The sequence below is a fragment of the Nesoenas mayeri genome (genome assembly GCF_963082525.1).
Source record: "Nesoenas mayeri genome assembly, chromosome: 4".
In the NCBI taxonomy this organism is placed as follows: domain Eukaryota; kingdom Metazoa; phylum Chordata; class Aves; order Columbiformes; family Columbidae; genus Nesoenas; species Nesoenas mayeri.
Genome location: NC_137540.1, coordinates 2,568,001 through 2,640,089, shown reverse-complemented (window position 1 = coordinate 2,640,089; position 72,089 = coordinate 2,568,001). Strand labels below are relative to the sequence as shown.

Genomic DNA, 72,089 nt, shown 5'->3' with positions numbered 1-72,089 from the left:
GCTCAGCTGCGCTCGCGGGGCGCGGCCGTGCGCGGCTTGGCTCCGCCCCTCTCGGCTCCGCCCCTCTCGGCTCCGCCCCTCTCGGCTCCGCCCCTCTCGGCTCCGCCCCTCTCGGCTCCGCCCCTCTCGGCTCCGCCCCTCTCGGCTCCGCCCCTCTCGGCTCCGCCCCTCTCGGCTCCGCCCCTCTCGGCTCCGCCCCTCTCGGCTCCGCCCCTCTCTCCCGTACAGTGGCGCCGCCTGGCGGACACAGCGCGGCACTGCGGGGCGCAGCGCCACCCGGTGGTCTTTGGGCGGCACTGCAGCTCCCCCCGGTAGCGATGACACCTTCCCGTGTCCCGTTCACCTGGCGGGGGGAGAACTCGGGTCCCCGCATCGGGGAGGCGAGGGGGGCAAGGTGTCTGGGAATAGTAGCTGGTGTGGGATGGGCTGGGGGGAGCTCAGGGCACGGCTCGGCCTGATCCCCCGGGCTGGTGACAAAAGAGACCCGTAAGGACCACGGCGACACGCGGACACTTTCCACCACCCCTTTATCGAAGCCACTGTAGTTTTTAACCCTTGCCCGTCGCTGCCTCTGTCCGGGACCTGCCCGCAGGCACCTGGAGCTCCTGCGGAGAGAGGGGACGATTGCAGCCTCAGCAGCCGCCCCCCAGCTCGGGGTGTCCCCTCCCTCTAGGCTCAGCCGCCCCGCGGCCCCACGCACCTTCACGCCCCGTCCGTGTCCAGCACGTCCTCGCTGCTGGCTCGGCTGCGCTGACCTGAAACAAACGAGGCACCAACACCAGCCAGACACACCGGGGAACGCACCGAACGAACGCGGCACCAGCACCAACCCGATGAAAACCGGTCACCGAGTCCACGTTGCGGGCTCAGCTGCGCTCGGGGCGCGGCCGAGCGGGTTGGCCACGCCCCCTCTTATCTCGGCAACGCCCCCCCTTCTCTCGGTCCCGCCCCCTCTCACTCGGCCCCGCCCCCCCGCAGCCCGGGATGGCGCCGCCTGGCGGACACAGCGCAGCACCGCAGCGCGCAGCGCCATCTCGTGTCCGTTCGGCGGCACCGCAGCCGGGGCAGGGACAGCGGGGCCGGGACTGTCACACGGGGGACTCACACGGGAACGACCCCCGGGCAGCCCCGGTTCGTGCTCCCACTTCACTCTCCCCTCGTGGGACAACTCTTGTCGTTGCTGTCCCCTCCCCAAAACGAACCTCCCAGCCCCAGCCCCAGGGCTGCACTTGGGTTTTCTGGACGCTTCTGCCGCATTTTCTGCAGCAAACACTGTGTCTCGAGTGTTAAATGAGGGTTTCCCAGAGCTGCTGAGAGCTCCCAAAGCCCTGGGGTCGCTGCTGGAGCCGCTCTGCCTTCCCCCAGAGCATAAAAACAACAGCACAACTTTTCTGAGCTTAAGGTCTTTTATTTTTTTTTTTTACAAATTCTAAAAGGTATTTTTTACCAAACCAAAGCACATGCTGCATTAAACTTCCGTCTCCTTTTGCAAATCGCTGAGGGGGACGCGGAGGCCGCAGTGGTGGCTTCTTCCCTCTGCAGCATCAGCGGCTCCATGTTGGTGCTGTTCTTGACCTGGTCGCCTTCATTGTCATAGATCAAGGGGTCGCGCAGCACCGTGTCCTGGTCAAGGCAGAGCTGGTGGCACCTTTTGTCCCCTCTACCGACTCCTACAAATACCAACAAAGCAGCTCAAGGTGGTTTTAGCAATGCCCACAATGGTATTTACCACCAAGTGAGATGTTCTGTCTTCTCAACTGAAACAGAGAAATAAATTGAACAGCAGAGTCAATTATACTGTTAAGCACCGTTCTTTACTTTATTAGTGCTGGAGAACCCTGGGGATCATCCTCCATAAGTGCTACAAAGACTGGATACTCTTGTCTTGCTTATATTCCCATAATTATTACATATGCATTATAATTTTGGGAAATTTTGACATATGTCTATACTAAGACATAATTGATGATGTTAGTTATAATTGTTTAGTTTCTTATTAACAATACATCTATTTAGTTAAATATAAACTAAGCACTCTGCTTCTAAACAATGTATTACTCAATTTTCTGTCTCCTTGTCATGCAGAAGGATCTAAAACTTGAAAAATATCCCCTTGTTTTGCAGGTGGTCAGAAAACATTTGTCATGTCAATTGGTTAATGACGGGTACGTCTTTTATAACTTAATCACAGAGCGCATGAATTTGGCAGCTTCTCTTCAGTTCCACCCTTTTCAATACATTTGCAACTTCTTTTGCAATATAGATCTACAAAATATTATCATCTGGTGTTGCAGTATGGCATCATTCTCTGTCACCTGATAGCGGTACCAAATAGAACATCACAGCATAGTGCAAGTAAAAATTATTAGCATTAAAACTAGAGTCACACAACTGTCTTTGGCAACTGCAATAATTAATTCAGGAACACTAATAAGATGTTTCTAAAGAGCTGCTTTTCTGACTGCTTTGAGAAAAAAACGAACCCAACCTTCATCACCAGAATGAATTCTGTGAAATTCCTCATCTCCCTTTTCCCTGCCGGAGTTCGTTTCTTACCTGGCTCTGCTGTTAATTTATGGTACAACCCCAGGAATGCCAAGAAGCCACTTAGGCAGACAGAGTCCACTGGGTTGCAAATACAGCCCGTCTGAGCAGGGACAAAAAAACCCCAGAAATTGTGATATAAAATTCTGCCAGACCGTCCCCAGCGTGGATTCGGTGTCTCTGGGCAGTGTCAGACCCAGCACCTGCCATTCACCGAGTGAATTCGGGATGTCCTGGGCAGAGATGGAAGTTTTGAGGTCCTGACCCCCCTGGGCATGTACCTTGTACCTTGTGGAAATACTGATCGGTCCCCTCCCAGGGATTTCTGGAGCTGAAGAGGAACTGGAACCAGAAGCAGCTGGAGCTGAAGAGGAGCTGGAACTGTCAACGAGCTGGAGCTGCAAACAAGCCTGAAGCTGCACAGACTGGAGCTGAAAGAAACCAGAGCAGAGAAACCAGAACAGAGAAGAACTGGAGCCCAAACTCAACTGGAGCCACCCACAAGCTTGATGTGAAACAAATGAGGCACCGACACAAACTGAATAAACAGGGCTACACACCAAATAAACAGGGGTACACAACAAACAAACAGGGGTACACGCCAAACGAGTGATGGCACAAGCCAAAGTTGATGCACAATGCAACAAAAGCTGTTTCTCTCTGTTAGGACACCTATAAAACAGTTTATCTGAGTCACCTCAGCCTTTATGAGGAGTTTTTCTTGTGGTATGGGAGGACACAACAAGCCTGCCTCTCCCAGACGCAGTACTAACACTAGCAGATGAACAGTAAATTCAAACAGAACCCATTCCTCCTCTCTTGGAAGGATTTGATCAAGTTTCCCAGTATTGTGTTTGCATCCATATGCACAGAATTGAACATACACCGTTTTCTTGTGCTGTTGTCTTTTCTTTAAGGAACAACCCAAAGCTGAGGAAGCACCAGAAACGGAAGCATTGTCACTGCCAATATTCAAATATTATTGCAAACTGCTTTATTAGCAACTCCTGCTGAGATTCAGAAACAGTTTGCACTTAAGGGTTACTATTTAAGTTCAGTCTCATTCTTCAGCTTCTCCTCAGCCCACAAGGTAAAATATAGTTGTACTTTGAATTTAGAAGACTGACTAACTGTGTAAGATACGTATCATTCATCCACGGAGAAGGCAACACTTAGGTACAGTTTCTCCAAGACAAGGTGCACCTTAAATGCTGCCTTAGTCTAAGTTTTCATATCTTGGCACTGAGCAAATGCGCTGAACTCCAAGGAAACTGATGACAACACAAATCTCTCTCTGGAAAAACTTGGCTTGTGTAAATATATTTCACAGGCCAGGTAGTTATCAGCCTCCAGGCTCTATGTTGCAGTCCCAAAGTACTCACTGTTAACATTCAGCCTCTACGAACAATATCAGAGCATCATAAGACAGACAAAAAAGCCCTGCTGCATCTTCACATATTTATCAGTTTTCAGGTTTAGGATCTTTTTTTCAGAAGCTTTTGTAGATAAGGACAGACAAAGTTTCAAGCAAGGAAATCATTGTCTGTGCAGCCTTTAAGAAAAGCACATCTGGAGAAGAGAGGGAGAAACAACCTGCAGGAAGGCAAACCTCTAATAGATTAGCTGTGTGTCACAGTCTGTCGGCAGTGACTCATCCAGTGCTCATTCCTACCGTAATAAATCATTGCTTTTCTAGGCTTGAATTTTCTCACTTGCTGTTTCACCACAGCACTGCCCGAAATAACCCAGTGCTGAGCACCCCCCAGGGGTGCCACATGCAGTTCATTGTTAGCAATATGATTTCAGCAAAGGATGGAGGAGGGTGGTGCGATGTATGAGCGAAGAAATATTAAACAGATAAACAACGAAGATCAGCAGGTGGATTAGAAACGAATGGCACAGCATAATTGCAGTATGCTACCCTGCACTGAGTCATCAGCTGGACTCCAGACTGATTTTGTTAATGTTATTGCCATCAAGCAGTCAGTTGTTTTTCCCTGTCTAAACATGTTAGTGATTATAGCCATTCTGAGACAGAAGGTCCAGATTTTCAAGCACACAGTATCACACAATATCACAGTATGTCTGGGATTGGAAGGGACCTCAAAAGATCATCTAATCCAATCCCCCTGCTGAAGCAGGAACGCCCAGGTGAGGTCACACAGGAACATGTCCAGGTGGGTTGGAATGTCTGCAGAGAAGGAGACTCCACAGCCCCCCTGGGCAGCCTGTTCCAGGCTCTGACACCCTCACCGAGAAGAAGTTTTTTCTCAAATTTAAGTGGAACCTCTTGTCTTCCAGCTTGATCCCATTACCCCTTGCCCTATCACTGTTTGCCACTGAGAAGAGCCTGGCTCCATCCTCGTGGCACTCACCCTTTATGTATTTATAAACATTAATAAGGTCACCTCTCAGTTTCCTCTTCTCCAAACTAAAGAGACCCAGCTCCCTCAGCCTTTCTTCATAAGGGAGGTGCTCCACTCCCTTAATCATCTTAGTTGCCCTACACTGAACTTTTTCCAGCAGTTCCCTGTCCTTCTGGAACTGAGAGGCCCAGAACTGGACACAATATTCTAGATGGGGTCTCAACAGGGCGGAGTAGAGGGGAAGGAGGACCTCTCTTGATCTACTAACCACCCTCCTTCTAATACACTCCAGGTACTATTGGCCTTCCTGGCCACACGGGCCCAGTGCTGGCTCATGGTCATCCTGTTGTCCACCAGGACCCCCAGGTCCCTTTCCCCTACACTGCTCTCTAATATGTAATTTCCCAACCTATATGTAATTTTCCAACACACACAGCATACCTACCAGCAACTAAGGACCAAAAAAGCAGCAGTTGCTTCTCTCCTTTCTTCCCAACAGATCTTCCTCTTCTGCATTTCTCTCTTTGTTCAGCATCACCTCTCTGCACATCTCTTTTGTCTCAGGGTTTGGCATCAGTGCCAGATCCAGAAGCCATTTCCTAGGAGCCACAGCTGGGTGCTGTGCAGTGTCTGTGAGTGCTGGAGTTTCTGTGAGCACCTGAGGCTGCGCTGAGCTCCAGGACAGGTAAGAACAGAAAGCCAGAGTGCATGGCTGGGGATGAAAAGAGAAAGGAGGCTTCTAGTGTGAAAAGGATGAACTGAAAGACTTCCTTTGCTGGGCATTTCTACAGCAGCTTTTTTCCAACATTGGAGGAGGAAGAAGCAGCTTTTCTTTCCCCACTTTCCTTGCAGACTTGCCAATGGGTTTTTACCTTGCTGAAATAAGAAAGTAAAAACTCAGATTCAAAATCATGCACCCCCACAACGCCACACACTGTGCCTCCTTTAAAATGAGCACTGAGGTCACGCAATGCTCGTGTAACACAGGAGATGCTTGCTTAAAGTCAAGAGCTGATGCAAGAAACATAAATTCACTAATATAAAATAAAGATGTCTGATATTCCTGGTACAGAGTTAAATAAGGTTTTCTTAGAGCTGTTTAAAACAAAACACGCTTGTTTTCTTCCTTTCTAGCAGATGTTGTTTTTCATCTGAGTTACAGACTACAAGCGACAAAAGGATTGTGACTTGTAATCAATAGTAATTTAAAAATCAGGAGCTGTCTCTGTGCTGTGACTGCCCTTAAGTACTGGGCAGGCTGCAAGGACAGTAACCTCCTCCGAAATCAAAGAAAATCTTACTAGCCATCCCCATTACATCGGCCTGTGTCCTGACATCTCTGGAGCTAGAAATTTATGTGATTAGGTTTTTAAAAGTATCCACAAAAAGATACTATTTCAATACACAGGTGAAGTGTTCGAGGTTGTAGCACAGGAACCCTGGCTTCCTGGAAACACACTTGGACCAAAGGTTGTACCTGTCTGTAACCTGTTTGAAAACAGCACATAAATAGTGACATACAACATTCTTGGTAGGGTTTTAAAAGTATATTCAGATGTGGCCCTGAAGAATTATGTTGGTTTTCAAGATTCCCCATCCCCCTCATAAGATGAGGGGCGGGGGGGGTAATTAATGTAAAAGAATAGCAATGATAAATCCACAGACTAGAATTTGCAGGGTAGGTTTAAGACATTACCATCAAGATAGTACCACGGACAATTTAAAGACAGTTGCAAGGTAGAAATACTAGAAAGGTTTTACTAGAGTAAGTGGTGCTAGAAGTAGCATGAGAAATCTTACAAATTTCCATCCAAATTTAAATCCATCACAGGACAGAGTGAATTTTGCCAAAATCTCATTTAGCAGAAAATAAAGAAGGCTGCAAAGTGGTTTAGGAAATACAAGTGTGGATTTCCTTTTTGTTTTGAAACCTTACAGCTTTATAAACTTCAACTTCTTTTAGGATTTCTGAATAGCAAAGTACTACACAAACTGCAACTCAAAGGCAACAGCAAGTGACCCTAGTCTCCTTTCTGGAGAAGGAAATCAGACTGACAAGCATGAAAATAAACTACTTGGATTACAATAAGCAGAATAATTAAATCTGGACTCTAAGGTGTGTATGACTTTTAATTGTCCTTATAGTTAAATATGGATTTTGCTTCTCCAGTGCCTGTTCACACCTGGTTCTCACCTGGGCCTCTTATTCCAAAGTTCCCTCTTGGCTCTGCAAACCCAAACTCACTTCCCTGTCACAGGTAACTAGAATTGCTGATACAGAAAGATAATTACAGAGAAGCCACTGCAATCCTGGTTTCCATTCTCTAGCTCTGTTGCTTTATTTCCCTTCGGATGGCCAAGCTACCTACTTATTATCTAGTAATGTACCCACAAAAATTAACAGATTCATAACCATTTAGTCTGAAAATAACATAAATGGAAGAGGAAAAAAAGGCAGATAATTTTTCTTTACATCAGCACATCTCCAATTGCCCTGACCCTACACTTTCTGGATGTTGTGTCTTTAAAGAGACTCCACTGGGAATTAGGGATGTGCAAGGTTACGGCCTGATAGCCGACGCATCTTTGGCTTTGTAATTGAGCACTAGAAGATCAGCAGAATGACAAGGACAAAAGGGAGAAGGGAAGAAAGAAAACTGATAATTTTTGCATTTTACATCTTTGCAAACCCATTCTTTGCTTTCAGCTTATATTGTGAAGTCGGAGGAAAAGACCTGCTGTTTATCTTTTCCACCAGTAGAACGATAAATGGGATATTGAAAAAACTAGTGGTGATTTTTTTTGTAAGTCAGCCTTCTATAAACAATATGACTTGGACGCTTCATTAGTAATACCTGCATGGCACAGCAGAGCCTGCAGTCTCCTTCTTTCACGCTTTCCAGTTCAGTTGTCTTGATCTTGTGCTGTGTTTCTTAAGGTCAAGATGGCCATTCAGCCCTGGAAAAAGACAAAAACGTATGATGGGAGAAGACAGAGGAAAAGGAATGTCAAACTGTGGCAACCAGCTACAAATTCATTTCCAGTTCTTTATCATCTTCTGACATATTATGTCCATATTAGTTGAGGGCATCAGATTAGCTTCAGAACTGGAAGCAGTAACACATCTCAGATCTGTGAGCACTTTACAAGTACATTTAGTTCTGGTTTACAGTTGGGGTCATAAGTTCAGCTGGGGTGACTTTCCTACCACAACAATTAAAGGAATTTGAATTAAAGTCTGCCTCTGTATCTTGCATCACCAAAGGATGCCCTTGCTGTGCTGTGGTGCTGTAGGAGCTGCACTTGCCCATTCATTTAATTTTCTAATGGCAACTCTTCTTCATGCCGATCCCAGAGAAAAGAGCAGAAGACAGAGATGAAATACTTTGCAGGTACTGAAGAAACTGCAGAACAACACTTCTCACCTTTGGAAAGCTTCCACTTTATGCAAAAGTTCTCCTGCAGATCTCAAGAGGGTGTCCAGAGGCAGCACACTTGACTCATGAACCTCTAGTTTAATGGTATTACCCTCATATTTCACTTACGTTTCAGGAATATCTGGAGTCCTGTTGTACTAGCAAGTGAACAGCCATGGAACAGGCAATGACCTTTTCTCCAGCAACCTTGTAAAACGTATTATAATAAGAAGACAAGACAAAGTGATTGAAGAGAGAAAACAGATGGGCAATTTATCAACATGCTAAAAGCTGTTGCTCCCCAAAGAACACTCCTCCCTCAGCCAATTCTCTTCTCATCTATTCAGCTGTATATTCAAGGATAAACCATTTTATTTGCATAGCTTCTCTAGTCACAAGAAAGAGGGAGATTTCCCTGACTTAACATGATGGTTTACATAAAGAGCTTGTTCATGGCCATGTAGGACTCAACGTCTCACTGGCAGTCAGGGGTTCAGAAAAACCACACTGTTGCTGGGACCAGAAGGCCAATCCCACATAATAGAGGTTTGCCAAGAAACCCACCGTGTAACCAGGCAATGCTGGGCTTGCTGCTTTTATTATCACGCTCAATCAAGTGGAACCGGCACCATGACAAGCGCTTCAGCCCCTGAAGGAGCATTAAACACAACGTGGGTGAGAATAAATGCAATTCTCAGTGGATGGAGCTGTATCACCAAGGACATCCAGTCCAAAAGTGTGGTAGCAACGGTGCATCTTTGTTAGCATCGCGTATTTCACTGTAAGAGACCAAACAATGTTGGTAACCCTGTGCTAGAGCTAAAATAAGCCACATCTAGATTTGCAGAGTTATGGGGTTATGCTTGCAAAACTGTAATACAGGTTTGGCCTGTTAATTGTGAGGCTAGGGTTTGGATTATTTTAAATGCTTCAGCTAGTATTTATATTAAATGCCTTAAAAATGCATTCCTTGAATTTGGGATAATGCCCACAAAGAAAACCATTATTACAATAGTAGCTATAGTACTTAATGGCAATGCCCATATGTACCCATATAAGTGCACAAACACACAGAGTATCCATTAAAAACATATATGTATACTTTTATATACATGCACTAACACAAACTCATAGAACACTTTTCTAAGGACAAATACTTTGAAAAGCACCCAAAGCAACATGAACAAATAGGAGGAAAGAAAATCATGTATCCAACGTGATCCAGGATGGTGTCCTCCTAATGATGTATAAAATCATGCTTCAGACGTTCTAAAATGCATTGAATTTGAAAACATGAGAGGACAATTCCTTTCTTCAAATATTTTCCACAAAGCAGGCCTGTGTCAGGTGCAGTTGGCAGTAAACAGATTATAAACAGGAAAAGCTCATCTGTCCATGAAATGCATTAATACAGGAGGTCTGTCCCCTTAGCGCACAACAGCTGCCTCCATGCACACTGTCACAGACAGGAATTGCCGTCATACTTGAATGTGTTGAGCTTTCACAAAACTCAGAATGATAAAAAAATGGAAGGTTTTGAACTCACTTCCATTTATTTCCTACCTAAGAACATCCAATTATTCCAATGAAATCTAACGTGGTCCTGCTGCAGGTCTTCTCAGTGAGGGTGACAGAGCCTGGCCCAGGCTGCTCAGGGGGGTTGTGGAGTCTCCTTCTCTGCAGACATTCCAACCCGCCTGGACATGTTCCTATGTGACCTCACCTGGGCGTTCCTGCTCCAGCAGGGGGATTGGACTAGATGATCTTTTGAGGTCCCTTCCGATCCCAAACATACTGTGATACTGTGATCTGGGCCAGCAGGGAGCTCGGCTTTGGAGCGTGGGAGCTGAATAACTAGGAGTTTTGCTTCAAGTGTCTTGTGATTGCTGCTAATACCTTTCTTCACTAACAAAACTTACCACTTACTGGACTGAGATAATGGATTTTATTTCTTTTTGCCCTTATTACCTGCCATTTGCAAACTGTTGTCTTCTACATTTTCACTGTTTACACGTCTGTCCTCTCTCACTCAACAGCACTGTCTTGTCTTCTTGCTAAGGCTGCTCCTTGCCAGATTTTTCTGGTTTGGGGAGGCGTGCAATGTGAGCGATTCAGCAGGATGCTCTCCTCTTAAACACTAGCACTAGATGATCATCTTTGTTATTTTTGCAAGGCTTCACAGAATTTGACAACTGCAATTCACAACGATAAACAACAGAGGATAACAGTCCTATGGGCATTGCACGATTCCCTTTTCTCTGCGGGAGACCAATAAAATCGGCTTTTATACTTTGTTTTGTATGTGTTAATCTAGAACGCTCCCCAGTCAATTGCTTTTGTTTTTGTGGTACATTAGATGGCAAAAAAGACACAACAGCTGGAATAAGAGTTTGCAATGAAATTGACACTCAGCAATGGAGACCTTCTGAAAATATAGCAGATTAGTGGAAACAACAAAAAAACTCAAACAAATGGAGGAGAGAGAGAAAAGGGAAAGAAGTTTCATGACAACATTCTCATTAAATCTCAAGCTAATAATCAGAAATGCATGGGTGCTCTGGCCTCTTGTAGAGAGATCTCCTATGTTGGAGCTGAGAAAAGCACACTCACAAATCTCAGACATTCACTTTTTCCACAGAAAAGTAACCTATAGGTGCATCAGATGCTGATAGACTGACCTATTCGGAGATGCAAATATTAATAGAAAATGCTGAAACCCCACTTTTATGCCTCCACCCGAGGAAGCATTTTCAAAGCATTTCTTCCAAAGTGGAAGAAATCTCATCTGACCCAGTTTCCTCCCCTGTTTGTTACCTCCTGGCTGTCTCATCTGAGGTTCCACCTGCTGTTTCTCCATCTGCCAGCCTTTTTTAGATCAGAGGAACCTTCGGAGCTACACGCTGAATGTCAGGAAAGCTTGAAAATGTTGTTTATGTCTGCAGTTGAACAGATGATATTTTTCATTAAAAATGCAGCATAGAGATACTAAAGGCCAAGACCTCATTTGCTTTTGGTTACCATAACTCAAGACCAAATCTGCTTACGTGAAAACTGATGCTATTAGTTCAGACCTGCGTATACTTAAGCAGAATGATAATACCCCATGAAGACAACTATTAGCGTACCTTCCAGTAATACTGAAAGCCCCAAGCCGAGGGCCAAAAAGTATCAGATAATTTAGTCCTGGTGAGGACTTAGCTGTGGGATTTTATGGTAACCTCTGTTTTTCTGCTACTTTTGCTACTCTTGCATATTCTGCAGAGGGAACATGATCATCTCATCTCTGCCATTTTGGAGTTCTATGTGGAATTATCAACATCCATGGAATGCAATGGGAAAAACTCCCTTTATTTTCAGTAAGGAAGGGATCAGAGTCCTGGAATATCATCGAGAATAAAAGGTTTCAGCAGTTATTTCCTCCATAAAAGGACACAGAAAAGAACTGGAAACTCACCGCATCCGTATGGACTGCCACACATCACTTGAAAGTCATTACACCACAGGCATGTAACACAGAACCAACATAATGATTTAATGATTTACAGTAATAACAACATTATTACCATGTTCCTAATTAGGAACTATTATAAGACCAATTAAAGCTGTCAAAACGGTAAAAAAAAGAGGCAACTAGTGTTTTTTCCCTGGAGGACTGGGGTATGGCGAGTCTCATTATAACTCACAATTTGAGGACAGAAGATTGCTTTCAGTTTGAGTTGAAATCTAGGCTCTTAAGGAAAAGAGGGCTCCAAGCTATAATCCTGTCTGGCAGACATTGCTTGAGCAAATGTTACCACCACAGAAGAAGTGGGTTTTTAACAGCCAGGATAGACACTTTAAAAAAATTAATACAACCGTATTTATGTAGTTCAGCTTTAGCATCCAACACAAATCTGGTATTTGCAATCCATGCGTCAGTGTTCATCGCACTGCAGGAGATAAGACATTGGCATTTAGTTTACCTGGAAAGGATGGTCGTGCGTCCCTTGAGGAATCTAATTAAGCGGCAGGTTGTTAGCAGAGCGGCGCATCACACTGTGCTGCCATAGCAACCGGGGTCCCAGGGACTTTCGGGGCCATCTGAGGGCACATTTGCAACAGGCACAAGAACTAAACCTGTGCTACGTTCTGAACAACCCGACAGCTCTGAATGATTTGATGGTGTTAACCTAGGAAAGAAAGCAGTTAACTCCCACATGCTCAGACAATGGGCCAGTCTCAGGAACCAATTTATTCTTATTACTGGTTTTTACACCATACTGCTCTCCACAGCATACTTAAGAAGTGCACGGCTTATTTGCAACATGCAACAGCTTAATTTGGTTCCCTGGTAGAGAAACGATAGAGCAGTCGAGACCTGTGTGCTGTGGAAGAGAAAAAGAACAACGGAAATACATATTGTGCTTAGACTGCTATTTGCAGTGCTGTTCAAAGATGTCCAAGTCAGGGGATGCTTTTGACACGCTGCCTGTTGAAGGAGACTGCAAAGTGTCAGTGGCTTATTGCAGGTTATCGTGAGAGATTTCTGCAGAAGAACGCAGGGCTTGAGGCTCCATCAAGCAATTTGACTACCCATGAAAAAATATTTGTAAGCTGTTTGAAATTATCAAGGGGATTTTTAATTGCTTTGAAAAAAAACCATACGGATGGCAATTGCTGTGAAATAAATGAACTTCCTTAGGAATATGTGGCTGGGACTGGCAGATGACATGGGAAATTGAAGCAGCGGTTCTCTAAGCACCATGAAACCAATATGTTCACGCCATCGGAACTGCGGCCCAGAACACTGCAAAGACTGCAAGGAGGGAAGTGCCTAATCCCAACTCAGGATTGGAGAACCTTCAACAAAAATCTCTGTACCATTCAGATTAGAGGCAATGTTTCATCCAAAACAACATAATAAAACATGAGAGAAATAAAAACATCTCACTTTTACTATATGGGAAAGTATCCAGGCAAGATAGTAACTAAAATTACCATGTCTAAAAACAGGCAAGTAGACTGTACTTTTGCTAAATCGGACTTTATACAAGACAAATTGATTCCAGCTAATCCATTGCCCTCCTGTATATCCCAGTGCTTTAACAACCTCCAAACAGTAATTATTCAAAAGGGCCTCACCATTTCCTCATCATTTGCTGCAACCCATGAATGGTTTCATTCCCTCTCAGGTTCTCAACAGAAAGTTTATGAGCGCTACAAGTGAATCTATTTTGTCAACAATTTATTCCAGCTGAGGTACCAGCCCCGACACCCTCATTCTTCACCCAGTTTTTCGTACAGACTGCTCTTGTGTTTGGTGGTTTTATCCTTCCCAGGAAGCTCACAGCCTGAATGCTTCAACGTGGGCTTTTGGAGATTAAAGAAAGAGTTATAAATCATCACTATTTTAGAAGTTCATTTTTAATGGCTTACATTTTGTTGGCTTCTGTTGAACACTATTATTTACAGACACAAGTTAATAAAACACATCACAAACCAATAAATTTTCAACAGCTAATATTTATAGGTGCATAGTTCATGCTCAGTTACCTTTTTTATACGTATAATACATACACGTATATATAAAGCTCTCACAATAAGTCATCTCTGCACAGAAAGAATGGTCATAGGAAACAAATAAAAATTGTATCATAAACAATATCAAATTACTGACAGCCTATCAACAAAACATGTACAGAGTTAGAAATAAGCAGTAGACACTTAGGTGTTTTTATTTAATGTTTTCTTTTTTAACTTTTAAACTTGAAGCCACAATATCCACAGCACAACAATGACCCTGCCAACCAGCTTTTATTTCAGCAGGAGGGAAATGCTGAAACAAGGTGGATACAGTCACAGATACTCCAATCATTGCTGATGGAAGACTTCAAAATACACTGTAAAAACTGTAAAAAAATGTTACGACTGGGCACATTGGAACTCAGCACTTGTACAGGATGGGATGTCTTTAGTAGTCAGTGGATTTCAGGAGATATAAAGGAAGGAAAGGACTCTCATGCTTCAGGTTCATAGTCTTGATACTCTTCCTGATGAGGAGACCAGAAATCAGTGCTACTAATATTTTAAATACATACATCGCACTTCCCCTGCTCGTTCTACTCTTAGTGGATCCAGTGCCAATCCTCTAATTTTCAGCCTAATTATGTGTGCTCCCCTAAAACTGCCCTGGCCTGATATTAATTTTCTGGTGTCAGATATTGTAGCAATATTTTAGATAGCAGGTTCATAAAACTCAACAAAATAATTGACTCCCATAATTGCATTAACTTAAGAGTATAATAATGAATTATCATGTTTTACAAAGCGCGATGCTTTGATAAATGACCAAGCTACTAAAGCAATCTATGGAGACACAATTTTCCCCCATATTCCCTATCAAACATAAGAAAAAGATACAAGTTTACTGTGGATTACTCAGAAATGTTTGAAAACACACGTCGTATTTTCCCATTAAACTCCCTCGCTGGCAAAAAGCAATGGATTTTCTGGTTCCCAGCTCTGTGCCTCTGGGGATTTGGCCCAAAGAACCACATTTGTGCAGCTCAGAGCCCCAGCCCGTGCCAGGCTGGTGGAACCCAAATGTGCAGCCCTTGCCGTGTCCTCCTCCACCCGCATCCACAGCAAAACCCACCACGGATTTACCTCCGGAGGCATTTCGTAAGCCTCGTTCTCAGGATCCACAGGAACATCTGCATTGTTCACCATTCCTTCCTGCAGGAAACCTTCTTCATTCTACATTTAAAACAGAAAAATAAAAGCCACAGGCTGTACTGCTTGCCCTGTTGTTTATCCCAAAACATCTTTCCTCCCTACTGGTGGTTGACTTCTTTGCCCTGTCCTTTGGTCACAGGATATGAAGAGCCAGAGGACATCAGCTCCAGAAGATCTTCTCCATGTTTCCCAGAGATATCCATGAGAACAACTACTATCATCTCTCTGAACAGCTCAAGTGCTGATATCCCATTTCTCTCCTGCAATGAGCAGGCCAAGAAGTCAACCCGAACAAAAGAACAGTACCACCACCACCCTGATCTACGTCTTTGGACAGTATTTTAATTCCACAGAAAATGCTTTGGTCAAGTCAAGAAGCAAACCAAAGCAAGGGTTTTTTGCTTCTTAAGAAGCTGGTCTGGGAAACACCAGCTTCCACAAATTAGGTAAGTTGTGATTTAATTTCTGTTTAGTTACTCAGAGCAATACAGTCACAGGTATGCAAAAGCAGTTGTAAATCAGGCCAAAGGAATTAGGGAGTATCAAGACACACAAATTAAAGATATCTATAGAATTGAATTACTATTTTATGTTATAGACAAATCAATCTTCTCATAAATCATGGTTTATTTTACAGTTTAAGCCTTTTCACACCACATCTCAAAGTGGCTAAAAAAGGGAGAACTACTGTAATTCAGACTATTGCATGTGCTTTTTTTCCTCCAGTTTTGGAACCTAACTGTATCAATAAAAGCTTTTTCCCTTTCCCGGGTCACACCTCTATATGTTTTCTTATGTCAGCCAGCATGTTACCCTATGGAGTATTAGTACGCGAGACATGGCACTACCTGATAGCCAGATTCTTCTTTCTTTTTCTGGGTATCTCTTATTGACCATTATAGTAGCACTTCTATTTTACATAGCGATTTTCCTAAGAGCTTCTTGGCATTAATGGGATTGCAACAGCGTAAGGAATAACTTGCCAAATAAGATTAAGTGTTGCCTTAGAACTATAGATAGTATTTACCATCTGAAACATACACATTAAAAGGGAAAAAAATTCCAATTAGGCCAGTTCCGGTAGCAGTTGTTACTATAGAAGTTCACAGAGAAGAAACATGAGTTTTGCCAGAACAAAGACTGCTGGGGTAAGGAAATGGATAGGAAAATAGGCAGATTAGCTCAGTGGAACTATTGTGGCTATGCTGATATATACCAGTTGCCGACCTAGATAAGAAATGCACTGAAAACAATTGCAGACACTCAGGAAGAAATTGACTTAAAAAAAAAAACCCTGCAGGGTGATAGCATAGACAGAAATACAGTATTAAGTAAGTCAGAAATCAGACTAATGAGGTAATTCTTCAAAATCTGCAGTTTACAAGGTAGTAATGCTAAATTCAAGTTAGGATATAGATAAAATGAGGATAAGGGAAGATAAACCTGAAAATCACCTCTCCGAGTTTAACACAAAATAGAAAATAGAAAGTAATATGTCATTCCCTCGGGTTCTGTTCTTGGTCACTAAAGAGAAGAGTTTGGCAAGTGCCTGCTACCTGTTAACACCTTGCGCTGCTCTATGGCATAGATAACATGGACAAATTCCAGAAAGTCAAGGGAGACTGATGAATAATGTTGTTAATATCTTTATTTAGACCCATGTCTTCCAGAAGAACTGATAATTTTGCATGTTCAATATGACAGGTAACTTTTCAAGCATGAAATTATCAGAAAAACTGCGCCAAATCACAATTCTGCCCTGTCTTATCAAAACGCTTGAGCTCCTAAGATTATTTGATGTGCAGTATTTAATTCCCTATCTTCTAAAGAAAAATATTTTAGGAGTATTTATGCCTATTTTGCTTTCAATGAGAAGTAGCATCAATCTCAATCAGTTTTGATCAACATAGCTAAACACTGTGTGATGCAAGTTTTAAAGCTGTGCACTCCATCTCACATATCAGCTCTAAGGTCCCACAGCTCCAGTCTACTGTTCTCCCACTTAATGCAAAATATACTTTAAATTCTGTTTCCCCCTATCATTAAGGAACAGCTTTGGCTAACAATCAGTACATCAAGTAAAACCGTGCCCAAAAGCAGTCTCGAGGTTGCACGAGGATGAAAGCATGCAGCTCGATGATATATGGAGCAGGAAAACAGATGGCAAGTGAAACTGCCAGGACCATTAGCAACAATGAAGAAAAAGATTTGCCAATCGAATTTCAAAGGAAAGCTTCAAAGCTCCTGCTCTGTTAGCAACCTTTGCCACGGGTCTGGGCTGTCCATCAGGATTAGAGACAAAATGCCTAAAAAAGGCTCAAGTTATCATTTCCCAGGTTCCTTCAGCGAGTTCATGGAGATTCCTCTACAGCTTCAAATAAAACAATCAGCAGTACCAGTAAAATACGATATCAATCACAACACTGAGGTTTTTTGAAATGAAGTAAATCATAAGCCACGCCATCAAGGGAACCCTTTGCCTAGGAAAGGCTTATCACCCTTGTCCAGCTGCAAGCAGTGACACAAACATCACCTGGATGTCACTGCAGTTCAGATGAGAATGATGGGACTCAGTCACATTTGTTATATTTAAATGTATAGCATAGGAGATGACGTGATTTTTAATGGTGGCTCTCCCTGCTTCTGATGTAGCTTTCCTCTGAGGTTTACTCACAAGAGTAAACAACCACCCCCAGCAACACAGAGCAAGCCAATGTACACCTTCTATTATTATTTACCTCCTTTAAAACAAAGAGATGTTCTCATGATCAATGATTCCATATCCCAATTCATTTATGCAAGAGGAAAACCAACCAACAGGCCACTTCTTGGCTTAGAATGAAAGACACGTTTTTCTCTCAAAGCTGCCATTTCTATTTTTAACACATATCGAAGGTCACTTCCAGAGGGAAAGCCCTTTATTAGAAGATCTGAAAAGCTAAACAAAAGCTTCTCAGAGGTGAAGTCAGTTTTTAACTGGGGAGCACGAGCTCTTTTACAGGAAAAACACTCTAAAAGGGGAAAATTACAACTCAGGCAATAAACAAGGTATTAAAAGAATGGTCAAGTGAGGATCTCTGCTTGTACCCCAAGACTTCCCCCAAGAAAAAGCAAGTCCCTGCCTATATCTGGGTGTGAAGCATGGTCGCTCTGGGTCATTTTGTCGAGCAACTTAGGTCAGTTTAGAAATGAAGGGGAGCCAGCGTCCCATCATTGTAAAGTGGTACATTTGAATGGCCCCTGACTCAGGGAACAGGTATATAATAACTGGTATACAAGAGCCGCAAGAATGTTAAGTGGAACTTCTAATTTTAATTGCTGTAATGGCTCCAAAATGTTGACCCCCACCTCCTTTACTATGGGAACAAATCCTGCTCAGCAGTGTGTGCGACAGTGTGAAATGACCCACTTTTACAATAAAATAGTAACATGTCTTCCAATGCCAAATTACTGCCATCAGAAATAAATTATTTTATCTCAAGTCACAGACAAAAGCGACTTCAAAAGGGAGCATTGTAATTGTAATTTAGTGGCTGATCCAAGCATTATAATTTATTATCTCTCTGTCTAGTAACACTTTTTTTTTTCCATTATGAATGCTGAAAGAATCTTACAGTAATCTATATTCTCATTATTACTGGAGACTAATTCCTTCTGGAGTGATTCCATATTCTGAGATAAATAAACAAGGCTATCAAAGTGTCAGCTCTTAAAACATTTATACAGGCAAGAGGAGATCACCCTAAAGTCACAATCTGTACGAACTCAACAACAAGAACAGCCCCCAAGGATGATACCCGAGTTCTGTCTTCATTAAATAAAGCTAGAACTTAATCATACATTAACTTAGCTGACCACATGAACTGTAAGCAATGGTACATATCATATCAGCCAGCATGGAAATGAACAGCCTTCTTTGCATTTGGCTCCATTAAGTGAGTAAAGATGATTTTAAACAGCACAGTCCCAGTCAAAGCTGCGAGGTTATTTTACCATACTTTATTTAAAACTGCTTGACATAAGCAGATTTCTTGAAGCATTATGTAGTGACTTCAGCCATTTCCAGGGATGTTTTAAAAGAAAGATCTCTATGGGGAGTGAAGAGAGGGCAGCTTTTTCTCCCTCTGGAGCATGAGAGGATAAGCTAATGCCATCAGCATTGACTCGTTTGCTTTCACACTCCAGCTGCCAGGAGCTCTAATGGTCGCACGGTCACCTTCAAAGGCTGTAACTAATTGACGGGACATGATGTTAGCGCAGTTATTATCAGCGAGCATCTCTCTTTAAAGCATTCCTTCCATTCCAACTTATTACAGCACTTTACCTAGCTGGGGAATTTGGAAATGTTTCTTACAAGGAAGAAACCAGCACTTGCTCTGAAAAACTCCTGCAACAGTTATACGAACTACAAAGGTTTCAGGAGCATTTCCTGCAATTGCAATCTATTCAGCAGCAGATCAAACACTACAAAAGACTAGAGAGTCAGCTTGCATTTTAATACTTATATTCCTGGAGTTTCCCTCTTCATCTGGGAGCCAGTATACAACTACTCAGAGCTTTCACCTGCATGGGGAAAGATTACTTCTTAGTCCACTGGCATGAAACACAAACATCAAACACCTCTTCAGCTTATTCCTCTCCTGTAGAATAAGAAATAGTAATTTTTAACTAAGTGGAAAGAATTATTTAATTAAGTTTACTTAGTAAGGTGTAGAAGGTGAGGAGACTCCTAAAGGACTAGCATCTAAATATATAAAAAAATATATATATATAAAATATATATATATTATATATCTATATAATACATATATAATATATATTATTATATATCTATATAATATATATAATATATTATATATATTATAAAGTATATATAATATATATATATATATACACTATATAAATATAGTACTTGAGTATATGTTTTTATTTCCCCTCCTCCCCTGGCACCATTACTGTTCTTTTTCCCCAAATCATTCCAAATAGATATCTGGGAAACACCAACTTAAAAGCCTCCAGTGAAAAAAATTCCACAGCAAGCCCAGGCAATCTATTCCCGTGCTTAATTAATGTTACCATTAGCATCTTTCCTGGTGTCTAACCTCAATCTCCAACACTAACATTTAGTACCAGTATTCCCAGTGGACGCTGTCCCCTTTCTCCCTCTAGCACGGATTTGAAACTGGAAAGACTTATCCTGACTCATTTCAGCCTTCTCTGAACTAAACCAGCTCTTTCTGTTCATGCCGCAAAGTTAGGAAAACACTGAGCATCCCCTACCCTTGTTGTGCTTGTTCACAAGGACTATCAAAGCAGCATAGAAAGTTAGTTGTCAGAGTTGTTGGAATGATACCTTCCCTCTTATTATTAACCCCAGCAGTGCCCCTGCCAAGCAAGGGTGTGCGCTCTGCCCTGGGAATGCATGGGGGTCACAGCAAAGCTGGCACCAGAAATGGCCACAATTCACACCAAACCATTGATCCTACAGTCACAAGGAAAGAGAAATAGCCTCTGACTTCAGAGAGGGGCTCTAATCACACTCCAGCTGCTGCCCCATTCATATTTAAGAGTACCAGAGGAAAAAATCACGCATACGGACAGTACACAAAATACTGTAGTTGACATAAAGCATTGATTCTGGTCACTGCATCCAGAACAGCAGGAAAAACTAATTTCTGTCGGCCAGTTTTGAGTGAAATATTGCTTAGCAGTTGCACTCATTACACCCTCTACTTCAGGGATAAATAGAAAAACCAAAACCAAACCACTTATCTTCAAACATAACATAACAGAACAGCCAGGTACACGTGATTTACAGAAGTTCAGATGCAGCTGAGAAAGAATCATTTCATGCATGTTATGCCAATGAGAATAATTATCAAAGCTTATTCCATAGAGATGAGGGTGCTCCATTAAAACAGAGGAGGAACTGAGAGAACACATGTGGCAAACTAATTGCAATCCCTACATTTTTCTCCTACAAGTCACATTCGCAGTTCCTGAAATGAGCATTGATATGCTGTCCAGAGCAATACAACATTCTCAGCTTTTAGGTTCTCACTATGATGGAGCTCTTTTGTATTTTCAGTACTGAGGATGATGCAAAAAACACTGGCAGGATGAGTCCCTGCTTCAAAAAAAGGATGTGTGGCTATGATATGACTCCCTGTAGTTTGAAAACAAATGCAAAAACATATCTGCTACCAGCCATAAAGATTTTTCTCTGCACATGCTGCTTGGTGAACATTTAAATAAGAATGAGAGCCAGATCTTGAGAATCACCCATGCAGAACTGAACATAAACAACTCACTTGCATCACTGCCACAGCTGGATGCCCAAGTGTTTGCAAATGCTCAAGCAATATCAGTTAGACATCCAGCTGTTGAATTTATGTGCAAATGCCACTTTAGAAATGAACCATACTAGAAAATACTTATGTAGAATACAAAGCTAAAAGAAAATGCAGTTTACCATGAACAAACAAACTAAATGAAATTCAGCAGCACACTATGTCATCATCTTTCAATCGTGATTTCCAAATCATTTTGTCTCACTTATCTGACGATAAGTATCTGTGTATTCTCATCATAGGGGTACTTCAATGGCTGTCATTCAAGTATGATAATTTTTGTAGCGGTTTAGCCTAAAGCCAGTTGACGTGTGTAGTATTTCATAATAAGCATTGTTCAACAAAAAGATTCAATGAGAAACCATACTACTGAAAATATACAGTGATTTCTGTTAGACACACGCATCATCCCTGTAAGAGCAGGCAAAAAAATGACTGGTTCTTATTCTGTGCTTTAGTTGCCCATCTGGCAAGAATTACCCAAGAGCAGCAGTGGCATTGGAAATTGCACCAGTGGCTGCTCTAACGTTATTAATCTTTCCTATGCTTGCAATGTTCCAAACATGTCTAAGTAGAGTGTGGATGCTTAGTGGGCTACATTCACCCCAACAGGAGATGCTTCTGCCAGGATGTGCCTTGGACCACCCAGCATCCTCAAAAAGCTGTTCACAGATTATTAGCTGGTACCACAAATATTCTGAAGCATTTTTCTGAATGGAGTCTTGCGGGAAAGGAAATCAACACGTTCTTTGCAACAATGACAACAGATATATACTGTGTGCAAGCAACCTGATAAGAGAAGCTTGGAATAACATTACTTATGAAAGCCTAAAATCTGATCTACTTGAACTTCATTTTTACACTTTAAAACTATTATGAGCCCTGATTCAGCAAAAGATTTTCAACCATATACTTAAGCAAGTAGTTAGTTCCATGGAAGCAAAAGCTTCTACATATATTTAATACTAAACCAACATTGTAGTGAATTAAGAACTAGCTTTAGACATTCAAAGCATTTCAAGTGCCAAAGAATGAACTACTTAATATGCTAAGGTATGACATCTTTGAAATCTGACACAAACCATTTTTCTCCAGCGAGATAGACAGACTCAGCATTTATCCATCTGTAATTTCCCCAATTAAAACAGTGAGAAGAGAGCTCTCCTACTGTACCCTCAATGCAATAGCAGCGTTAAGATTCACACATAAAGGGACAGCATTCAGCAAAGTGTGTTCCTAATGCATATTCCAACAATCCTATGGAAATCAAGATTTATGTAAGCCAAAGCCAGCTTTGGAGACAATGTTCCCCCAAAGACTCCTCACTGCAGAACAGAACCCCTTCAGCACCAAAGTCATTTTTTTATACTGCTGCTGATTATCCTGTGAGAAAGACAAATGCTCCAGTGCTTTGTGCTGTGTGGGTGATGCTCCCATTTCCCAGCTGAGCTGGGCCAAACGTTTATAGGAGGGGTGAATGTTCTAAATGGGCTTGGATCAGTGCAATGACTCAGTGATCACTGCGCACGTGGGAGGACTTCAAGCATTCCACAGTGCTTCTCATATTCTGGCTGTCACAAATACAAATGTTAGAGAATTTAAACTCATTTTTATCTTGTTGCCTTAAAATCCGAAAAGGGACCTTTGATCATTCAGCAGCCTCTTAAATATTTAGCAGTTAGGAAGAAAATATTTTTTTTTCCTTTCGTGATTGTTTAACTGGCTTCAAATCTAATACTAATTCCTTTATGTGAATACAATGTAAAACTATTTGCCCATTTCTCCAGCAAAATGAAAAATCCTCACATTAAAATTGATCTATCTTCTAAACTTTAATGAAAAAAGAAGACAGAATTAACACAGAAGATGGGGTTGTAAACCCCATGAGCTGTGCAATCTGTATGCACAGAACTTATGTACATCTTGGGTGTTTCTATGAAATACATTTCAATTAGTGTGTCCCTTTTGAAAGCTAAGTGCCTTGTGAATAGTGGCTGGAGACACGCTCAACCCATTGAACACAGAATTAACACCACCATATTTGAAAGTACAGGACACCCTGCAGCACTTGAACATGTTAATCCCATTGAAGTGCATGTGATTGTATTTCATCACAATATTCATCACGCACTATGAGGCTATATGTCTCTTTTTTCAGCTGTGAGCTGAAATTGAACACCTGGGAGCACCAAGATGTAACCGGCTCTGTTGGTCAGGCTCTCAGCTCCTCCATCCTCCCGCACAAACCCTCTCCCGCGCTTGTTAGCGTGTCTGTTTCCTTAATGACTCATCTCCATCATAAAGCACTGCTTCAGACTCTCCATTAATCACTTTAAGCACGCTGGCTTCTGCGGTTTGCTCAGAGTCCCCACTCTATGAATAATTCAGGCTTCAGTCTTACAAACAAAGGGAAGCAGTTTGTGGGTCTGGCCTTGTATTTCAGCAATGACTTTGTAACTTGCCAGAAAATACCTTAGGGTTGTAATCCCTTATTCTTCAGTTCAGTGTTGGGTATCTGCTGGATATTCGTTACCAGGCAAAATCTCACCTTTGCAAAGTCATTGCTGGGTGGCACAGGTGGCCAGGCAGCCACCGCTAGTGCATTTCCAGTGTTGCGTTCGTATGGGGCTGTACCACACCGCAGAAAAAACTGACTTGCTTGTTCAACAGTATGAAAAACCTCGAGCAAATAATGAATACACTGCACTACAAGGGCAAATGAAGAAAAAAAATTTCCCTTGACATATTCTGCAAGAGGTGCTCTATGTGTTTTGAGGACGAGTCACTGAGAAGTGTTGCAGGTTGTAGGAGGAGCGTTGACTTTTGATGAACTATTGCCAGTTTCTCCTGCACCCCAGTCAGCACTAGATTCACAGCTACTTCTTTACATCCCTTTCCATTTCAATTAACTGTTTCTTAATTATTCCTACAGCAGCTTCATTTTATTCCATTTGACAAATGACTTTTTTAATTAACACTAACTGCAAAGTAACTTGGGCTCATACTCTAGATTAAAACGTGTTTCGCACAAATAAACGCTAGGGCAAAGTGCACTGTTAGCAAAAACTAACAACATGTAACTGATGTAAATTTATGTCCACCTATCAATTTGTTCTCTGATAAAACTTCAAACCCACTGTCGATCATGCAGACAACTCACGAGGCATTATCACAGAGATGAACCCTCCCTTCTAACTTCGTTCACTGACACGTGTACCAGTTGATATGGAGATCAGAACTCAGATAGAGCAGCACAAGAAACTTGATAGATACATAAGTGATGTGCCACTCCTTGACGCATCACTTTCTCAAAATACATATTTTCTACCTATCTAGAACTACATATTCAGCAGGTGTATATCTGAGCAGTTGCGCTGACTTCAGACCTCACGATCTATCACTTATCTACCATGACACATCGCTTATCTACCGAGACTGTAATTTACCCCATATCATTGCAACTCTAAAAGCAAAATTCATTAAGGCTACAAATCTTCTTGGAGAGGCATTTATACAGTCCTAACTGAACAGACTAATGCAATCTCAAAGGGAGATCAGTCAACCAGTCAATGTAATCTGAATTCTCCCAATACGTATGGATTAAAGAGCCGAGACAGCCCTGATCAGGCGCAACCTCTTGACTGCACTGTGTAAAGGAAGATAATTTTGGTAAAGAGTTGGCTCTGAATAATCCCACTAGTTCTTATAAAAAACAGAAGCTGGTCTACAGCAGCTGGTTTGGTTGTACACAAAGCAAAATTAAACTTGTTCTTCTATACAGTGAACATACTAATGGAAAATGATACAAAAACTCAGGGATGCTATTAACATACAAACCAAAGTTCACATTAAAGAGGCAAAGATTCACTCAGAAAGTTAAATATTTTCTTTATATTATAAAGCCTCTCTGATGTTGAAGAAAAAGTAACTTCAAATAATAAAAGTTTAATTATGCGAGTGATCCTAGGAAAGGAAAAATTCTCATTTAGTTCATCTGTGAGGGCTGATGTTGCAGCTGTTCATCACGTCCTGGGTTTTACTCTGTGAAAACTAACAATGTGGGAATCTAGTCTCTTCACAGGAATGACGGTTGGAACAGTTATTTGGATATCAGGTTTTGGGCTTGTGTGGCCTAGTAACTGTTCCTTATTTTTATCTTCTTATGTCGCATCCGTCATAACTGCTTTTCATTAAGACACTTTTAAATGGTTGTATTTTACTTCATTTTAAATCTCGTGAGCAATTTCCACCTCTGGATTATAAAACTGAGCTTTTCAAGTGCTAATGCTTGTCTTGAAAGTTTCAGCGCATAAAATCAGCAGAACACATTATAATAATACACATCAGTTTGGGAGGGATGCAGATTTCATAACACAGGTTCAGGAAAAAACAAATAGGTGTAATTGAGCACTTGCTTCACAACCTTGCTAAAAAAGTTTCTTGAACCACGAAGACTTCTCAGGTGTTTCTGACTTCCATTAATACTCATTTTGCTTCCTTCATACAGTCAAGGCAGAAAGGGTGCAGCTTTACCTGAAAGCTTTATAGCACCAACCAATTTGGTGACTCAGTTGTCAGTTTGCAATGAGAAACAAGCGATGTCTATTGCAGGAATATTTCCACATGCTGTGACAGGCAAGAAAAGTGGAAATAAATTACCCTCTGTGTATATTAAATTAAACAAACAACAAAGTAACCCAGACATCAGCTGAAAAAAGCTCGTTTGCATCTTTTGGGGCCAGACCTGTGGAAGTGATGAAGCGTCTCTCCTGCATGTCCATTCTACATTTTAACTGCCCCTGAGACTTAAAATCTCAGTAAGCTATGCAGTAGGTGTTCAGATGTCCCAGCACGGTACTAATTACCAAAGAAGCTTTCTGGTTCAGATAAAACAACTTTTTACCTCTTTCCAAAACACATTTCTTTGCTTTAGTTATGGCAATCTGATGCTGCACAATAGCCCATATTTAACCAATAGCAAATCAGAAGTTGTCTTTCTGCATCGAGGTCTAACAAAGTAATTAACTCTAACTGCTGAACTTGCCAAAATGCTGAGTGTACTGACCCTGCAGAAACCCCTGAGCTTCCCCTGGGAAGTTTCAGTGGATTAGTTGTACATAGCGGAATCTTGACACCAGCCTGTCTTTACTGACATGTCTACACCAGCATCAGCCCTCGGAATGCAGTTCTTTCAGCAGTATGGCATACTCTGAAAAACTTCCTTATTTATTTATTCATTTTTGACTGTAAAAGCTGTGTTGACAGCTGGGATGAAGTTCCTCAAAGAGCTATACCCGTATCTCTCTGCCTTCTAAACACAATATTTCCTTGGACGTCTATTACAACCTCTCATGGTGCAGGCAGGATCCGTTCAAGCTTTCCATACGCTCAGCTCTAGATTGAATTCTGCATTTGCCAGGTTTGGGATAGCATAGATCTGCCAGCACGTCTCTGACATTTCTTTCCTTTCCCAATTGATTATGGGACTGTGTACTTGTTTTCTCCCAGTGCCACACAACTGCTGAGAAAGAGTCTATTTTGAGGTCTGTAAAGTTCGTAAGCAACAAAAATGCCCTTTGGTGCTTGCTCTTTACAGGAACTGGCTCCCAGTGTCCCTCCTGGACCACCTCTGTTTCCCAAACTACTTCTTGAGGTTCATTTCAAGTGTGGAGTGATGAGCTTTGCATGGCTACAAAGCCAAATAATCCCAGATGTGTGCCATGGTTTAGAAGTCAATGCCATGTGTCCTTACAATTTCTGTTTTCTTTGGGAAAAGTTGAGGGAAGAAAAAGCTGAAAATAAAATGCTCACTACTAATGCAAAGCAGCGTCTTCCAAGTGCCAAATAAATCTCTGCATGCATGCAGAGACACTTTAGGGAACACGCGGTGACATTACCAGATGTGACAATAACACAGTCTCTGCTTGGAAAACAATCATTATTGTTATCACCTATTTTTTAAATGAGAGAAGGAAAATGCTCAAATTCAGGTAATGTTCTTCAAAGGGCTACATTGGAAATATGAAGAAGCAAAGTACTCAAAAAAAATAATCATGATATGCCATCTGCTTTCCGTTATCTTCTAACATCTATCAGCATTAGCAGTGTTGGTAACATTACTCACCCTCCTCATGATACTGGGTGTTTTTCTCAGCTCCCATAATCACAATTACACAACTGCATTTTATTTAAAATAAATCGTAAATGTTCCTCTCCACCTGATGGCTGAGAAAACTAGTGCAAGCTAGAAGCTCAGAAAAGCGAGTTAAAATTACTTAGATTCAGACTGGTAAATTTATTACAATTTTAAGCATACTCCAGGGACTATATTTCAAAGTAGCTCAGCTTCCGCAGGGATACCAAAGGGATAACCAGCCTTAAGATCCAGGGTAACATAATGAGTCTCTCAAAACTCTGGTTTTAACAGAAAAATCCTGTTGCAAGCCCCATTTTTACATTGGCCTAGCTCTTGACAGAGAAATCAATTGAGCTCTCTGCCTTTGGAAGTTCGGCAATGTTCAGACACTGAACCAAATATCAATCACAAGCCTGTTTTCTCCTCATCCACACACAGTCCGTGTCTGGGAGCAAGGAGTGAAAGCTCTGCCCCTCCTGCCAACTTCATGCTGCTCATCTGCTTTGCACAGTTTATATTTTTATGTCAAGTGAAGAAGGTTTTTGCTATTCCTGAGCAGAAAGTGTGTCACGGGCACTACCTGCTGACAGCAGGGTGCAGCTCATGATAAGGACCACAGGTGCCAGGACGGTACCAGCACACATTGGGCTGGCAGGAGGAGAAGGGCAGCCCAGCGCTGCTTACAGGTACTTTTTGGGAGACTCAGCCTGGCCGAGCTGCCACTTGAGCCATCTGGGTCCCTTTTTGTGTGGCAGCACCTGGGCGATACCTGCAGCACCCCTGCTTGCTCCACATTACATCCCTGGCACGGGTGCTGGCAAAAACCTCAGCCTTGGCCTTTGATAAGATCCAAAGTCTTTAACCACGTTATCCCACCTGGCTGTTTGAAATGGAAAGTCAGGGCTGTGCTAGGTAAAACCACTCAATTCCCTGCACCCTAAGTTACAGCATGCTTTGTGTTCAGTTTGGGGCCCCTCATCATATGTAGGACATAGAGGCACCGGAGCGAGTTGAGACAAGGGAACGGAGCTGGGGAAGGGGCTGGAGCACAAGTGTGATGGGAGCAGCCAAGGGACCTGGGGGTTCAGCTGGAGAACAGGAGCTGAGGGGAGACCTTATCAGCTCAAGTTGCATCAGGGGAGGTTGAGGTTGGATCTGGGGAACAATTTCTTCCCCAAAGGGCTGTCAGGCATTGGAACAGGCTGCCCAAGGCAGTGGTGGAGTCACTGTCCCTGGAGGGGTTTAAAAGGCATTTACATGAGGTTCTTAGGGACATGGGTTAGTGCCAGAGTTGGGTTATGGTTGGATTTGATGATCCTGAGGGTCTCTTCCAACTGACGCGATTCTATGATTCTGTCTTCAAAAGTGCAGAATGTTCTGTGACTGATCTCTGACTCATGCCAGGCCTGTATCACCTGTATCACCTATCGCAGCCAGCAAAAAGACAGCTTGCCCTTTGCTTTGAAGCTATTTTGATGCCATATGTGTTAAGGAAGAAATATGCACAAGCCCAGATAGCTGGTGCAAGCAGCTTGAAGGAACATGACATGGCCTTGGATCTCCACAATCCTCACACTCAGCCTAAGCACTGGGGTTTCAACTAATAATACTCATCAGCTCAGCTTTAATTACAACACCCCAGTGTCCTGATCCCCCTCAGGATTTCTGCATGCACATGCTTCAGTTCATGTACCCACACAGAAGAATGAACATAGGTACACACGTGGTCCTTTACAGGAGCCAAGCCCTGGTGCTTCCCTCAGTGTGATTTGTAGGAGGCGATTTTCAGAGTTGCCCATCTTTTGCTTTCTATATTTTCCAATATGAAGTAGTGCAGTCGGTAATTTCCTTACAACTGTTACAGGTTTCTTCCCCAGCTGAGTCAGGAAAAAAAACAGGATTTCAGAACATTTGAGTGTTTCTTATAAATTCACCTCCCTTTCCCCTTCACTGCTGAGACTCCAACCTCAATAATACAAAGCCATTCCTCCTACATACTTAAGAACACTGAGCTAATTAATTACTTTAGGAACTTAGTGCGTTCCTGCTGCACAGCTGCATGCCTCAGCCTGTTTTCCAAGATTCAATTTTGGTTTGGTTGCCATTTTTATTACCTAATTCTGTGCACAGAGGTTTGCTGTGTACCATGTGCACTGAGCCACAGTTCTTCACAGTAGGAAACAGAGAAGTTGATAGAACAGCAGTATGAAAATTAGTATCAAAGCATTTATTTGATATGTCAAATAAAACAGCACTAAACCCAAAAGTTCCTAATTATATTACACTACATTAAGAAAGCACAGGCAAAATGTGTAAAATATGCTGGAAATGGAAAACTTGAAATGTTATCAGGTATATTATGTTTTGCAATATCATTTAAGTGCACAGTAGAGCAGAATTTCCTAAGCATTAGACAATTATATCATTACAGTTTATTTGCAACAAATAACTCCGATAGGGAAGATAAGAATTTGTAACTAACCTTCAAGGAATTGTTTTGGATGGATTATCTGAGATTGATTAGATATTAAAAACAAGTCAGGGACTTTATTCTTACATTAAAAAAATCACATTTCTTCATTTAAACAGGTTTTCAGTGGGAGCTACATGGAAGTTTGTGTATCATCCAAATAACGCTGTTCAGGATGATTTTTTAACCTTTTTTTTTGCCAAAACATCAATTGTACAAGCAAGAACACTGTCATTCTTTCTGGAATCCCTGGCACCTCTGTTCATTGCCCTTAAAAAATGCCAAGCAGAGTGTGCAATAGTACTGGGTTCTCTTCTGCTCCAATGACTAAGTGGTTTATTTTCTCTTCCTGAAGGAAAATCCACAGCTGAGTGTTTGAAGTGTAAGTGTGTACATCACCTCTCATTTGTAAGCTCCTCCTTGGGACATTTGGTAGGCACGGCACCAAAGCCCGGCTCTAGGGCCAGGCTTTACCAGGCAGCTAAAGCCCAGCTCAGGTTGTTCACAGCAGAGTCACATCGGCAGAACTTGCAATCCCAGATTTTAGTGGTGCAGTGATTTCTCCACCAGTTTCCAGCAGGAGTCATAACTCACTAAACTTTTCTCTGAATATCCATCTGACGTGCTGTAGCCGATTTCCATTTCCCTGCTACCCCCATTCTAACTCTCAGTTTGTCTTTTGATTCTTTTTTTTCAATCAGAATCTTTAGTGTTTCTCATTCTGTTCAAAGAAATAACCAAGAACCATAATAAACCCACTTCCTTGCAGAATTACGTATCAAAATGTATTTTAATAGAGAACAAGTTAATTGAAATGTAATAGGTGCTGCACTCTCAGCAGAGGTACAGAGAAGCTATTAAGCCAACACAGCGAACAACACATCTCCTGAACTTCTGAAACTGAGGCCATCCCTTTTGCTTAGTGACTACAGCTACAACCTTCAGAAAAATCGGATGTGTTTAAATTAGCCCTGCTTCTTCTCAGTCACTCTGTGTGGCTAAAATTACTTCTGTTTGAGGGGCCTAGCTAAGAAATTTATCCTAACTAAAAGATTGTTCCTTTCGACTAAAAGCTAACGGGCTGCGATAACTTCCAACTCTCCACTCCTGAACTGGGGTAATACCAGGTGTGGGCTCCACCGAGAACCATCTCCCCACAGTGTTCATAGTTAATAAAGCTTCTGTCTGACCTGTTCTACATTGTACTTGTGTTGTTACGCTGTTTTGAACAGAACAGAATGATATTTTTCTCAGAAGCTCAAATGAAACCAATTATTGTATTTCATTTCCCTTCCCCAAACGGAGCAATAATTTTAGGGTGGCATTGTAGCTGGTGAAACAGTACGTCTTACAAATTTAACAGCAAGAAATAGTTCCCAACAACATAATGCAAAACTCTGAGACTTACCATGTTTTTCATAAGCCTTAACATCCTGTACTCATCTATTCACATCGTATTGAATCCCCCTTTTTGGAAAAGTCTCCTACACGTGCCATGATAACAATGATGACATTTGCAAGTTTTACCATGAGCCTTTTTTCTTCTCAACTAATTTTGTAATGGTAGGAGTATGTCAGTTATTTATGGCATGCATTTGGGTGGAACGCAGGGATTTAATCACCCACTTGAGGAATTTTTGGTTTTGGACTTTTTGGCCAAGTCTGCATTCATTTAGGAGCGGTTCAAAATTAGTAACACTGAGAAGCCCAATTGGAGGCACTTTAGAAACACCTATTTTGGGGCACTTCTAATTAATCTCAGATTAGACACCCTGAAGTTAGAAGGCTAGTTATGGGTCACTCAACAATTGCCTTGGACAGCGTCCTAATTATTAATGCTAAAATGACATCACTTATTTTGTTGCTGCTGAGAAGGAACCAAAGTGCTGGTGCAAATAAAGCTTCACTGACTTGCTTTCTCCACTGCCAAGGGTAGGCTCCCATTGCACAGAGAGGAGAGGTTGATGGGAGATAATTGCATCATTAAAAAGCTAAAATGGTTACGTTATTCCTCTTTCCCAAGGAAACTCTGCTTCTCCTCTTTCACAGCCTTAGCGTAAGGACATCACATTTGAGAATCACACCATGCAGGTCCCCTAGAGCATCTCCTGACTGCACCGGTAGGAGATACAGAACAACACTGTGCACAGCTGAAAATCCCGGCCCTGGAGGGAAACAGAATCACGAGCAACAAAACACAAAAGCTCATCTTGTCTGACAAGATTGCTGCTTTTGCGTGGATTTGCAAAATTAGCAGATTAAGGAGGCACAGCGGAATTAATTTAGTTAGATTTTAATGAGGCAGCTGGTGTTGTACCTCCAAATCTTAATTAAAAAGATTAATTCAAATTTTGAAGAAACATAAGGCCTTGTGAATTTAAACTGAAAGACAGCATGAAAGAATAGCGATAAAGGAGAGTGCTTCAGTTTGAAGGAAGGTTCCTCATCGGTTACTAGAAGGTTTTTTTTAAGCAATTCCTTAAAGATCTGTGACAGAAAGGACAGTGTACTAGTCACAAATTTAGAAGCGGTAATGAAGTGGAAGGAACTCTGAATACTGGCAGCAGAACAGGAACACAAAAATCTAGAAACGATCTCAAGCAAAAACCAGAATAATTCATCCCAGAAGCTGTAACTCTATTTGCTCCTGATCCTAAAGCTTCACTTTGAAAAACAATACTATTTCTAGCAGGAAATCTTGAAAACATAAGCCAAGTGTAGCTGCTACACACGTGTGCCCAGAACTGCAGAAAGACCCAAATGACAGCTCAGATCTGCCACCTCTTCACTGCTGTTAACTCTGAAGTCTAATGACAACAGTTTAAACATTAGCACAATGAGCTATCTCAGTCCCACTACACAAGATGCATCCAGCTAATGCCCACACATACCCACAAAATCTCCAACATGAGCTGTGATGATGCTCTCCGTAGAGAGACATGGCCTAGTCTTGACATTTTTTAGTAAAACAGGAAGGTATCCAAATTATTGCACCAGAGCATTCCTGAGACAGTAGCAGTTGCATGCAATTTGTCTTGAACTCAGTGGTACTTTTACTTACGATTTTTTTTAATAAAGTATAAAATAACCTAAGGCTTACCATGCAGAAATAGCCAATATGAATTTCTATCTCAATGGTGAACAGGAAATAAATTTGTAGACAGTGTCTTTACAAGGCCTATTTTAAAAAGTACCTAGGAGAAGCCGCAATAACACTAATCCATCACAAAATATCCCAGAACGCTCGTACAAACACAACTTTTATAACAATTTAAATTGCGTTCACCATTCCTTTTATTTACATTCTATTATCATACATATGAAAAGCCACTGCAAATATGCATGCAGTAATGTATTTGCCAGAGCATTTGCACAGTTTCGTGAGCTTGGAAGACTTTCTATCCAAGAAAGCAAACTTCCAGCTCTTCAAGGAGTTCATCAACAGGACCCCCTGGAAACTGCCCCAGGGGACAAGGGAGCAGAACAGAGCTGGCACATCGTTAAGTACATTTGCCATAGAGGGCTATTCAAAGAGACCGATATCAAGTGTCAAGTTTCTTGCAATAACAGGAAAACAATATTTAAAAATTTGAAGACAAACAGTCATCACCCAAATAAAATTTTAATTAGTTTAAATTTAAGAGGACAAGCGATTCATTAGGGTTGGGCTGTGCCTGACTAGACAGATGGTGTCAAGATTTCTTTCAACGTTCAGAAGCTGTTGACAGCATGGTTTCTAAAATGCTTTAGGAGTGCTGGCGTATTTTAACCAGTGTGAATATCTGCTGGTAAAGCCCCAGGGGATGTTCCAATAAGCCACCTAAACGCTACCTGTAGGTGCCTAAATCGATACTGGGGAAGTGAATCCACACTTACATACAACTGGCCACTTCAGGTTCCTCCCTCTGACATCAACATCACTAATTGGACTAATTAATGTAGCTTATAGTCTTCTGCCTCCCAAACAGCAAGAGAAATCCAAGCTTCCTGCCTCGCATTCCCAACACACTGGAAGCATCTGTTCTGAAGATGAAAAGTGACATTTGGCTTTTAAGTTCTTTGAAATAATCCACGTGCTCTTCAGAGTGTAAGGACTAATGATTTTTGTCAGTATAAATGTTTGAGGAGCCCGTTCTAGCGAGCTACATTTCTGTTGCATTTTTTTTCTTGGATAAAATGAAAAAGTACCTCCCAAAATACTGTGGGTGCTCAGAACAAAACCCCTTGCAATTGGGGAACGTGGTTTTGGTGGATCTGGTCGAGAAAGAGAAGTTTCAACATGGATCAGCTTCAGGTTAATGTCTTCAAATGCTAACTGGCACTGAACATTTGACTCCGTTTCCCACCTCTTTTCTCAAACAAAAATAAACATTTTTATGCGGCACTTGAGCCAATCCTGTCTAAATAATGTGGCACAGAAGACAGACATTGGCGAGAAAAACGTGCCTAGAATGGTACTGCTAGCTTATCTTATGCTACTGCATGTGCGTTCTGGTAGGAAACACTGCAAATATAGCCCAAGTACTAAGATAATACTTCAATCACAAGGATGGAAGAGTTAGTATACACTAGAAGGTATGACAAAAATAAGCAAGGCAACATTCTTTCTCTGAAATTTAAAAGGGTAATTACTGTGATGCAAAATTATAGACATCTCACCTAAATTGTAATAGCTGCAGATCTGTTCTCCTGAGATGCCTCCCTGTTGTAAACCTGTCTAGATCCTTGATCACAACCACTAATCAGATCAAAGACTTTTCAAAGAATCCAAACTCTACAGGAGTCAAAACCTTCCCTCTGGTCTCTTTCTGCCTAAACTCCTTTCCAATGATGGACATGAAGGGCAGAGACCAGAATACAGAGTGTTGTACCATTCTGTCCTCATAAAATAACTGCTCAAGAACACAAACTTCACCAACTTTGTGATTGCTCTGTCTGGTATCAGATCACAAAATAACAACAAAAAGAAAAAGCAGGATAGTTCTAAACAATTGTTACTTACTAGAAGATTAAGTTGCCTGCATATAGATTAGAAATATGCTGGTCTTTCATAAGGGAAAAGGTTAAAAGGCAGTATACGCCATCACTGGTCAGAGCACATACAATAAACTAAACACATATTAATAAAATAGTACTTCAGGAAAACAAAACACATGAGAGTCTGGTTGATCTGCTCAATAGCACAACTCTCCTTGTGCCTTTTTGAATTGTGAAGCACTTCCATGCAATGCTTGACTAAACTTGATTTTTTATATTCACAGCTGAAGAACCAAACAGTTCCCCTCCGACAAGAACATCCCGCTCCCTGGATTTCGTGCTTCTTAATCTTTTTACTAATATCGCAATTATATTAGTGCTGATGAACAAGAAGTAGAACTGTGTATTCAGTAAGATATCTGGCCGTGCACCAAATTATCTCAGATGTTCAGTCTCCACACAATCTTGAAAAACAAAACTGTTTATATGGCATAATTAAGCACTCAAAGACCAGAACAATCCTGAATAGAAAGCAAACATCAAGTCAATGGGACGCAAGCTGAGTAGATTTGACTGGCAACATCATCCCTCCCTGTCTCGCCCCATCCTCCCTTGTTGTACATGCCCTCAAAGAGAAACAGTGACATAAAAACTTACTGTCCAATGGAGATAATTCAACTGCCACCCTTGCCCACTTACCACCATACCAGCCTTACCATCTTGTCCCTGGTAAATTCTAGATTCTTTAAAATCTTCAAGACATACCAGGCTAATCAAAGAAATAATGGTACAAGCTGGAATTTACCGCGGACAGGCTCAAAACAGCCCTTCTTCATGCAGCCAAAGATGTAACAAATGGGCTCAAGGGGTCAATTTAACACACCATAACACCATTCTTGCATGGTAAGAGTATGTTATTTGCTGCTCTGTACTATTTTGATGTTATCTGATGTTTCTGGAATGGAACACCTGCCCAGATGACTAACGCTGACTCCCACAGTAAATTAGAGAAGACTACACTCAAGATGTTATGCTAGAACAATACGAGGAACAAAGAAGAACAAAATATTTTAATGTCACATTTTAAAGCCAGAAAAATTACACATCCCATTTGTCTCCATCCTCTAGAGACTTCTTTCTAATCATTATTCAATAACGGCTGGTGGTAAAACTCTCTTTTTTTGTTTGTCAAGGACAATTACTGTAATTTCTTTCTCATGTACCACTTTACCAGATGATGGTTGAGATTAACAAAAATGTGAATAGTGTGGTGCGTCTGGCTCCAACAGTAAAAGCAAAGCAGAAGTGAATCACAACCCTTCCGAACACAGAGCCTGAAAAACCAGCAAAAACCCAGCACGAAAATATCTCAAGGATTGACTTCGCTTAATGAAACTATTGTAGCCAATCTACTTAGAGACATGACTGAAAGCATAGTAGTAATCAGAGCAACTACAAAACAATGTACTATCATTGCTAACTGTGTAGCTTGGATCCCACTAGCTCATCTTCCAAATTTCTGTTCGTTACTCGCTCCAAAACAAGTGAGGAAGCTTCATACAACACCTCATTGTGAGGAAAAGAGTTCCTTTGATACAAAGATAAAGGGGAATACTGCACTTCTTTGCCCTCACCTCTCAACCAAGTCTCAAATGGTGGCACATGCAGAATAACATTTTGTCAAAGCACAGTGTGTTCTTTTAACAAAGAGAGCCAGTCATCAACAGAGAGTAGGGCTTTGTACAAGGCCACAATGTCTGGGAATGAGCCAGCTAAATTCCTTTCACCCCTCCAGAAAATAGATTAAAAAATCCCCCCAAAAAAACCCACAACAACAAGCCACAAACTAACAGCAATAACAACCCACAGAGCAATCCAATGCATCTCAGACATCACAATCTGAAATTACATGATAGTCTTACAATAGGGACATAAGAGATAAGATACTGTAACACAGAAGCTCTTCATTAATATACTACATACAGTAGCTTGGAACACGAGATTTTAACAGCCACATCGAAGTGGTTTTTGCAAGCAAGGAGACAGTTCCTGTCAAAAACCCCTACAAATTATTTCAAGTTTTATTCCTTCTAAAGAAGCTTTAGTAGATGCTACGATGGAGTGTTTTTGTCTTCCTGAATGCCAGATATGCTCAGCTAAATGTAAAGAACAGCCCAAAAGTCAGCCCAAGATCTGCTTAGGACACACTTATGACATTCTTGTACACTTTTCCTTTGGGTGTCAGCATCGTGCCCAGCAGTGGACGCTCCACAGCGTTTTGTCAATGGACACTCTCAGGGTGGATTTAGCATCATCTGTCCTTGTCAAAGCCATTACCTGTTTCTTAGGCAAATTTTAAATCCCAAGGTGTGCAGACAAAAATTCAAGTAACTGAATGTCCTTAAGAGTCTGTAGAACACACAAACTTGGAGATGACAGCTTGAAATAAAATCAGTGAGTGTAACTGGTCAAATACAAAGGATAGTTCTCCATGTTCTCATAGCCTGCAGACCACAATGAATGATCAAGTGTGATTCTCCTGCAGGAGCCAGCAAAGGCTTCATTCAGTGGGTTCCCTTCCCACCTACCACAAAAAATCTGCAGGCATCAAACTGAGCTAAGGAGCAAAGCAGCCAACAAACAAATCCACTACCCTCACCTTAACTGTCATTGAGGCATTTATACCACTCCAAATATATTACAAACAAGGTCTAAGTGTTGCTTTTCCAGCCACTTTCATTACTTTTCCCAGCCTCCCTTATTTCTCAGTTTGTGGAACAGCAGGAATTTACAGCAGTCCAACCAGCTGCATTAATATGAAGCACACGTCTAAAATGATGCTTAGGGGAAAAAAATCTGCAGAGAGACCTAAGACTTAAAAACCCCATCTCATAGATGCAGAGGTGGTGTGTGGGAGGTGGAAAGAGGCACTGCTAAATCTGGTACCTTTCCTGTGAATGATGAGCACACCATTCTTTCCAAAAATAGGCTGTAAAGGAAACATGATGCTGGTGACCGTGAAAAGCAAGTCCACTGCTCTGGTTCAGCCGGTCAGCTGGATGTGAACACGTGCCCTCCTCCAAAGCTACTCAAACAGCCATTATTTTACTTTTCTATAAAAATACATGAAATTTATCAGAAATAATGATGACTAAAAAAAAAATTCATCCTCATTTCAAAAGGCTGTTTTATAAATTCCGAGCTAGCAAAAGGAAACAAGCAATACAAATGCAACTCCCAGTATTAACAGAAGTTTCCATCTTCCATATGTTGGTCTGACAACCCTGTGCTACACGCTGTCACAGAGCCATCGCTAACCCCCTGCCCTCACCCTTCACGTTTCTGCTGTGCAAATATGTACTCACGATAGCCTTTCCCCATGCTGTGGGCAAGGAAGAGCATTTAGATGCTAAATCCACTGGCCCAGCACCATCAAACATATCGGACACACTTCAGACAAATTTCTAAGACCGTGATGGGGATGAGAAATAATGGGGAAATCTTTTGTCTGAGGATCAGTGCGAAACACATTCGTATTTACGCCACCTTTCCCGTGACTTTTCTCTTGACCTGGTAGAATTATTTTCTCCAAAGTGGGAAATTAATTCAGCCTCCAGCTCTGTTTGATCTCTGATCTTCCCCTACAAAAATCATTTACATACACTATGTCTATCTGAACTCTGCCAGTTACATCTTGAGGGATTTGTAGGATGAAATATTGCAAGCACAAAATTAGAAGCGATCCAGCCATTAAAACTGACACTAGTAGGGATCTCAAAAGGAGCGTTTGTTCAGATCAACTACACAAAGCATGAGCTAAGTCAGAAGGGGGTTAACCAGACGTCTTAGAGTGTCATTCTAAGATATGCTGGGTGTTAAGTAATAAACTGAAGTGTTCAATGCCACAGTTTAATGTTGTTATTTTTAATTGCCATAAGTACATTCACTAGGCAAAGTAGAAGTGTTTCAAGTGCACATTATCATCTATAAATTCAATCAAAGATGAAATCTACCAAACCGGGGTTTTGGAGAGTTCCAGTGACTGCATTCAATACCATACACGTTTAGAACTAAACCACACATTCCAACACCTTTAAAATATTAACTGATGATAAACTATTAGCTTAATTAGTTATAAATACTTCACATTAGAAGCAATCAGAAGGTGGTAGCCAGTTTTCAATACTAGAACTGATAACAGGTTTTATGGTTTCCTGAAGACACTCACAAAAAATTTGGAAAAGCTCCAGGTCTTTGAAGTGTTCTCTACCCCAGTTCAGTTGCCCTTCTAATTTCCTCCGCCAGGAATATTTTGCATTTCTAGCTGTACAAATAGATTTCTTTAGACGTGATTGTTCCTTGCAACCACTGGCGTCTTCCCTTCTCCAGTCTGAATGAAGACTCGCCCATAGAAACACTGTCTGGATGGATAAGGACACACGTTTCAGGAGCGGTACCCACCCTGACATACTAATTGAATTTTCCACACCACTCCAGGGCTGTGCACACACATTTACACCAGAGCGCATCCTTTGGGCCATAATACCGTCACAGGGAATTAGTGGGAAAAGAAAATCCCTTATCTTCTTTAGATATAATAGCATATAAAGAAAGGATTACATTTCACAATGAAAAGGTACAGCAGAGGTGGGACAAAAAAAAAAGTATATAGCCTTTGCTTTGTCTCATATCCTCAGATGAGGAAGTTAACACCAAATGTTTGGAGGGCAATCAATATGTCCAATACATTGCAGAATTGGGTTCTCTGCCTGCTTCACTCTTGCAAAAATCAGGTTTTTTACAGCACAGCTTTAGCAGCTCACACCTCCAGTTTCCTCACAGGGAATATTTTACAGCAGACAAGCCACTGGCAAAAAAAGAGATTTGTAATCTAAATTTTCAGATGTATCTGAGACAACCAATGTAGCTTTCTCCAGTAACAAATTCCAGTCTCCAGATATGTTACAGAAGCTTTTGAAGCACATGCTTTGAGACAAGTACTTAAAAACCAAAAAATTGTTACCAATAATCCTTATATAGGCCATAGGGACATACCTAACTCAGGTGAGAGCCAGACAGGTTCATGATAGTTTATTGTAGAAAAGATGGGTCATTGCTTCTCTTTAGTTACATGCCAGCAACTTTGAAGTAGTATCAGATATCTGCAGACTACAAACAAAGTTTTATCGATTAACCAATAGATACTTTAGGAAGTTCTATCAGTGGTCAAAACAGCCACCAAAATGGTGCATATCATATGCCACAGCTATCTGCTGATTATCACTAGTCCTCATAGAAACTTCCTTTCTACTAGTAGTAGTAACAGCACTGCCATTAATTAGGTAATCCAAATAAAATCATTCTGCCTTCTACCTCCCTCTCCTTAACCTGCAGGTGTTTTGCTTTCTGTTTTTTTGACACTGGATTGATATTCTGAAAACACAGATTAACCCATTTCTCTACAGAGACGTATTTCCCATACACTTCAGTCCTGATTCATTTTGAAGTTTAGAAACCCCTCATCACTCCAGCACCTCTGTTTGCTGTCGTACCTCTTAAGCATCCCCCTGCAGCGCTTTGCTGAACAGAGGCTGGCAGACCAACACACACTGCAGCACTTTGCCAAAACGTCACTTCAGCACCATCGGCTTCCTTCGCCAGCTAAAATAATCTGCCAGCTATGATGTTTGGTTTTTACAACATCAGCAAATGTCTGATATCACGCACAAATCCCATGGAGATAACGACTTCCAGGTAGGCACTGGATGAACCACATTTGAGCTCCCTATACTTCCAAAGCTCACACACTTCATCTTGGCCAGCAGAGGACAGGAACACTGAAACATGAGAAGATGCTAAGGAGACCATTATTGTAACCCAACAATGTTTGCAATGTTGTAAACCCCACACCTTAAGTTGCCCCAAAACGCCACTATTAAGCCTGTCCAGCTGCCATGGGTTACATACAACTATTTCCCATCCGAAACAGCCGAATCTTTCACCCAACAGCACGTAAGAACAGGAATAGTCGGCATGAATATGAATCATCTGCAGAAGAACTTAAACACATTCCTCTCTGCAAGCAGCACTTTCCTGAATATTTAACATGGGATTGGCAACTATTTAGAGAGCAGGGGAAAGAAAAAAAACAAAAATCTGTTGAATACTGCTCAAAATCCCCCAGATGGATGCACAGCAAAGGGACACTGAGAAACAGAACCAGCCCCACGTTGGCCTGGGACACTTGCGTAACGCAGTGACCACACACACACTGGGGACACAAAGACAGCAGCCTGGAATGTTCTGTGGAGACGTATTAGACTGGTTAGAAATCGGAGTTCAGGGATATAGGAGGTGGAAGAGACACAAGAGGGAGGAAAAAGAGCATAGACTGCAGACAAACATAAATGCAAAAGTCGCTCTCCTGGTAAAAGGATGGGGAGGATCTTTTGTGTTCTGCTACCTGTAGATATTACGAGTATTATCTCATTATCATGACATATGAACAATTCCTAGTGGAGAATGTGTTCACCCTTCTATCAGCTAGCAAACAATTCTTGTTCTTGGAGATCAAGTGAGATTGGCATATTCAGGTTAAGGATGGAGGCACTTTATTCCTCCAAAGTCAAAGCTAAATCTGCGGTTAAGCAAGTGCTAGAAAACAGAAAGCAATATGATGCCACCCAAAAGCTCCTCAACTTAATGTATTCCTAATTACCTGTGGAGGAATTACGGTCAGAAATAGTGAAGGCAGCAGGTACAACCAGAATGTCCATCTGCACTAAAATGTTATCGCACAGCATGGAAACCCTTAGGAAACCGGGAAAACTCACAAGACCTTTACATTAAACTCAAATTTGTTCATGAATTAATGAAGAGCAATAACCTCTGGGATATTTAGATAAGTAACCACATGAGTTTTCTTCCTTTGTGACTCAACTCTTCTGCTTGAGTCACAGATGTCAGTGCATGGAAATGCTTTGACACAGAGAACATGGTCTTTCTTTAAACACTCTTATTTTGCCTTCTGAGAAAAGACATCGTCAACATGCCCCCCAGCAGGAAAGGCATTTTCTCTGCTAACCAGGGAGGCAAAACACAGGATGCTTTACAAAATCCACCCAGCACTTCAACATACACAGGAACTCCAGCACTCCTACCTGGAGTCACCCGTCTTTCACCATCTGCTTTTTCCTGAGTATTGTTATTTTCTGTGCATATTCATCTCTGTCTTACCCAGTCTAATTTTAAATATTTCAAATAGTAGTGTTCAGAGCGAAAGAAAATTAAGCTACTCATGTCCAGAAGTGCAAGCAGAACTTGCACATACCTGTCGAGAAGTGACAGGTGAGATCTTATCATAAAGCAAATGAAAGGTAGAAGAACAACATGGTATTTCCTCGCTGGCTTTGTGACTTCTATGGCCTTCCTATTTATCAACCTGATTTCTGTGGGCATCATTAGCATGTTTCACCAAATAAAATTGCTTGTAAACCTCAGAGTCTGTTTGGGGCACTCTGTGCTGGTTTTACGGTGTTGTTGTGCAGCATCACCAGATGCCAAGCCACATCCATGGGGCTTGCCCATGTGGAAACACCAGAGGAAAACAGAACTGCATTAATGAAACTGCATTACGTGGCCTCAGTTGTAATTGTTGAATTTATTTTGGAAATAAATTACAAATCATTGACTCAAAGCCACTTGCATTGCAATGCAGAGCATTCGTACAGGATCGTAATGCAATTTGACAAGTCTGCTGACATTCATACCTCTGTACAACCTAAACAAATGCTGAGCTTTCCCATCCAAAAACTATGTGCACTGTCACAAGGGGGAGAATTGACTGTGTACATAAAACAGATTGAAAACATTAATTTCACCTGCCTGTGGGTGCCTTATGACTTATAATATATCATATTTTCCTGTTTCAAGAATATGGATTAGCTTTACAGAATTGATTTGTTATGGATGTTTTAATAAAATACAACATCATTAATTCTGAGACCAGTAAGAAAAGCCCTACCAAAATAAATCATTCCAGCTACACTACAATCAAAGACATACGTCAGTTCACTGACAGTCCCATTTGCTTCATGAATTCAAATAAACAGCTAAAATTGCTTTCTCTTAAGAGGGGTCTACTGTGCTTCAGATCCTGAGCTACATGGATCCCCTAATGGGGAATCTCTCTTCTCGTTCTTCCACCCTCAGTCCATCTACATACATGAAGAAAAAGAAACATCACTAATTGCTGCTCAAAATCCTTTCCGGTTTGCAGTAGCCCCTCATACATTATGCATAGATCAAGAAATAAAATGGGGAGGGAAAAGGTAAAACCTATCTCAAACTGGGTGCTGTTCACTTGTTATGATTTAAATAGAAAGTGGAAAGCAAGCATTGTCTAATGGATGTTGTGACTCCCTGAGTAGGCCTTCTCCTATACACCATCTAAAACACTTTGGATCCTTTGAGGAAGGTTTACTGTGTACTAATTATCTGACCAGAACTGTCACTGCTTGGCTCCGCTGTAGAGGGTTGGATCTCTGGCTGCTTGGCAGGCTTGCTGGGGATCTAGATTACACATATTTCATCCAAAACTTATGCATCCTCTACTGTGACCTTGTATTAGAGCCATAAATAGCAAGAAGTAGTTGAGGAGGGCAATTAGATGTTGCTGCACCCCACAGCCTGCCCTGCAGTGCCTACAGAAAAGCACCAACCCCAGAAATTAATGGGGTGAAGGCTATTTCTGCATTTGCCACAACACTTACTAAAGTTTCTTAGCTCATTTCAAGGCTTGACTTTTTCTTTATAATAAGTTCTAAGGGAGATGAATAAACCTGCTTATTTCCCCAAAAGAATAGCAGCTTAAGTCTCATGTAATTCACACTTAGTGTCCTGCTTTCCATTGGGGTCTATCAGCCTTTTGGGACATCAAGTGCCTAACAGCATAACGGGTAATGGGAAAGAGAAAAAACTCCCTAACCTCCTTTCTGAAAACTTAAATTGGATATCTCTGAGCTAAGCTTTTCAAGATTATTCAGCCCATCTACAGACTGCAAAGAAGATGGGGAACAGTGACCCTCCAATGAGCCAAGTACTCTGTGGAGTATACCCAGTGTAAAGATGCCCAGAAAACTAGGAGATGTGCATATGCTATCAAAATGCACCATTTCACCTAAACCAAAATTTTGCCATGATTTCACCTGTTTCTGGAACCTTATTTACAAAAGAGTGCACTAAAAAAAAGTCAATTTAAAAAGTTTCAAACATTTTCCATGTGGCATGTCAATATTATGGCACAGTAGCAAATAGAATATGCAAACCATATCTCCAAAAAATAAAAGGAGACAAAATGCCTGTTTGAGCTTATTCAAGTACTAAGCAAAGCGTTTCTATCACATGCAGGTAGCAAGTGGGTTACTAAAGCAGTGCTGGAGACTTTGTGTTATGCATTTAAACTTCAGTAAAAGCCAAATGTTGGTCTAAAGTTTCTAGTTATTTCCACGTAAGTTTTCTACAGAAGGGTTTCTACACAGATCTCTGCATTTTTAAGATGCAAAATATAAATATTTCACATTCAGCTTTTTTGTTTCTCTTTTTCAAACTACAGCCGATAACTAACACTTGTTTTTTGGGAACACTTGGGAATCTTAGTTTGCAACAAGACAGAGCAGAAATCTTTGAAAGATGAGGTCTCTCTTGCATTTCAAAACAGGCGCTTAATAAAGTAGAAAAGAAACCTCCATTGTGCCACTGAAAGACAAATCTTTAGAGGCGCTTATAAGATTTGAATCCCCCCTCCTAGCAAGATTGCCCAAATCAACAGATAATAGCTGGCTGGAGTACGCTGGGATGCTTGGTATCTTAATCAAAACTGAGTTGCTCTCATTTCATCAAAATTACAAGGTGTTTCATCATGTCTTTATTCTCAGCAGCACATCGTGTCTCATAGAGCTCCTCTGTAACAAGGAGGAAAAAGGCTCCTGTACACTGGTATATGGGATATGGATATATGGTACACTGGTATATGGGATTACAGTAAAGGCTTTTAGTCAAATAATATTTTACATGTGACAAGAAAGACAACCTAATGCCTAAATTGACAGTCTTTCACTTACAGCCTTTTTTCCCTGAAAGCTTGGTAATTAAACCAATGAGCTGTATTACCTGCTCTGTAATCGTATTACCTATCCATACATTATCTGCCACTGCAATTTTAGGTTTGTGTTTGCAGTGCTATTTACTATAAATGTGTTAAACTAAGAGGCACTCTAGAAAGAAAAAGGATTTAGCACATATAGATACTAAAAAACAATCCATAGAGATCATATCGATCCTAAGGATGGTCAGGACAAGCCCTGATACTCTTAACTTTAGCAAGATCTACAGCACAGAATATCTGTCTAAATACATCTTTGCATGGTACCCAAAACACCTTGAGGTTTCAGCTTGACTGGGGGTTTTGGTGCTGGAATGGTACGTTAATCACCATAAAAATCATAGAACTTACCAACAGATTTATTCTTGAGATGTTAGAGAACTAAATGACGTTAATTTAGTGAGGTTAAGAACTTCAATTAGTTAATTACCTATCTGAAAATAATAAACTTTATAATCCACATTTTGTTCTCAGGCAATATTATACACTAGATATTTACTAGCTAGTACCTGTTAGTACTATCTGGATCTATAAGCTCATGCTGAGCTGAAAATAGAATATTCAAAGGATTTCACGGCTTTCTTAACTTAGGAAAAACCTTATTCATTTCTACAGTAAATGTAATTATCATTAATTTTGACTTTTTTTCCCTTGATTAATTTAGAAGCACACTCACACTGTACACAGAAATAAAACATGCACAGAATAAATCTAGAACAAATGTTTTAGCTGTATAACCCAGTGCCTCTAGTTTGTCTCCTCTTAATGGAGAGAAGAAAGCATGAAAAAGAGAAGCAACTTCTTTTCTGCTTCCAGGAAGAGTCCCAGTGACTCCAAATAACAGTGTTATTATGGGTGGATTTTGAAATTAGGCTCAAATTTACAACTTGTTCATAAAGAGCTAAACCATTTTGAATAGGCTCTATGCTCAACACCAGCGTGCATCGGAAGCAATTGTTGAGCAATGGTGTCAATGCATGAAAGAACTTCTGTAATCTGAATAATCTTACGCATTGTTTCACACAGGTGAGCAGATCAGTAGCAGCAGATCCCAGGCTGAGCACCGGTTTTTGAGGGGCTTGCAGATGTGTTTGGAAACAGCCAATTGTATGGATTGCACAGCCCCTGATTCTGGAATTGATGGCAAATCAGCAAACTCCTCCACTTGCACGGGGGCTGAGTTCATAGCAGTTCACAGAACAATTCAGGTTGGCAGGGACCCCAGGAGGGCACTGATTGCTACATTCAGTTGAGGATTTGGACTCACTCATACAGGTCCATGTGAACTGGAAGAAATTATTTCTCACAAGTCTAGAAGCCAACTAAAATAACAGATTAATGGCTAATACCTTGTAGTCTTCTGTGGAAAAAACAGCCTGTAATCGTGCTACTATTCACTTTTATGGATAAGCTTCATTTGCAATCCCTTGTCAAATCCCATGACTTGCTTACACTGTGCATCTTGCACATGGGAGACACAGACATTTGGTTTAGGACAATCCCAAATAGACATCTATAGGAAATATAATCTGCCAAAGGCATTGCCAGCCATGCTTGAACTCAAGGAATTGCTGGTTGTGCTCTCCCAGTTTAGACTAGAAATATCATAGCCTTAAGAGACATAACCTTACAGAGATAAAATATACAAAATTACATTGGCATTTTGATTGTGTGCCTGCTTGGCACCTTATTTCAGAAAAACTCACCCTATTTCCTACAAGGAATGTGTGTCCCACTGGATTCTGAATGCGCACACCTGGTCCCCAGCCAACTGTTGGTTTACCCAGAAAACCCACGAAAAATCAATCTCAATCTGCACAGGAATGCAAAAATATGAGGCTGTAGAATATCTTTACGTGACTGAATTTTGATGTACTCTGCTAGGAGCCATAGATACTGATCAGCTAGATGGCCACACTGCATAGATGACTGAGAATCTCAGTCTAAAAATACCAGTATCAAGAATCAAATGAATGGTTTGGCATATCTGAAGAACAAAGCATCCGCTCAGAATAATGATGCTATTTATAGGGCTCTGGAATAATATGCATGTATGTTATGGATGTTCTTTAATTTCACAGATGTGGTTCTATTCTGTTGCAGACATCATGACTCACATTAAAGCTTTACAATATACGGAAAAGAATTAAATGAAAGCCAGCAGATATTTGCTTCACACTTTAAAATAAGGATCTATGTGCATATATTAATATAAAAAGTATTAGGTATGGTAAGTACTAAAGTAGGTAATCGCATATTACAGCAATGGTGACCCTTAGGACATGGAGTTTGAACAGCTACAAACTGAAAAAAATATCAACAGCATAAAACTATGAAAGAGCTTTAGCAGAAACCAGGTATACAGACTATTGTGGCCACATGATACTGGCATATCCCTTGGCATTTTATTAGATACTCGATTCTGTATATCTTCAACATGGCTTTTACAATGGGCCACAGCCACATCAAATGCAACATTTTACTTATAGCTGAAGAAAAAGAGGACTAAAAAGCCCCTCAGGAAAATTCTTTGAAACAGAACAAAACCGCTTGCGAGGCGTTTTCAAGACCAATCTGCCCCAGTGGCCTGAATGCCCACCACAATGGAATATTCCTTTTCCTCTCAAACTAAAGCATCAATAGGATTTGTCAGACAGACAGGAATACACTCCAACAACAGACAAAGATGACTTTCTGAGGACTTAATTTAATAGCTCTTCTGGGCATTAACTGGAAATAAGATACACCTTAGAACTTGTTCACACTGAACGCATATGGCATGCATATTTTTTTGTGCAAATACTAATATCCTTCATAATCCTATTTTTTTCTAACCATTCTATGTTCACAGAGAAAACAACACAAAAGCAGGTTGTTTCTTCTGGGTTAATTTTGTCTCCAAACAACACTATATGCATTTCATAAAGCATCTTTCCCACCAGCTGTCTGGGGACACTTTTCTTCTAGTGTAAGTAGAAGAAGATGACCACAGTGCACCAGCAACAAAACTCTTGGTATTGTGCAAATACTTGATGTTCACCTTGGTGCTGAAATGGCGATATCTACAGGATGTTTTATATGCTGAGCTAGAGCAAATTTAATCCCAAGAGTTCAGAATAGTTTGGAGACATTTGTGAGTTCATGGAAGATAGCAGCTCTCCAGCTAGATCTTGACGTTAAATGCAATGTAGTAATATCTAACCAGTCAGTGGACTGCTACATGATTGCTTCTGCTCTTCATCTGCAGAAGATACGATAGTGCTGTTAAACCTGAGATTCTTTGTTTGACCCTGCAGCTCTTGCGGGCTGCTTTTCAATCCTGAGTTCTTTGGAAAAACAGTTGTCTTTCCCGTTCAACTGTACAGAGATCCTACAACTGCCCCCCAGTCAGAGGCTGCTGAGCTCAGAATCACCACTAGATCACATTTCAAACTGTGATCCAAATTTGCAAAGACTTTTCAGAACAGTAAGTCCCATGCCCAGTCTTACTCAAGGTCCCAGATCATGCAGGTCACTCAAAAGTTATAAACAAAATACATTTTCTTTGCTCTCTGTTTAGTGCAACACAGAGCATCCTGTGCTCATACCGCTGACAAAGACAAAAGACAACGCTCCATCTGCCCGCACCACTCAGAGAGGCCACTCATCGTTCACTTCTCCTGGAAAAGACTAAATAAACACACCTGTTTGGCCAGCGGATCCTTCTTGACCAAGCCGGTGGCTGCAGCAATGTTCCCTGCTCCTTCCACCGTCTTCTGGGCCACTGCCGTCACTCCTGTCACCACTGCTCCCCCAACATTGGACACTTGCTCTTTGGTCTTCTCAGCCACTGAGGAGAAGCAGAAGATGGAAAAACACATTATGGTTCTTCAGAGAATCATATCTACCACTGACAGCTCAATACCATGAAGAGCCATAAGGTCGTTGCACATTGTGTACCCCAAGTAGATCTTAAGAAATGAGACTGTCCATCTGATAACACTGGAGTAGCAGAAGCAAAAATAAGCTTATTTGTGGCTCAACTTCTTTCACGTGAAAGACATTTGACATTTTAATTCACGTCTACCTTTACTTTAGGGAACAAAATTCATTACTTAGGAGCTCTTATTATGTCGAACTCACTGTGTAACGTACAAAAACTGCATTCAATATATCCTAGTGTGGAAGTGCATTTCAATTAGTCCAAACACTTCCATGTTACATGGCACGCAAGATTATTTTTTTACATTAGACTCAAAAGCCATTGATTATTGTTTTATTTTTTAAAAATACACTTGAGCTACTGTGGTTCAACCAGAGAATTTCCAATTCCAACAACCTCAATTTCAATTTCCAACAACCTTTCATCTGGCTCTCTGAGGTTTTTGCCCCTACTACTGATGTGTCCATCCATAACATACTAATCTGCTGAATGAATGCTGAAGACGCCGAAGCAACCTGGATTAATAACTCACTTCAAAGCTCCAGGGAAACAGCAACTCATTTAGCCCACATACACCAGCAGCAGTTGCCATTCTACTTTTCCGAATATTACTGGGCTCTTTCTGCTCATTCATCCCAAGGGCTCTTTCTGGCAGCAGCTTGCACTAGAGTGAAACCACTCTAACAAAAGAGATGGAGTGACTTCATGCCTTAAAGTTAAATGTCTAGATTTTCAGAAAACAAAAAAACCAACCAGACAGAAAACCCAACACATTTACTCATCTAAACAAGGGACTGTTCTTCAAAGCCATCCAGCATACAGTTTTGTAATTCTAATCCAGCCCAAATCCTACCTGATCCATGGAATGTATTCGTAGCTCTATTTGTACCCTTTATGGCCATGCTTTCAGAGACTTTTTGAGGCAGGTTTTCTATGGATAAATTAGATTGTTTTAATTCCTTACATAAAGAGCATCATCTGTCCATATCACAGGGCACACAGCACAGATTGCTGTGATTGACATCAAATAACAACTACTAGGGAAAAGCTAGAAAAGTAAACCGTGTGCCTGATATGTGATTTTTATTAAAGACCCAAATAATAATTATCTGCTGACTGAAACCAGAGGCAGTCTGTTTAACACTCATTTTAACTGGAGTGAAAAATCAGTAACCAATTGGGTATTATCCCTATTATGACTAAAACCAGGAGCTTCCATTACAGAGCAGGACAACAGCCTGTATGTTGTCTGAAACTCGGAAGTGAAAAACGATCTGTTCTAAAGATCTTCCAACATGCTAATATGATACAAATTAATGAGAAATTTCACTGTATTGCTCCTCCAGTACTCTACTGCCGTGCTTTTTCCAGAAAAAAAAAAAAAATTAAATATATATATATATATATATATAAAATCAAATGTGGGTTTTGCTGAAAAGCAAATGTTGCCCTCAGGCAGGTTTGACATAACACTAGCAAGTGCGGGGAGAAATCTATGAAGATGCGCATTTCATTATTACCAGCTACAGATTACAAAAGCTCTGGATTCTACACAGGAAATTCATTTAGGAAGTTTGTCATTAGCTCTTGCAAACATATATCTCAAAGTATGTGTCCTTGTAACTCATTATATCTTCCAAATAATGTTAAGATCTGATTGTGCGTGGGGTATTTCAGAAACAAAGGAACATCCGAGACAAACTTTTTAATGCTTTGATATTATTTAAAATGGCTAGAAGAAATCTCCAACAGAGCTATGGAAGAAAAGAAGTATCATGCAAAAATAAGCTTTAAAGCAAGCAGTATTTTCCAAGAAATTTAAAAAAAATTAAAAGGATATGTGTTAGGCAAGTTTCAGTATTGATTTTTACTTTTCCTCTGCTTCATTCCTTTTCTGGGAGAGAAGGAAAAAGACAACAAAACTGAAATTATCTCAAGATCTTAAAAAACCCTGAGCCTCAAAAGAATAGAGTGCAATTGGGTGCCTTGTGGATGCTGCGATATAAACCACCTAATTCCCGCTGCCACTGTTAAGCCCCCATTTCTCAGGCTATATTGTCATGGCAAGTACAACCACTTGCCAAAAGCAGCTATTCAGTGGCTGCTGCTCCCAGCACCAGAGGGTTTTGGGAAAGCTCTGGGCAAAGTCTGTTTTCTCCTTCCAGAAACACATTACCCTGGGAAAGCCTTAGTACGTGCAAACACAACAACAAACTAATCAGGCCACCAGCACAATGACGAGATACCTGATAAAAGTAGTAACAAAAGCAGTATATTTAAGATTACTCCTATTCCAGACATAGCATAAGGAAGCCAACACAGGAGTTAGCATGAAAGATCTTGCATGCTGCTTCAGAAATCACAGCCATGAAGATAAATCCAGCAAAACATCCACACAGCACAGATCTGCAAAAGCACCAATACTAGCAGGAGAGAATCTTCTTTGCTGTCTCTAAGGAATATCCAAACACCATCAAAGCCCTGATTACCAGACTGACTCTGGAAATAAGCTCCAGCCTGGTGACCCTTCAGCTCTGGAAGCCTGGCAACAGGAGATGAAAATACAAAATAGGTTTCCAGTCTCATATATTTTATTGCTTACATTAAGTAGTAACAGGGGAAAAGCATTAAGTGCACACAAACAAATCAGTTCAGAACGCAGGGAGTTGATACCAACTAATTAAATTAATCCAAATCTGGGTTGTTTAATGATCTTAAACCATTAAGTCTTTGTGAAGTTGACATCTGCTTTGCATCGCAGCACTGAGAAACAGAGCAAATGAGCTTCTGCAGAGCTCTGGCCTGATTCCTTCCATCAGTCTACGCAGAGATTGTCCATTCCAGTAAATAATCCCAGGACCGTGGACTATGCCCATGCCAAGGATAACTTTGAAATTGAAGTTCTAATACTGACTAGAACACTCTGCAAAACTTATTAACGTCGAAGATTTCTTTTCCCTACTTATTACAGACAACTGGGTGACACTGGGTATCAATGCAAAACCTCTGGAGCAATTCAAAATGAGAACTAGTTGCTTTCAATTTTGAATTATAAAAGTAGATGAAAACCACAGGATTTCTCTGAATTAATGAAATTACTCTTACTGCACTAAATACACTTTAGAATATGTATTTCAGACAATAAGCTTGCCTTAGGTACTTGAAGAATTAATTACAATAAAGCAATAAGTTGGAGGTTCATTAATTCATACAATTTACTGTAAGATACCCGATGGAATTCAGGCAAATGCAACAAGAACACAACACCGTGAGTGTTAAGAACAACAAGAATAAAAGAATTAAGTAAAACACTTGACTGTTGTTCATAACTGTCGATACTGTGTCTCGATTCAGCCTTGGGAAACAGACACATGGTTAAAATGAAGGGCTTTTTGGCTCATCTGTTGGACAAAAGAGTGGTTTATTTTGATTACCAGGAGATGGACTGTCAATATTTCATCTTTGGTACTGTACATTCCTTGACACTTATCCCTGAGAGATAAGCACAACGGATGAATTACGCACTCTCAGTTGAAAGCCAGTAGACATTATTATAATTAGGCAGCTCAGATACACAAGCTAAGGCACCATAAAACCAATGAGCAAAGCTGCTTCCTCTGCAGAAGTTCTAGGGGCAACCTGACAAATAACATACTGTATTCCTGTGAATCACAGCCTGGTTTCCTCATTTTGCTGTGTCTTGATGCCACTAAACCCACTGCAATCAGGTCCTATTTTGTTTAAAGAGAGAAGCATCTCAGTCTGGTATTTCTGGATTCAGAAAGCAACTGACCCAAAAGCCCATGGAGTTGTTGGGCACTTTGAGGTGTGTCAGTGCCCAGTTCCTTTATCAGCAAAGGGTTTTAAACCACAAATGACACAAAAATAACAAAACTAGGAAGGCCTTGGAACGCAGACAGTAATAAAGAACTGTACAAGTGTGAACATGTTTATTTTGAGCTGTGATTCTCGTTTGCATTGACTGTCTCCAGCCTCTTGAATAATTTTTATTCATATAACTAAATGTGTTATTGCACCTCAAGTTTCACATGATATTATCACCTTGGTGCAACAGACAACTACCAAAACCAGCAAACTCTTAGTCCTATCAAAAGAGACAAGTAAGTTTTTCCAAGTGCCTCAAAAGGCAGTTTTGTCATATCGGTTTTATTAGCATCGATTTAAATGGGTTCAATTTCCAAGATGACTTCAACATTTCTTAGTGTCTTCATATTATCTCTCATAGCATCACAACAGCGAACCCAAGCCTGTTTTTACTGCTGGCCAGAACAACTCCTCAGAGACTTGCCGGTTTTTAATTTTTATTTTTAAAAGACATGCCCAAGCAATTCATCCGTCCTTACAATAGCAAGCCATTATTGTTTCATTTTAGAAACCATGCCCTCTGGATTTCTGCATTAGGTCTCCTCACCGCTGCCTTTCAGCCTGCATGGCTTCTCATCCTTTTCCATTTTTGGTCAACAGCCACGCTCCTTTCAAACAGATGAACAGGCTGGCAGGAAGCAAACCATGGCACACTGCTCATTATTCCCAACCTTTGGGTGCTTCACTTTGTGTTATCCACTTCCTAAAATGGGTGAGAAGCAACCACCACTTTGCCTAAAATTCCCAGTAATCTTTCTGAATTTTCTATTCACAGGCACAGCACATAACAGATACGCTCTATGTTTGGCTTTATAGTCTGTTTTGTATCTTCCAGAACAAAATTTTGTCAAACCTGTTAAAAATTCTATTCATCTACTTAAAATTTCCTGTCTCATTACACATATTGCAATCAGATAAAGATAAGTGCTCACAGGATTCAAGATCAGTTGTTTCTCTCAGGAGGTGGGAAAGACCTTTCCCAATAGTTCACCTACTAGAGTCCCAGTGCTTCAGCAAGTTCCATACATGTGCAAATGCCCTTTTATTCTCTCATAAATCCTAGCTTGGTGAACATCATCTCTATTGACTTACTTGTTAGTGCTATCAGTTGCTGTTCCCACATCTGATATTTTTTATATATATATATATATATATATATATATATATGCATCTCAGATCTCACTCTACTGCAATCTTCTACTGGCTACAGTAATGATCTCTCTAAATATTTCTCTTAATTGAGGTCTAACAAGCTGAGATTTCAAACCTCACAACAAGAGCATGGATGTTTAGCCTCAGGCTAAGACCTGAATGACTTTCAACCATGTTCAGTTTTATTACTACGAATAGTCTTGACTGACTTCTCAACCATTTATTTGGGTTGAGATATCAAGTGTTGCCATTTGTTTACCCTTTGCATTGGTTTACCTGAGCATAGGTGGCTGCAAACAGAACAAAAAAGAAGAAAGCCTTTTCTGCTCCATCATTTGTTTTCTAGTTTCTTAGGGTAAACACTTTACACTTATTGACCATGCCCTTTCTTCATATCTCCAGAAGTCTCAGGTGCTGCAGCAGTCACAAGTTCTATTCAATGCACTGTGGTCAGCCTTGGCTTTCCTGTGCTTTGTAGAGATCAAAGAGACTGTTCACCTTGCCACTTAGTAGTCTCTCCAAATTGTTGATTACTGGTTTCAGTTCATGCCCACAGTGAACCCTGCAAATCAATTTAAAATGCAAATTTACTCCTTTCCAGTGTCGGAATGCTAATGTGAATACACATGTCTGGAATTAACTTCAAAGCTTCAAAGTGCTGTTGTCACTGAGAGATTAGGCAGTGCTAAAAAAAAATCAAAACCATCATAACTGTAATAAATTCAAATCAGTTTATTGAAACTCTGAAATCTGTTTCTTTCCTATAAATCATTTCCCTTCTCTCTTCCCACTCAAGCAGCTCTGGTGGGACACAATGATGAGTCACAGAATCCTTTGGGAACAGAAGGGGTGATGGGCATGCCCAGGCTGCAGGGACAAGAACACCTGCTCTGAAACCATACTATCTGTGTTTTGTTGGAAACAGACCTCAGGGTGATACAAAGAACCACCAAGAGCACAGATGATACTGAGATGTTAAGTTCACATGGCATTCTCTGCAGCCACAGATGTGTCCATTTAAAGCCCTCTCCATCAATCCCACCAGCTGACAAGCAAATTTTCCCCATCAGGCCATAGAGTACCTTGTGTCTCAAAGACTCTTCCATGGTTTGAAAAACCAAAGCTCTAGCAGGGGCACCAGTCCTGGAAGCAGGTATTGATGACTTGGGTGTACCCATTTCTTCTGAAGTCTCTCCCCATTATTGGGAGGGTCAAGGAAAGTATCACCTGTGCTCCTGAACCTTTTAGCTGTCTTGCCAGGGCCCTGAAATCACTTTTAATTGCACTTCTAGTTGCAACTTCATTAGTACCCACCTGAAAGATCAAGAATCAGTAATAGCCCGAAGGTTGAACTAACCTCATCAGTCACCTGGTGACATCCCCATGGGAGCCCCAGAGAGACAAAAAACTTCCCCAAAAAGAGGATCCAACCTGCAAATGGATGTCTCCATTCTGTTCAAGACAGAGTCACCAATGACCACAGCTCACTGTTGTTTTTTCTCAACACTGGTCTTAATGCAGGTCTTGCTTCAAGGGCTTGGTTTATGCACCCTCAAAGATGTTGCTTGCACAGGCTCCTGTTCTTCTGCCTCATCATGTGCTTTGTCCACCACACCTAGAGCCTCATAGATATTCTGTAGCTAAGAGGGTTCCTCTTACAGGTCCCTCCAGCAACCTGCTTCCAGCCCTCCCTACCCCCCAACACTGCATTCCTCCTGCTGCAACACAGGTCCTGGACCTACCTCTGCATCAGCCATGCTGAGCTGCCTTGTGTGCACCAGAGCCGGCACAGCACAGCTCCAGGAGACACCTCCTTCCCGGGCTCCCAGATGCTCCGCAGCCTGACCGCCAGATCACAGCTCCCGCAGGTGCAATTGCTACTGCACTCCAGCTCCGCAAACATCGCAGGACCGCAGTGATTCCCCAGACACCGAGACGGAACCAGCACCACCAGGAGCTCTGTCTGCAGGACCGCCGCGGTTCCCCGGATACTGACAAAGAACCACCACGCTCGGGCGGCTGCGGGACCGCCGCGATTACCCGGACACGGACCATCAACCAGCCCCGGCGGCCGCAGCCGCGTTAAATCACCCGCGCCCCGGCTGCGGGCCCCGCCCCTTCCCGGCTCGTCCAATCAGCGGGCTCGGAGACGCAGAGGAACGCCCCCTGCCGGCGCGCAACTGCTGTGATGGAATGGTTGCGTCATAATCCATATCTGTGACGTCATACGGGCTGCAGTCAGTGTGTCCCCTTAAAGTCCCTCCTTCTACATTATTTTCCTGCCCTGTTTGTAGCAGTAATTCCCATCTGTTCCCACTGCCCAGCTGTGAGCAAGTCGAACCGCAGAGCAGAGTCCTCCTGCCACCCGCCCAGCTCCTCCCGACCGTGCCCCCTAGTCTGCCCCCCATGGCACTCCTCTTATCCACACCCCACCTTTCTGCCTCCTCGGAACACTGCGAGACAAACCCCGGCACCCAAGCCAGATGTGCAGTTTCCATAGGTGGAAGTTCTTAATTGAAAAAAAAAATGAACACTTCACTTTTTTATACCAACTAGTTTATAATGCCAGCACTGAATATTTCGCCTTTGACAACAGGCAAAAACCAGAAAGACCCTTGATTTATCTATTTCTACAAAAGCAAGTTATCTCCTTCTATTTAGGAATCTGTTTTCATGAGTCTCCTGGCTCATATTAATACAGCCTGACTTTGATTCAGAACATCTCTAAAAAACCCTTCTTACATACAAACAACTATATTAAATGTATATATTTGACTGTAAAACAGCGTATGTATTTTGGCAAAATGAATGTTGCTTTCTGCCTCTCCATTTTTTAATGTTTTTCTATCATGCATAAATTGGAGTGCTCTCAGAAAAATACATGGGGTTTTTAACAGCTAAATGCTTGGTTAATCAGATGTAGGCAAGCAATTGAAATTAAGAGAATTGTCTTACCTGTTGTGACACCATGAACAACTCCTTCCTTGGTCCTGGAACCTGAACAAAGAACAATATTAGGTTGAAGATACATGTTCTTAAGTGCTGGCAAAGAGTAGATGGGTGACAAAGAGAGATGAATATATAGATTACATACAGTTGCATACAGTATTTTCTAAGATTATTCAAATTAATTAACGAGAAATTCAATCTAAGGGAAAGGGTAAAACCATCAATAAAGAGCAACAGCATGAGCATTGACTGTGGAAAGGTGAATAATACAGGTAACACTTCTGCAGTTTATTTTTTGTACATGCTGACTTCATTGCCATTTTCTTAATAACGGTGTTAATGAAGGCTCCCACTTTGGAAATTCACACAGATGATTCTGCATGGAAAACATGTCACGGTCAATGTTCTGAGGAGGCTTATACAGCCCTTTGCAGAAGAGCAGAGCCAAAGTTTCCAGAAGATCTTTACGAACTTAATTTACAACTCTTCTCCAGATCTCAGCTTTTACAATAATACAATTAAACACCGAAATACAAGTTCATTCATCAATATGTCCTGCTTGCTAGTAGTGCCAATTTATGGGACCTAAGCCATGTACTTATGGCGCTGATTGATTACAGCATTGAAAAGGCTCTGTTACCCTTGAGCATGAGCAGAATAATAATCCATGGTAAGTAAGAGGGGAAACATAACGTTGCATGATGTAAAATGACATGTTCCCTTAACTAGCTAATGAAGAGGTTGAACAGCTAAGAAGTCTTTTCCTTCCTTTATTACAGTTTTCTCTTTTGAAAAAGCTTGTTTTCTCTCACCGAAAATATTTACCATTGAAAGAATGGTCCGTTCTATTAAATTCAAGGTGTTAATGTCTAAGGACTAGTTTTAGGACTTCGGTTCTTGATCCTGTGGCACCATGAGACCTGAAGAAGCAAAGCCCTTTGAACACATACTGGAATCCAAGCAGGTGATGGTTCTAAAAAGAGACTAAACACCATTTCAGGCTTACAGTGTGTCTATCTGAACACTTAATATTAAGCATATGATTTTAAATGCATTGTTAGACCTGGCCATTATCTCATTCATCTTGTTGAAGTTATTGTCTGCAAGCCAAGCTATTAAACACATGGAAAGCTGTGATAGTAAGTACTGAGTTCCATGGGGCTGGTAGGAGCTGGATGGTAGGACAGAACTCCCTGAGGACTCTGCAATGGATCCATCTCCAGAGGGACACCCGCAAATTAGCTCTTACTGCACGCATGCTGATGTAACACTGCAACTAACACAGAAATGCTCGTCTCTTTCTGTTAGTGGAAGAGAGGCTTTTCTTTAATGAAACCTCGTCTCACAGAGCCATACAGAGCAGAAATACGCATAGCCAAATCCATTAACTGGCAAACAACCAGCTAGGCGCTGGTCCAGACCTCACAGCATATGTTAGAGCTCAATCCTATTTGCCCCACTACTGCACACTTGCATGGAAGGAGCTGTTTCTGCAGTCACAGCTACAACAGGATCTATAAGTACATTAGGACCAGCCAGAACAAGCATATAAATAACAACAGTTGAATTCAGTAGGACGACTCCTGGCTGGCAATGAAGGAAAGCTGGTCATCCATATTGTTTCTGAGAGAAACTAGCTATCTTTCATTCTGGCATTCCCAAATTATCAATAATCTTGTTCATTGTACCCTGAATAAGAAGGGGGACAGAGGAATCAGAGCAGGGATAATACAAAGACCAAGGAACCTGACACTGGCCTATACTGCTTAGGTGATTCAGGAGTGATAGTAGTACTTGGTAATGCCACTTTTCTTTGCTATAATACACATTTTTGTGAAGGGAAGGAGAAGAGTGCATTCATTTCTGGGATTTTTGAGACAAAAACAGACCATTCCAAGCAAGCCCTCCCTGAGATTCAGGTTGCTTAGTCAGAGCTGGTTAAAGACAGGGAGACATAAGCCCAAATTGGGTGAAGGCAAAATTATCATCTAAGAAAAACACTAGCTCCCAAGTGCTGAAGCCCATTATTCATCAGACAGACCTCAAGTCCCTTGACTACTCCTCTGGCTTTTCTACTGCCAAAGGAAAATAAGAAACCTTATAAAAAGAGAGTGCAGCGGAGGAATTCGGATTGTCTTGCCAAATAGGTCACGGCTGCACTCTCTACTCAAAGGCCACGTGCCAGCTAAGCACAGGGAGTAGTAAACAACTCATGCATGGGCTGCACTGCTCGTGATAAGCTATTCCTTTGTTCTGCTAGGGTATAACACATCGAAAATTGTCAGACTGGAAACTTCTGTTCCTGAGCACTGAACATGCACTCGAGTCAACTGAGCAAAAACTTCATCTCCCTGGTAGTGCTTGCAGAGCTCAGGAGCACTCAGTGCATCACTGAGAGCACGCAGGAGCATCCTTTGGACCCTCATCCCTGGTTTCAGAGCAAGTGGGGGTAAGTATTGCCACTCGTTTCCTCACTGCTTCACACCAACAGCTCTCAAAGGATATATGGAGGCACAGTTTTAAATTTACGGTGTACGTGAAGCAGCACAGAATGGCTGAGTCTCAGTCCTCCTTTCTAATCAATGACCAAGCCATTGTTTGACGTCAAGGAAGGTGTTGATGCTGTGCTTGGGCAAGTCAAGACAGAGCCAGTGATTTCGGCTGGCTAGTGCAGAAATGTATCAGCAGAGGAATTTAGGGAAAGAAAAATGAACACCTGGAAGCATAAAAACACACTGCAGACTGCATTAAACAGTATCTTGGGTATTAAAAAGCAAGGCAAAGACAGTGGACTGAGGGAAGAAAGAGAAGACGTCAGCACAGAGAGGCAAAAAGATTCACAGTTAATCTTCCAATACGCCACTCTCCCTCAGAGCTCTAAGATTCCTCCTGTGCCAAAGAGAACTTTTAACAGGTAGGAATAAGCTACAGTCTCTCACATAATAAATAACAGTGGCCTGGGCAGGAAGGTCCAGATGTTTTCCAGGTTTACTTAAATTCCACTGTTTTCAGTAGGAGACCATGTCATGTAGGGAATCTGGACCAAAGACTTTGCATCTTATTAATTCTCCAGAAGCAACGGAAGGCTGGATGTCATGGAGCTGACTGTTGCAACTGAAAATGATGAGCAGGTCCCTCTCAGCCCAATGGTGTTATGTTCTTCTTTTTGCAAGATATCAGGCAGCTTTCACAGCATAATCCGCCTGTGAAACTCCTATCTGATAACCCAGCTACAGATATATGGAGGGAGAAACCTTCAGGAGCTCTAACGCAGTGTGCTGCTCCCCTCCTCTGCTCAGCAAGGGGTTTCATCACCTTTTGCATTGCAACTGTTATCAGCCCACAGAACCAAAAGATTATCACAGCAGCCTTTGTTAAGGCTGCTCAGAAGAGATGACCTGCCAGAGCTCCTGGGGACAACTTCAACCAAAGGCCTTTTTACCCGCATGACTGAAACTGTGCATGTAGCTCTTTCCTCCTGAAAGGGAGGCATCTGCTGAAGGATCCTTCACCACCCCTATGGCCATCTGCACAGGTCCCTATCGTGTCTCAGGGCTCCACTGTCCTCAGTATTTTATTCTTAAAATAAATAGCAAGCCTACCCTACAAAGTCCAACCTCAGCAAAGCATCTCTGAAGACAATAGAAAATCTGTTGCCTTTGGGAGCAGGACTAGGTTCAAATATTATTATATTACAGTCTGGAGAACAGGTCAGGCACAAAGATTAAATCAGCGCACAGCACAGGTTTCTAATATGAAGAAATCAATGATCCCAGAAGCGTGGTGAGGAACTACAAGAAAACAAAGAAAAAGAAAGCCCTGCCCTGAAAAATAACTCCAATATCATGCACAACGTACAGCAAAAAAACATTTTGACATCTTGAAGATGAGCAGACGCTCATTTTAAAATAGACTCATCTTACAATTAGCTTTCAAAATGACTGCCATCTCTGTTGGCAAGAGCTCTGAGCTTTGCTGTGGCTCAGCAGGAGAAAAGTATGTTCCAAATGAGTAGTCCAAACTATCTGGAGCAGCAATAATTTGTTACAGACTAGCACTAACCTGCAAGGGCAGAGGGAATCCTGAAAAGACATTGGAATTGCAGAGACCTCAGTGTTCTCGTTTAAGAGAAATGCCTCTGGTTTTCAGCTCTGGGTAATTTCTCTTTGATTCCTGTGCACATCTCCCTCGGTACACACAGCATCCCTTACAGAACTGACCTGCTCAAAATCACCAAAGCCGAAATGACCTACAGAATAGACCATCTTTTCCCCTTCATTCTTTTATAGACTGGCTTTATTTGATAAATAGGACAAATAGATCCATAATTACTTTTTTTCAATGACCAGTTATTCATGTGGTTGTGACAGATCATTTTCCTGTGAGTTTTTCATTGCAGCATTTGCAAGATAGTCCCCTAAAACCCGATACTTGCTAAGTGAAGATGATAATCATGCAACTGAAGTGCTGATCTGGGGTTTGAAAATAATTTTATCCCTGGCTCCATGCAAGACTCTTGTGTGGCCTAAATAAGTAACTTAACAACCGCTTTGTTGCCTTGGGTTCTACCTGCACTACCTCATTAACTGTAGTGGCTCTTCATGGAAAATATCCGCTATGGAAATGCAACAGTAAGTACAGAACACGAAGTTAATTTCAAAAGATGAGGAGAGGTGACACTTTGCCGTGTAAAATGTTACTGTGGATGTGCCAAGGAGTCAGCATGGTTTACGCTCAGTTCCTGAATTAACCTCTCATGTTTCTTCTTTTAAAATCCCCCTTAAAACCCGCATGTTCTAAGGGATGCTGTGAAGTCACCTTCCACTTCAGCTTTTCTATATATTTTTATTTTTAAATTTATTTTTAGTATATTAAGCACCCCTTCAACCTTAACCCAGCAAAATAGCGTGCTAGCTAGCGACCTGTACGGGAAGGCACCTCGTACTTCACAGCCTTGTTGAGCGTGGCATTATGGACGTGGCTCCACTAAGCAGTAACGCCAGCCCAGTGCAGTGACAGAACAACCAACGTTTGCCTTCAAAGAACTGGAGCTCAGGAGGTCACGACTCTCATTTGTTGTGTGATGATGTCCTATGAGTGATCACATATTGTTTTTCCAGAAGATGAGCTCTGGTGAGGCCCCAGCTGTGAATGTCAGGGTCCAGCACCCCGTAGTACCTACCCACGTAAAGGACCCCCTCTTTCGTCTTCCCCGCCGCCTCTGCCACACCCTGCTTGGTTTTCTCTGCTGCTGCTACAACTCCCTCCTTTGCCTTGGAAAGTCCTTTCATGAACACATCCATGGCTGAAGAATTTCTTCACACAGCTCTAGGGAAAAAAAAACAAGTGCACTTTCAGTGAGACTTTTTCAGTTTTTATCCTGGAAAGGGAAGGAAATTTTATTCAAACTGAACAGGATCACAATTACTTTAAAAAGATATTATTTATATCCCCATATTATGTAGCTTTCATCCTCATCTCTATTAGCAATATAGAAACCTCGCTGTATGTGAGGCTGCACACAGTATTTCAGATAGAAAGAACAGTGAAATAAAGAGAAAGAAAATGAGTACAATTACGTGAATCACCTTTACATTTTCTCACAGTCGTGTGTATATAGTATAAGAAGTTAAACAGCACTGCCAGAGCAGTTGCCTCAATCCCAGAAGAGCTTGGGGATCCTGTTTGCACAGAATCCTACAGAGGGGTTGCTGTAACACAGCTCTGGTTGGAAGATGCATTCATTGATATAAGTCCCTTCCTTGCCTACCAAGGCATCATTTCCCCCAAAGGACAGTTCTGTCCATGTGCCTGTTGCAAGGTTTAGCCCTGTGATTTGATGATACTCCACCTCTCATCCAGAGGAAAAAGCCAAAATTAAATAAAAACTCACAACTTTAAAGAAAATGCTAAAACACACCTTCAAAATGGCAAATGTTCACTTGTTGTTATAAGAAACTGCCATTACAACCCAGAAGGACTGGAGCAAATAGAAAATTCTGTTTTCCCAGTGTTTTGTGCACGGTCCATGTCCCTCTTTTGGAAACTGAGTCTGCCTAAATGGATTCTTTGCATGTAGCAGGGCTGAGAAAAGCTTTCACTAAAAAGCAAAAGCAAGAATGCAGGGATTTTGCAGCACTGCACTAAAGCCAGCAGGTGGGTTCTGTGGCAGCTGTACAACCCAGCACTACACCCAAACCACTAAAATAGTGATTAGAACCAAGAAGTCATGGTCCCTTCAATGAATCTGTTATCCTTTCTCTTCCCCTACCCACACAGAAAGAACGGCTGCCTGTTATTTTCTATGCCGGAGGCTGGGTGGGAGGAATGGATGTCTAGGAAGACATCTGGGCTGCTGCAGCTTTCGACTAACTCGTGACAAGCGTGCGAAGAAAGGCAGCGTTTGTGCTCCAGCCAAACTGCCTACGGCACCTGGAACCCTGGCGCTATGGGGATGTCCCTTGTACACACAGAGTCGGGGGAGGCAGCCCCAGCACGGGGGGCCAGTCCCTGGGGGATCCCCCGGTTCTGCCACGGGGGTCCCCAGGCCTATCCCCGCCCAGCGGGCAGGTGAGGGGGCACCTGAGGACCGCAGATGTGTATCAAATAATACACAGGCACCTGCAGAGGGAGGGAGAGGGCAGGGCGTCGTGACTATATATATATATATCTATACATATAGAGAGATGCAGCTACCGAGGAAGGCAGGGCGGCACGACCGCACGGCACCCACCGGCTCCGGCTCACACGCCGTCGGCACAAGGCGGCCAAAGCACCCGGCCTCGCCTCCCTCCCCCGTGCGCCCAGGAGGACGCTCAACAGGAAATACATACATACATATGTATATATATATATATATATATATGTTTTAGATATTTTATATATGTGTAGATGCATGCACACGCACCCCTACGGCCACACGGGCACAGCAAGCCCAGCCCTGGGCAGCACCGAAGCGGCCGGAGCCGTTCACCCCGCTCCCCCCGCCAGCGCCCCGGGAGCCGCCGCCGCCCTCAGCGAAGCCCCCGCGCCCCCCGCCGCTCCGCTTACCGCCGGGCTCCTCCGCCACCGCCGACCGGCCCGTTCCGAGCAGACTTGGGGCGGTGGGGACGGGGATGGGGAGGTGGCGGGAGAGGCGCGGGGGGGGCCTGGGGAGCTGCCCGTTCTCAGTACATCCCCGAGTGGGGACAGCGGGTCTGCGGTACCACCCCCGACGGCAGCCCCGCAGGCGGCGAGTGTGAGGGAGGGGAGAGGGCGAGGGGTGGAGAGAGGATGCGTCGCGGAGGGAGGGAGGGATGATGGAGCGAGGGAGGGAGGAAGGAGCGGAGGGAGGCTTCACCACGTTCCCCCGTTTTCTCCCGCCCACCCCCGGCTGGGGTCTGCGCCCCCCCGCCGAGCCTCCTTTTTAGCCCCCTCGGTGGGAGGCGGGATAAGTGGGAGCGCTTGTTCCATCGTCGCAGACCAGGAGAGGAAGAAGAGGGAAGAGGAAGAAGAGGAAGAAGAGGAAGACCAGCGGCTTGGTCCTTGGTCCCCCGGGACTCTGCACATCCACCGCTCGCTCAGAAACCTGGAGCACCACATCTTGGTGTAGGGGAGCTGTCAGTGATGACTGCAGCAGTCCTCTGCTTCACCTCACCCTTCCGTTCACCAAAGCCTTGGAACAGCTACCCAAGCATCTACCCGTTTTTACTTCTACTTCCAAATCTCCAGCCCTAATTGACTGGAGCTCAACGTGATCAGTCTCACAAGGTTCATGATCCCAGCTCATTTTCAGTTTGGGAGGTGATGCACTTGCAGGTGTAATTTGCGTCTTAACTCTGTTGAACACATACAAAAAATTTATCCCAAATCAGGAAGATTATGAGAAGTTCTGCCTCACTCCTGCCAGATGTGCCTGACCCCACACCTCTGCTCACATCCTCCACCTTACAACCATGGCCAATGCTACTCAAATCTCATGTGATGCATAGAAGTCACTATTTCCCCAGAAAGGGCAAGCTTTCAAACTTCTCTATTTTGGTAGCAGAATTTAGGCATGAAAAGCCAAGAGCAGTAGGAGACAAGGCATTAGAACAGATGGACCGTCAGCTTCAGTACATCAGTTCGTGTGCTGTATAAAATCCTGCAAGACCTACAGAAACAGTTTGGTCTTTATCGCACTCCAAAAGGAGAAACAGAACGTGGTATAGATGAGAAACAAGGTTGTGAGCTGCAAGGAGCATCTTTCATCCATCACCTGGTACAGACAGCTGATGCAGCCCTGGTTTCCTTTTCATTCTGAACACGTAGTGCAGAGTCTTCCTTTTGTCAGGTTTCTTCATAAGCCTTAATATTTCTGTACTGTTTGGTAAACATCCTTTTGGTTCATTCCACTACTAGTTTAATCAACCAAGCATTTGGCAATGATTTATTTCTTTGTGTAAGACAGTATGGACTGAGAATACAGATAATTCTGCCCTCAAGAAAACCCTTAAAAAAGTAATAGTAATTTTAAAAAATATAAAAATAAGAGCCCAGGAACTAAATTAGATAAGGTGCCTCATCTCATTCATCCTGCACAGCACATTCATACGTAGTAGTGCAAGAGCTCAATGTGGCATTTCTATTTCCTCCCATTTTGGGGGAGAGGAAAATATCATAGTTTCAAACCACAGTGAATAAAAAACATATGCTTTCCACATATTGTTAACTGGCCCAGCAAATTATATACCTTAGTATATACACTGACTCGCTGAAAGCCACTCCCTCCATCGTTCTTTACTAACCAGTAAACTTAGGACCCAAACTAGAACTAAAGTGAATATTTGACTCCATATGTAAGTATTATTTCCAGATTTAAAGAAGCCTTTTGTTCTCTAACATGTAAGTGACTATGAGCACAAAATGTTGCTTTTTATTACACTGATATGAATCTGGATAGACTTATTGAGTTATGTTACCAACAACAGAGAATCTAGTATGATAAATACCCTTGTATATTTATGGCTCTATTTCTGAAAATCTCACAAAGAAGAGCTCAGATGTTTACATCTCCTGGCTTCTGCAAGGCTTTGGGTTTTTTTTGCCTTGTGTTTATAAAAGAGTAGCATTATGTTCTGCTGTTAAACAAAGTAACAGCTTGACAGTTAATAAAATCATGCAGCTAGAAATAGAGAGGTAAAGGCAAGATGGATCAGCTGCCACACCAGAAATAAAGCTTAAAATTTCAGCTGTAGTATTCAAAATAAGCAGCTGTTAAATTCTGCATCGGAGGGTAAGAGGCACAGAAAAATAATAGAGCAAGAACTTTGACACAAGAAATACTTCATTTTGAAAATGGATGGGAAAAAAAGTGGAAAATGGAAAGAAATATGGTAGGGAATTATTGTTGGCTGCAACAGCTGTTTGGTTTTATTTAGGTTGTCTCCTCAGTATTATTAGTATCGCAGTAAGTTCTCCCCTGAAGCCTTTCCTGTCTGCAGAAAGGGTCATAGCAAGCACATTGCCCACTGATCACATTTAGCCCAAATCTTTATTTAATGACACTGTTTATTTTGCATGAGCATCTAGAGCAAAAATCAATTGAGTAGTAATAAAAACTCCTTCAATCCACCCTGTTGCTTTAGTTGCTAGTGATCAAGTAAATCTGCTTTATCGCTGTGAAAAGGACAGTCATTGACTGAACAATATTGCAGAGCAAAACTTGTCACAACTCACTGAGTTCAGGTTAAAAAATGAAAACGTAAAAGTCTTCATGTGGAAGCACTAAGTGTCCCCTTTGAACACTGAGCACTACATGGAAACCTTTCCCTGTTTTGTTCCGAGTGACTCAGACAGGCTCACAGTGCCACCACAACCCACAGTGATGTTACCCAGATAAAGGTACCTTTGAAACCCTGAAAAGCTGCAGGATGAAAGGAAGCCGTCCTAGGGCAGACCATTCACATGTTAACATTGATTATTGCGCTGCAGGGTCTTTCTGCTGATTGCAGATAATCCGAAAATGGTCTTAATTTCACAAATCCATTGGCTGCATGAAACAGTGCAGTTTTTATGCAAATGTATTTCTGTCTTTGGATTTCTTACAGAACAGTTACACACTATGTGTGTTGCTTTAGAGGCAACTGGGGGTTCAGACCATGTTCATAGACTCTGATGTCACAACATTTACATTGTGTGGTGGCTGTGCCACCTCAGTCACCAAAAACTCACCACACAGTCATCAGCCACCAGCCCTTCCACACGTCCAATTCAACTCCCATTCACTCTGACCTTAAATCACAGATTGACTCAGGGGAACCAAGAATAACAGAACAAATGTCTGTGTAAGCACATTATTATCTATTCTGATTTCTTTGGCTCCGTTGCTTATTACATGGAATCACTCACTGGAATCCTTAGTGCGATCGCCACCCCACAGGCCTGTACCTTCTTGTCTATGTTTTTATTGCCACAAAACATTTAGGCACTTGTCTTGGTTTAGAATTCTTAGTTTCAAGGCAACACCTGGGCTGTTAAGATTTATCTACATGCAGCACTAAGCCCAGCACAGAGTGACTGCAGGATTCCTTTCTCAGCTCTTAGGCTTGGGCAATGTAGACAACCAACAGGGGAAAAGAAAGGTTATTTTTCCTCATATTCATGCACAAAATAAATGTACTTGTAAATTCAATTTATTTTAAATTACTGTTCCAGTTGCAGCCTCAAGCTCTGGTCTTGAAAAATAGAAAAAACAAACGACCTTAGAAACATTTATTTTTTGTTAGGCTCTCCAATTTGTTTCAATTCACAAGCAGTTTGAAGCATTCACTTCTACAGTGATGCCCAGGAGGCAGGAGAAAAAGACTTGAAAGATCCCTTAGGTAAGGGACAAGTTAGTTGGGTAGGGACCAAAGGGAGGATGAACATGGTGGCAGCGATCACGCTCAAGTCAAATTTGTGTAGGCGACTTGACAAGGGGTTTGTCCAGAATGGAATTTCAAGTGTTCAGTGGGCTGAGGTTTCTGGAGAATGACTATTCATGCATGAAGATTGATGGGAGAGAGGGCATGAAACGTTTTGAAACCACCATTAGTGGTCAGATGACACAGCCAACTGAAGAAGAAAAGCAAGAACTGGCGTCATCAGATCGTTTTAAATGCCCCAAGCCAGCAAGGTCAGTGTCACAGCCACCACCTACCTCTAGTAGCATCCAGGTTGGTAAGTCCCAGCTGTGGGATTGCTCATTTCCCAGGCTGTTCATACCATCGGTCAAGCTAACATTGTCAGATTGAGAGAGACTCAGATTTTAATGCTTGGGTGACTGAAGCCAGTCATCCAAAGCAGCTAAACAAGTGGCCAGATTTTCAGCATTATTGCCGGTAACAGCCCCAAATCAGGTACCCACCAAAATAGGGCTGCTGATTTAGTTCACCTAAATGGGCTTTTTCTTTTAGACACTTAAGGCTTTGCGATGTCCTAGAAGTGCGTTGATAGCCAATGCTGTGGCTCAGACTCCTCAGTAGTTACTCCTCTGCTATGTGCTCTGTGTAAAAGGTCCAAATGTTCTTACCTGAGACAAATTAATCTCCTTTTTTAAAACAAGTAGACTGTTCCCTGTATCTCCAGGAAAACCATCCCAGAAGGCTGGTCTGCCATCATATTGGGCATCTGCATTTTTCTCTAGGCCAAATTTCCTTTTGTGTGTTTGAGCACAGGTGCAGAATTAGTGTCTCCGGAGTTTATCTGGTCCTCGTGGTCCTAATCTACAGAAGATATTAAAAATACTTTTGAACTTAAATTTGTTTTCCCTATCAATATATTTTTGCATTCACTTCTTATTAGCACTCAACTGCTGATGAATGCCTCATTGTGCTTGATCATGATAGGACAATGTTCTTTGCTCAAAAGGGTTTATTATCTTGGTTTCATGACAAGATACAAACAGGGAAATAAAGCACAGATGAAGGATGTGAGAAGGAGCAGTGAGAATGAAACAGGTGACCCATTCATGGTACATGATTATCACAGATCACTGCCTGCCTGGGTACCAAGTGCCCTGTGAAATGAGAGTTTAGCATCCCTGTAGCTTTTTTAGTGGTGAACTTAAAATATGGAGTGTATTGTTTCTCTTCAGCTTTCACTGTAATAATCTCAGCTTTTTGCAGCCAAGGTGTGGACCTTGTCCAGCCTCGGGCTACCACACCACAAGATGCTGCCTTTGTTGCTGCAATTTCAAGCTTATCTGAAAGAGACTGGTCTGATTTGCTGAGCAATTGAAAGATTGCTGGTTATGCCACAGCTCAAAAAATCTGTGTCAGGATGCATTGAACTTGATTCATCCTTTTGTGCACCACACACAGAACCCCACTCAATATCTGCTGCTTTTCCATGCCATCAGGTCCAGTGTTGTTCTGGTGAGGAGCAGCAGAGCCTAACTGCTTTTGTCCCTAATCAGGGCCCTCTCACAAGGAACAATTTACATGTATTGGCTACAACCTGCGTTACGCTTTTGTATAGAAACTGTTTATGAAGGGCTGATGTGCTTTCAATGTTTCATTCAATTGTGAATAATTATTATTTACTGCTAAAGCCCAAATAAAACCTGATCAAATTAGGGGTCCCTAACCATCTCCCAGCCTCTCCACCAACATCACGATGCACCTTCAGTCAGGTGTTCTCATATTCTTTTATATACCTGGGTGGCTTTAGGAAGGCTGCACCCTGCTGCTTTATCTATGCATATTTTGTTGCACAGTAACAGCCACTATCCCAAAGTACAGCTATTTTTTCTGTCCCTCCGTATCACAAATTTATCAGTTAGTACTGATGGAAACTCAGCAGATGTAGCTGGTGGTGGCAAACGAACAGTGAAGCAGAACATGTAGAAATTGAAACGGGGCTCCCAGGGAACATTTTGTTATTGGGAAGAGCGAGCACAGCTCGCACACCATTGCCAGTGAGCATCTTAGTCCTCAAAGTGCCACACAATGCTAAAATGTGCTGCTCAGTTCAAGCAGCTTGAAGAGCCAGGAATAAGCCCACGTTGTTTCAGTACACTGTACCTCATAGATTTGCCAAGCCTGCATTTCCCAGCAGACCACACCACCCGTTTGATGGAAGCACGGATCTCCCTGGGAAGCCAGGCGCAGCCTGGTCTGCCGTGTTCCAGTACACTTCTTTCGGATTTTCACCAGCAATGCACGTCATTGACAGTAGGTGCTTTTACAAGAAACCAATCCACTGAACCTCTGACTCCAGCAGCTGGAAACACCCCCAGTAAACAGCCCCCATCACTGGCAAAGCTTGTTCTGGGCTCAACACACATCGATGTGTTTTCTCCTCTGGTACCTCCAGTTTGTACTCACAGTACAGACCCTGCTCAGCACTGTGCTACCATATTAAAGACTATTTTTCGTCCAGTTACAATGACACACAGTTCAAATGAAATACAGTTAAAAATGACACACATGCAAACTTCTCAGAACCCACCTCTTTCTCTGGCGTTGTGCTCGTCTTTGTGCTGCCCCTCTGGGTCTGACGGCTCCAGGATGTGCCCAGCACAGTCAGCATCTCCTCTCTGGGAGGAATGGGATGTCGATTCTTCCCTCTCACCCCAGAATCTCTGGTCAGGGTCATTTTTGTGCTTGGCAACAGCACCTACACTCTGCTCTTTCTTGCTTGGTCTGTGATACCATGTTATAGCCACATCTGTGTGTTTAATATATGCATATACTAATTCTTTGTTCTCTTCCCTTACCACGAGAACAGGTTTTACCCAGCTGCCAAGGTTGCTTTCCTTTGATAACCAACACTTGACCAGTGCTGAGCTGTTCGTCTTCATGGGTGCTCTGATCCAACTCTTTTCCTGGGCTTTAAAGCTGCTGCTCTGATCCCATGCCTGTGGTCCTTTATGTTGCATTTTATTTGAGGGTCATAGATCATTCATTCTACACACAATAACTTCTTGCTATTGTTATATGTTGAGTACACGTAACAATAAGTGTTACATCATAAAATCGTACAAAGGTAAGCAAACACTACAACAAGGTCAGTAGCAGTTACCTGGTCACTAGCTAATTACCATTACAACCAAACAAGCTAAAATAAAGCTTCAGGGAAAACAAAACAAATTCAGAAATTCCAGAATCACTTTTGGGTATAGAGAAAGGAAGAGAAGCTCATTCACCTTTCTCTGAATTGAAAAAGAGGGCTAGAGCAGGTTGAAATAACGAGTCCTCAAAAGGTCAGTGCTCCGGCGTCCCCAGGAATGGAAAGACATTGGCACAAGTAGTAGGAGCAGCAGGAGAAACACATTCTGAAGACATTGAAAGAGCAGGACAAGATTTCTCTCTCTATTAAAATTGCATTGGAAGAGCTTAAAATCATGTAGAAAAATTCAAGTGCCTTTCTCAGCAGTAATATTCACTGCAGTGCAATATATGAAGCCCAGGTCAAGAAGTAGCTGGTTAAATTAGCAGCTGCTGTGCTGTTTCTAGGGCTCTAAAACATCCTGGTGCTTCTGGCCCATCAATGTGACTTTCAATGAAAGCCCAGGGCTTTCTGTAATAGATGTCTCCTGTTGCCTCTGCTGTGGCAATGAAAAACACACTTTATTAATGTGGGGATTTTCTAAAAACAAAAAGCCCCCAAACATTTTGATGAAATAAGACTTTATCATTATTTCATTTAGGAAAAAAAAAAATAAAAGGAGAAATAAACCTCTTCTGTAGATTTATTGGCATGCTCCTGGGGCTTCAATCTGAAATGTGAACAAAAAGAAGCCAGGGTGAGAAATAAGAAATCATGCTTATACACTTGATACAAGGTTTTCCAGCTCTTCCATTTGCAATAGTTGCTGGTGGCCATTACTACTTGCTGGTATCTCCTTTGGCCCTCTCTTAACCTCCAGTTTTCCTCTTATTGATACAACTAAGAAAGAGAGACCTTGCAAATCCAAGCACTCTTGTAGCACTCATTGTGTCATGGCTCCTATACATATATTTAGATTTAGTACTCACTCTGAAAGCTTGTTATTTTCTAAATTAGGATCCCTCAGGCTGCAGTCCAACTCCAAACTCCCAGCTGC

The 72,089-nt window shown here is 41.8% G+C and overlaps 1 protein-coding gene across 2 annotated transcripts; it reads right to left on the bottom strand.

Annotated features, from left to right (window-relative positions):
• Positions 1-14,322: 14,322 nt before the first annotated feature.
• SNCA (synuclein alpha) lies at positions 14,323-62,346 on the bottom strand (the record flags this gene model as incomplete). 2 transcript variants are annotated; one of them, XM_080344348.1, is made up of 5 exons in its annotated part: positions 14,323-14,355; positions 14,972-15,061; positions 48,822-48,964; positions 57,050-57,091; positions 62,226-62,346. In XM_080344348.1, 5 exons carry the CDS (start codon positions 62,344-62,346, stop codon positions 14,323-14,325), a joined length of 429 nt encoding a protein of 142 aa, XP_080200474.1. The 2 variants fall into 2 exon arrangements, with proteins under 2 accessions (XP_080200474.1, XP_080200475.1); XM_080344349.1 differs by lacking the exon at positions 14,972-15,061.
• Between the last annotated feature and the right edge of the window lie 9,743 nt (positions 62,347-72,089).